The sequence below is a fragment of the Zea mays genome, chromosome 7 (genome assembly GCF_902167145.1).
Source record: "Zea mays cultivar B73 chromosome 7, Zm-B73-REFERENCE-NAM-5.0, whole genome shotgun sequence".
Lineage (NCBI taxonomy): Eukaryota > Viridiplantae > Streptophyta > Magnoliopsida > Poales > Poaceae > Zea > Zea mays.
The window spans coordinates 19916002-19988090 of NC_050102.1; the positions used below are offsets into that span (position 1 = coordinate 19916002).

Here is a 72089-nt window from a genome sequence, read left to right on the forward strand (position 1 = left end):
AAGGAGCGTGGTGCTCCTTTGGAGGTTTTGTTCCATTTTTTGCTATGGACACATGAGAGGACTCGATGAGTCGAGCTCCAGAGCCTCCAAAGGAACAATGGGTTTGTTTGAAGGATCTTTCATACGAACTATGTGCTCAGCATTAGGCTGTTTATTCTACAATCTCGTTTTATCTCGTTTTGTGATGTCGGTTCCTTAGCCCCCATTTCATTACGATGAGCTAATCAGGGGACTAATTCAACTTTATATCATCATCCCTTCCCCGTCTCGTTCGCTTAGAGATGGATGGGTTTGGATCGTTCTTCCTCTTTGCCTCGATGGAATGAAATGGGAAGTTTGGTGAGCTTCAAACGAGTTCGTTCAAGTTGTGGATCAGTCCCTTTCAGAGGGATACAATGGATCAACTAGTGATCGACCATTAGAATTCCCGAGTTTCACTCCCATATAGTTCCTAGGGTCGTTCAACTGACCTTGAGGGCACTAGTACCATTCTATCGAGGAAAAAACCATGGGTCGGAAGTTAGGACTCGAACATGGGTTGGGATGCCAATTTGCCATTCTTAGCACCTAGGTGTAGACCTTTGGTGCCCATCTGTTCTGTCCTCACACTAGCGATGCTTGGGGCGGCTGTCGGAACCCTATTGTTGGGCCAGCCTTCGAACCTCTAGGATATTATTGGGTCATAAAGATACATGTGATCTTGTATCCCTTCATGCCTTAGCGGTGCACGAACCTTTAGGACCTTGCCATTTGCTTGGTTTGATTTTGGAGGAACGACCTATCGAGTCATGTGGGGCATGTTTTAAAGTACACGTAACATTTTCACAGGAGGCGCATGCTTCTACCAAAGTGGTCGATTTGTGTGTAATAAAGATTTGATGGGAGTGGTTTCTTGGATTACCGGGATTACTAGTCTGATCATTACACACTGCCTTCCTTGCTCATTCCATTTTATAAACCGTTGTGTTTTGTTCCTTCACACACTTCCTCCTGTGGTTGCATTCCTTTTTGCCATTTGCTTCCTCAGAGCCAAGCTAGTGATCTTAGGGACTATTTGTCCGAGTTGTAGCTCTTGGAACTTTTCTAAAAAGCTACTATTGGGCTTTTGATCCTGAGAAGCCAATGATAAATTTTCAATAATGTCATTAGCTTCCTAAACTGAGAAAGCTACAGAAAGCCCACAAAATCAGTTTTTTTAGCCTCCCATATAAATGGTGTGTTTGATTTGGCTGTGGTCGTGGCATTTACCCCTTAAAAGCCAAAAGCAAAACCAAAAAATATGCTCCAACAATACCTTTTTCCAAAAGTTGGTTTTCTTGGGGTGAAAATTTGAAAGCATCTTGTTCTTTTATCACAAATCTCACATCCAGACTAATTTCACCAAACTACTTTTAGTTTTTTCACGGCTCACAACCCGCAACATTTTTTTACAGTCACAACCTAACCAAACACACCCTCACCTTTTAGCTTTCCACTTTTTTAGAAGGTAAAATAACTAAGGATGTGTTTGGTTTGAGGTCAAAGTGGTATGAGTCGGGGGCGACACCGTCCCTCGATTTTTTAGAATCACGCCGCCACAAAAAACTAATTCGGTGTTTACCTCGCACTCATGCGACTCTCATCCAAACACTATAAAAATATGGTCGCCCCCTTCCATTCCTACATGTACATTCAACCAAACACATCCTAAACATACCATCGATTTACATTTTAGCTTTCCACTTTTTTAAAAGGTAAAATAAAAGGATAGCTATTTATACCAGCTTCTACCTTATGAACCTACCGAAAAGCTCAAACAAACGTGACATTACTTCTACCTTGTCATTGTGGCTGGCCATCTGAACGTTGATCTACAATTTCATATCGTTCCCCAAAGATTCGATGGGCAAGCGGTTGAGCTGGCCGGTTCAAATTACAAATCAAATCCAAAGCGACGGACGAAGCTAATCATTGTACTGGCGTGCAGTCGCAGAACACCCACGCGGCCACGCCGTGATCCGGCCGGCCGGCCAATCGGCGGCGACAATCAATCAGGTCAGGGTGGTTATGAGTGAGGTCATTTCGCTGACTTGTGTTGGCCAGGCTCCTCAAATGCCTGCTCGCCGCCTCTACACCTGACCTGTACTATGTACTAGAATGTACTCCCTCCGACCCGACCACATGATTTACTCATTTTAGGTTTATCTTAAATCAAACTGTTTTAATTTGACCAACAATATATATAAGATTAAATTATTTTAAACCAAAAGAATTACATATTATGGTAGTTCAAGTTTTAATAAATCTAATAACTTTACTTTTATCTTATAAAATCTTATTGAACATCCGTTGTAATCGGCCAAAACGACTGAATCATGTGAACCGAGGGAGTAGCATGCAACCACCAGTGCTGCGTAGTAATTCTCTTCAATGCTTATTGGAGTTGGGCCCCTTCACGCCTATAGCGTCGATGTGATAGCTGCTAGCACAATATATCACCAAATGTGTGGGGTGCGGCAGCAACCCTCCTAGCGTCGATGTGCGTGCTAGAAAGTGTTTGCTAGTGAAGGGGAGAACTTAGAGTGAATCGCTGTGGAGGGTAGAGATATAGGAGGAGAGAGTGTGCTGATGTGACACACTAATGGGATATAGGGGGGAAATTTAGAGGAAACCACTAAAGACAGTCTAAACAATTTAGGCTAGTTTGAGAAAATTCTCAAGGGATTCCTATTTCCCGAGGAAAAATGAACTAATTTTCTTTAAGAAATAGAATTCCCTTGAAAAATAGGGTCCCAAACTAGTTCTTAGAAGGTGTTAATATTTCCCTTCTCTTATACCTCCACTAGGCATGGTGAAGTAAATGGAATGGGTCCATTTAAGTTATGCAATTTTTAGTGGCAAATCTTGGGTACGAAAATGAAAAAAAGTTATATGAAGAAGATTGTATAACTAAAAGGTGTTTGGTATGGTTCATAGCAAAATTCCAAGCAGAAGCTCGTCTGAGCCAGCCAAATATCCCAACTCCAAAGTTATAAACTGTATAGTTTTGGTAGTTATACACATTTTTAGGAAGTACCTATTATACTGCTTCTTGAAATTTAGAGTAGAGCTGTTTTTTGGGTGCAACATGATAATGACAAACACCCCTACCCTAATGTAACCACTCTTTCTATATATCAACCCCGTTGTTTATGGTTTATGCATCTCTAAACATGGTATTTGGTGCCTCAATTCATCAAATTATCCACCTCACTACAAAAAAATATATGTATGTCGTCTTATTAATTATTGAAGATTTTTTAAAGAGATCCTAAGTGAGAATGATATATAAACAAATAGATAAATAAATCAATGGATCAATTATATGCTACATGGAGGATTCTAACCCAACGCATATATTTTTTTCAAAGATGATGCAGTCATCCAAAAAGCAATGCATATACAACATAACGGATCCAAAAGCAAAGAAAAATCACATTTCTCAGTATATGGACCATTATTCCTTAATTTAAAAACTTAGACTAAATATAACAAGCAATTATATGCTAATTGCCGTACAATATATAAACCGTTAACCGGTTCTGAAAATAAGAACAATCAATCAAACAAAACCAGAAACGAAAAGTAAAACTCGCAAGGAAAGTGTGGGCGGAAGCTCAAGATTCATGTGTGTTGCCTTGCCCCCAACAACAAAAAAAAAAGTGCTTTGGCTCCCAAAAATAGGCCCAACAAACCCACGGACTAACACACGCGCACGCGTACAGCAAAGAAATGGCGATGGCGATGCAGCCATCTTAGCCCCCCTCCCCTCTCCCTACCCTCCATGGCCGTCCCTCCTCTGCTGCTCGTCGCCGTTGCCGTAGCCGCGCTCTCCATCCTCGTCCTCGTCGTCTTCGCCTTCCGGCGATGCAGGCGGCGGCGGCAACGCCACCCGCTGCAGGCCGCGGCGGTGGCCCCGACCCCGGTCGCTGTCCAGGTGAAGGCCCAAGCTTTCTTGTCCTCTTCTTGTTGCTTCTAATCGCCAGGATGCGAAACCTCGATGCTTTTTTACGCGAATCTCTGGTCTCGGTGTTTCTTGGAAGAATATACACGAGGATCGCCGGTCGATTGGGGATTCGGGGTCCTTGCTGCCGCACCATTAGTGGAGAATTCTTGGGCATGTCCTGCGGCGCATTTTCTCTACTCTGTGTGATTTCTTCAAACGTTGGTGATTCTGATTAGGGTGTTGAGGTCCATCTCTAGTTGGCTTGTTTCTTGTAGTATTGTAGATAAATAGTATTGCATTGATGGTTTGAGGCTGTTTGATTTGTTGTGCCACTGTAGTAGTTGAGGCATGCTTAAGGTTGATTAGGTTGTCGATGCTGCTTATGTTGCTATCAATCGATATGAATTGGCCATCAGTGAGAGGAAAGTATTGTTGTTACATTTTGGTGTCCAGTGATCATGATACCAAATGATTGCCTTTTAATTTTTTAGTTGATGGATCGTGATGAGTAAGGAGTATCTAGTTCCCAAGCGGTCAAGAAACTCCTTAATAAGAAGTTTTTTTAATCTCTCGGAGCTATTATGCACCAGAACATGCTGGATGCTGTGAGCCAGGCAATGACACTTAGTTCTACAAGGGTGTGTTTGGTTGCCTGGCTAAGGGCCTAACCAGGCATCCCTAATGCAACTCTCTCGTATTTGGTAGCTGTATAAGGCCTTAAGCCTGGCACAAAGTATGCAAAGTAGGGGGGCTGGCCTGTCTTCCTGGGAATGCTCGATCCCGCCATTCCCAGCAAGCCTGGCTTGTCCAACGCTGATGCGGCTTTTTGCGCGCGCCCGCTTGGCCTTGCTTGGCTTCGTGTTCGGGACTAAAGCCTATTCATTAACCCGGAAAGACCCAGCTAGCACAGTAAACCTACCAAACAGACCCACATTGCATGTCCAAGCCCACCGAGGCTACCTCTAGCTATCCAGGCAACCAAGTACACCCTAAGGAATCTGAAAGAAGGATTAAATTTGGACCTTTTTCATATGAGCGCAGGAGAACTGTGCATCTTTATATATTATATATAGAGAGGAAAAAAGAGCACAAAGAAAAGAAACACACACACACACAACACTCTTAACCCAAAAAGAAGTCTAGGTTATAGACCAACCACCCCTTAACCCAATAGGATGTCAAGGGCAAGTTGCAATTTGGACTTCCTTCATTCCATTGTTTTTGTGCAGGAGCTTTGGTTATCGTGAAGAACTCATTTGTTCACACAAGCAGGTCAGTCATAAAAGTAAAAGAAAAAAAAAGGAATAAAAAGTTGTGTCGAAAGTCATGACATAAGGTTAGTCAAAACCTGTGTTTTCAAGTCGTCCGACTAATCGCGATTAGTCGCGATTAGTCGGGCTAGTCGGTTAGCAGAGCTCGATTAGGCAGCCGACTCGACTAGAGTACCTAATCGCCCTGGTCGTCCGACTAGTCGACGATTAGGGCCGATTAGTCGCTCGATTAGCCAGTTCTGGGCGACTAGGTTTAGGACCTAGATTTTTTTATTTCCTGGCTTCGTGGGCTTTTTTGGCGGGCGGCCCGACTACAGGCAGTTGAAACGCCAGCCGTCTCTACTGAAGATGGAACGCCAGCCGGCAGCCGCCTCTTCTGTCTTCTCTTTATTTCCCTAATTCCCTACCTGCTCTGGCGGCTCTTCTTGAGTTCTTGTTCTGGAAATTGGAATCCAGGCTTCCAAAGTCCACTGATCCACTCCAGACTTCCAATCCAGCACGCGCGAATCCATTCCAATCCCGAGTTCCAGCACGCGCGAATCCAGTTCTTCCAACTTCCAAGTTCTGGACTTTACCGACGGACTCCAGACTTCACCGACGGACTCCAGAAATCCAGATTAATAACTAGTATCTCTGTTGTTTCTCTGCTGTATCTGGTATCTGGTACTGGTATCTTGGACTTGTAGTATTAATAACTAGTAAGTGTTTCTCTGCTGTTTTCACTTTTCAGTATTGCTGAATTCATGTCATGTTTACCCTATCCTTCATAATATAGTATATGAAGTTCATATATACTATATAGTTATATAATTATTTACTATATAGTATAGTAGTATATATTATATAGTATATACATAGGTCCTGGTCTCCTGGATGAACAGGACGACCAGTAAACGACCAGGTCGACCAGAGCTCGATTAGTCGGACCTAGTCGACGACTAATCGAGATTAGTCGCTGGTCGGTCCCCCAGTTCGACTAGCTGGTCGAGCGACCAGAAAACATAGGTCAAAACTAATTCAATGGTCCATGGTCTTAACGATAGACATGTCACTTAATAATTTCTGTGGAGTGATAGTGACATCTATTGACCTTTGCTTTTCATGTAATGCTTATGATAACTAGGTATACAAAATGTAATTGTGTACTGAGGCATTCCCGCTACACGATCTGCATCAATATTTTCTTTTCTTTAATTGCAATGTCAATGTACTTGTATTAGTGTCTCAATGATTTACACTCTCTACTTGCAGGATGAGGACATAGATAGGCCTCTTCTTTCTGAAAATCAGAGCGATCACTCTAGACAGAATATTAGTTTTCTTGGAAGTTCTGTAGGAGAACCTTCGAAGATTCAAACAAATAGGAGTAACACTTCGCCTAGAAGTCATGCAATTGCTGATACAGGGAGGATTTATCCTGCTGAATGTTGTGTTACACAAGGTATGCATAATCATACCAAATTATTTAGTAGCCTTGTTGGAATATCAGATATCTTATCGTCTTTGTTGGATTGCTCCAATTATGGATCTACAAAAACAATTTTCCTGTTACTGAGAATCACTACTGATTTTGTAGGAGAAACTCATGTAATCAATGTTGAAAATGATACTTCTGAAGAGTTCCAATTAGGAAGCACACTAAGACGTACACCGCCACCAAAATGGCCAACACCTGACCAGAAGCACAGAAGAAGGGTTTCTGGAGATGACAATCATAATGGAAGTGTTCCTTTGAAGGATAATACATATCGTAAGCTATCCTTCAAACTTGACTTGGATGTTCTAAACTTCTAATAGTCCATTGCTTGCAAAGGCTGGCATTTGTATGCCCATTTCATCCAATCTTTTGTTAGAAGTGCAGATAGCCGCCTGGATTTAGAGGTTATAGCTGGTCCATCTCATGGAATAAGCTGTTCTCGGCAGTCAAGTAGACCTTCTATGCTCCCAATAACTCTTGGAAGGGTTCCCCCAAGTGATTTAGTGTTGAAGGACTCTGAAGTATCAGGGAAACATGCTCAGATAAACTGGAATGGAAAGGTAAGTTGTTCAGGAACTATTTACGTTTCAATTGTACTTTCAATTTAATGTGATTTGAAATGTTTGCTTCTCTGTACTATTAGCTTTGGAAACTGAATAAGTGATGCTATCGATCAACTTTAGCAGTACCATCATGTATGTTTGTGATCATCAAGGGTGTATGTATTGTCCAAATTATTACTCAAAAACTCAATATTGTGAATGTGGATGTTATGGCTACATGTTTCAAACCTAATAATCTAAAATGCCATGGCAGAAACTGTTCCTGCGAGGTTAGCCATGCTTGCCTTTGTCAGCACCATCATATCATTAGTTTCTTATTTGCGAGCAGAAACAATGTTGCTGGTGATGGGCCCTAGCCCTCCCTCCTCTCTTCCATGTTTTCTGTCTTTAGTTTTATTTTGATCTGTTTTTTTTTCTGTTTTTTAGGCTGCGCGCCTTGTATTCGGTCTATTTTGGACATTTTCTTCTTAATATAATGATACACAATTCTCCTGCGTGTTCGAGAAAAAAACAATACTAGATAAGGCTTAATAACTGGCTCACTAGGAAACTGTGTAGGGTAGAGCCTTCAAATGTTATCTGGTTGTCTACTGTATTGCCCAAATCTGTAGTTTATGTTTGAAATTCTTCGTTACCTCCGAAACAGTGATAATTGGTATATTGCAGACATTAAAATGGGAACTTGTGGACATGGGCAGCTTGAATGGAACTTTCTTGAACTCCCAGGCGGTTCACCATCCAAGTGCTGGGTCTAGGCATTGGGGTGAACCTGCTGAACTTGCACATGGTGATATTATAACTCTAGGGACTTCATCTAAACTGTCTGTAAGTTCATAATATTCTTCCAACATCTCTAGTTTCTTCCAAATTTGGCAAAATATTTTATGAACCTTTTAGTAGTTCAACTATACAGTCTACTAATCTTACATTGTATGTCTCATAGAAGTTTGAATCCCTTGGAATTGATCATAGTTGAAGTTGATATGTTTCTAGAATTGGTTGCATTTGCTCATATCAAATCCTATATCTTGATCCTTATGCTTGATATCTTCACAAGTCCTAATCTGAAACACTTCATCTTTTGTAGGCTTAGATGGCCATTATAATCCCATACATTTAGTCCAAACTGAATATAAAAAATTACAGTGTCCTACTCATTTTTGGGGATCCTGATTGATAAGAGCCTCAAGGATGGAGTGGTGGATGTCAAAAGGCAGGGAGATAGGATTATCCTAGTCAAACTAGTTTTGTGATGTAGTTTTGAACATTATAAGTGCATATGACCCTCAGGTTGGTCTCAGTGAGAGCGAGAAGAGGAAGTTCTGGGAAGACTTAGATAGCATGGTTAGAGCAGTACCCACCAATGAGAAGCTTTTCATAGAAGATCTCAATGGTCATATAGGTTCAACACATGAAGGTTATGAGATGGCTCATAGAGGTTTCGGGTATGGTAGTAGAAATCAATGAGAGAATATTTTGGACTTTGCTGTAGCATACAACCTAGTGATAGCCAACACTTTCTTCAGAAAGAGAGTCTCATTTGGTGACTTTTAGCAGTGCCCATCGTTTGAGCCATAGTTGTTAAAGTGGTAAGACGAGGTAAGGCGACTGACCTCCTTTTACCTTTTAAGTGGTAAAACGTAAGGCGAGGCGACACCTTAAATATTTAAAAATAGATTAAATACTGATATTTGAGAAAATGTTTAGGACAAAAATACTAATAAAAAAGAGAAAAACAATAAAGAAAAAAAACAACCCAGCTAGCCCAACTCAGCCCATCTGGCCCATTAAACTTAGGTCAAGCCCATTTATTCCCTCTCTCTCCCAGCCCTTCCTCTCTCCCAGCCGCACAAGGCTCTCTCCAGCCGCCACCCCTCTCTTTCCCTGCTTATCCCTCTCCCAGCCGCACCAACGCCTCCCTCCTCTCCAGCCGCACCAGCGCCACCAGTCCCTCCCTCTCTCCCCTCTCCCAGTCCTCTCTCTCTTCGCCGCTGGGAGATCCCTGCTGCCAGAGCAGAAGTGCTAGAGATCCAATGTCTTGGGCATCGGGTTCAAAAGCGGCTACCTACAGCAGATCAAGGCGTCCACGGAGCTACGCCTTAACTGGAATCAAGGTGCCAAGGCGACGCCTTAGGCGCTGAAGCGGACGCCTTAGTCTACGCAGTAAGGCGACTCGGACGCCTTATAGGTTAGCGTCACCTTAACGCTTAAGCGACGCCTAAACAGCTATGGTTTGAGCCAAATCGACTTCGTTCTCACAAGGAGAGAAGATAAACAAGCATGTTTGGATTGTAAGGTGATACCTGGAGAGAGTGTTGTGCCCTAACATAAACTTGTGGTGGCTGACTTCCGTTTTCGGATCTGTACCCATAGGGATAAATAAGCCAAATTTGCGAGGACGAAGTGGTGGAAACTCAAAGGGGAGACATCTGAAGTTTTTAAGGAAAGAGTTATTGTGGAGGGCGCTTGGTCCGAAGAAGAAGATGCAAACATGTGGGTGAAGATGACAACTTGTATTAGGAAGGTGGCGTCAGAGGTGTTTGGAGTGACCAAAGAGAGCAGAGGTGAACCTAAAGATATTTGGTGGTGGAATGAGGACGTTCAAAAGGCAATAAAGGAGAAGAAAGAATGTTACAGGAGCTTGTTCCATAACAGGAGCACGATCAACATAGAGAGGTATAAGGTGGTAAAGAAGACTACAAAGCGAGCTGAGTGAGGCAAAGGGTCGAGCCTATGATGATCTTTACCGAAGATTAAGTACAAAGGAAGGGGAGAAGGATGTCTATAAGATGGCTAGGATTCGAGAAAGGAAGACGAGGGAGCTCAACCAAGTAAAATGCATTAAGGATGAGATGGATCAACTCTTGGTGAAAGGATAAGACATCAAATAGAGGTGGTAGAGGTATTTTGACAATATTTTCAATGGTGAGAATGAGACTATGGATACCCAGTTGGATGACTCCTTTGATGATTTAAATAGATGCTTTGTACGCAGGATCTAAGAGTCAGAGGTCAACGAAGCTTTAAAGAAGATGAAAGGAGGCAAGGCGATGGGCCCGGATGGTATCCCAATAGTGGTGTGGAAATGCCTTTGGATATTGCTACAGTTTGGCTAATCAAGTTGTTCAACCGTATTTTTTGATCAAACAAGATGTCCGATGAGTGGAGGAGTACATTAGTACCAATCTTCCAGAACAAGGGAGATATTCAAAGTTGTACCAACTATCGAGGGATTAAGCCCATGAGCCACACTATGAAGCTATGGGAGAGGGTTATTGAGCATCATCTGAGAGGAATGTCACATATCACCATGAACCATTTGGATTCATGCTTGGAAGCATGGTTATTAAAGCGGTAAAACGTTAAAGCGTTATGAACCAACTTTTCAACGTTTAAACGTTTAAACGAACGTTGAAACGTCTTTTCAAACTTGACATAGAATTTCAAATATAGAATAAGTTCATAGTTTCATACATAAGTTGAGTTCACAAACCAAATAACATTAGCATAAAAAGAAACATATCAAGTTCAACGACACAAGTTCAACCACACAAGTTACAACTTTTATGTATGATTAGTAACCATCATCAAACTCATCAATATTAAGACCATGAGCATCCACGCCTTCATCATCAATATTAAGTATCCAAATCTGGCTGCTGGTGATTCACTGTGAGGGGCAGCGAGCAGCAGATGGATCTTGGCAGTGGAGCAGCTAGAGCACTGGAGCAGCGGCAACAAGCAGTGGAGCACTGGAGCAGATGTGAGGGGCGGCGAGAGCAGTGGAGCACTGGAGCAGCGGCAGCAAGTGGAGCAGCAAGTGGATGGACTGGATGCAGCGGCAGCAAGTGGAGCAGCAAGTGGATGGACTGGATGCAGCGGCGGCGGCGGACTCGCCTGTGTGTGGGCTGTGGCACGGCGGTCGGCGGCGCACTCGCCTGTGGGCACTGGGCAGACTGGCGGAGGGAAGAGGGAGGAGGGGCCCGGCGACGTACCTGGAGCAGCTGGCTGACGGCTGGCGCAATTGGGCGGCCGACCGGGAGATCTCCAGGTTTGCAGCGGCGAGCAACTGGACGGCTGACGGCTGAGGAGTGCGACGCGGCGACCATGGCTAGGGAGGACGATGGCTCACGGCTGGGCCTGGGCGGCTTTGGAGTTTGGAAGCGAAAGCCCAGGAACAAGAAGGCCGGCCCAGTGATTACACGTCTAGAACGACGTTAATCACGTTTCAGACGTTTCAACGATGTTTAAACGCCAAAAACGGACGTTCTACACTAATTTGACAGAACGTTCTAACGTTTTAGTTTCAAATCACGTTTTATCGTTTACACGACGCTTAAACGTCGTTTTAATAACCATGCTTGGAAGGTCAACCATGGAAGCAATTTTCTTAATAGGACAAGTTATGGAGCGGTATAAGGAGCAGAAGAAGGACTTACACATGGTTTTTATTGACTTGGAAAAGGCCTATGATAAAATACCTAGGAATCTCATGTGGTGGGCATTGGATAAGCATAAAGTCCCAACTAAGTATGTTACACTCATCAAGGACATGCGTGACAAGGTTGTGACTAGCGTCCGAACATATGGTGATTCAAATGTTTTCCGATTAACATATGACTACATCAAGGTTCATCTTTGAGCCCTTATCTATTTGCCTTAGTGATAGATAGGGTCACGAGTGATATACAAGGAGATATCCCTTGGTGTATGCTTTTCATTGACGATGTAGTTCTAGTAGATGAAAGTTGGGAATGTGTAAATAGAAAGCTAAAGTTATGGCGTCAGACCCTAGAGTCAAAAGGTTTTAGAATTAGCAGGACCAAGCTGATAGACATGTGTGGCTTGCACCTTGTCTAGCCATTTCACCTCCAAGTCATGTTACAAGGCTTTTTTCATGGGATCCATTACCTTTGAGCCATGGAGGAGGCTGTGGAAGTCTTGGGCTCCTCCAAAATGCAAATATTTCCTTTGGCTGGCCATACAGAATAAATGTTGGACATCTGATAGACTAGAAAGAAGAGGTTTGGATCACCCGGTGTCTTTTCCCTTATGTGATCAGGCACAGGAAACCATTTAACATCTCCTGTGCACGTGCATCTTTGCAAGACAATTTTGGCATACTATCCTTTCACCTTTGGGATTTGGTAATCTCTCTCCATTTGGAGATGAGATCTCCTTTGCAGGTTGGTGGAGAAAGGTAGGTAAGAAGGTGCACAAAAGTAAGAGAAAGGGTATGAACAACGTCATCATTCTGGGGGCCTAGTGTCTATGGATTCACCGTAACAAGGCAGTCTTCAATGGAAAGAACCCTTCTTTAAGCACAGTTCGATGTGTTTTCTTAGATGAGTTGGTGTGTTGGAATAAGGCTGGAGCTAAACATCTTGAGAATTTAGGCCAAGAGGTCGCCCTTAATGCGGTCAGGGCATAATATTAGTGGAGTGTGGAGTCTCCCTACAGTTTTTCTCGCTGTGGCCTTCCTGTTGTGGCCTTCCTCTGATTTCTCAGCTCTAGTGGAGGTTGTAGTATTACTACAGAGCAGATTGTGTGTGGGTGTGTTTGCCTTAGGCTTTGTACCTTGGTCCATTTTGGATCTTTTTCTTCTCTAATTAAATGATGCGCAGCTCTCTTGCGTGTTCAGAGAAAAAAAGAGTTAGCAGGACCAAAACCGAGTATATGAGATGTGACTTTGGTACTACAATTAGTGAGGATGGAGATGTAAGCTTGGGAGGCCAGGTAGTACACAAGAAGGACACCTTTCGTTATTTGGGATCGATGCTACAGAGAGATGGTGATATTGATGAAGATGTTAGCCATAGGATCAAGCGGAGTGGATGAAATGACGTCAAGCATCGGGAGTCCTATGTGATGAGAGTGCCACAGAGCTGAAAGGCAAGTTGTACAGGACGATGATTATGCCTGCTATGTTATATGGGGCTTAGTGTTGGCCTACTAAGAGACGACATATCCAACAACTAAGTGTCGCAGAGATGCGTATGTTGCGTTGGATATGTGGGCACACAAGATTGGACCGAATGAGAAACGATGACATACACAATCGTCTAGGAGGAACACCAATTGAAGAAAACCTTATTCAACACCGGTTGAGATGGTTTGGTCATGTCCACTGGAGATCTCCAGAGGTACCGATGCACAGAGGCATCATAAGATGGGACAATAATGTGAAGAGAGGTAGAGAGCGTCCAAACTTGACATGGGAGGCAATCAAAAGGGACGTGAAGGAATGGAATATCCCAAAGGAGTTGTTTTTTGATAGAGGTGCTTGGAAAGAAGCTATCCACGTGCCCGAACCGTGATTAGGCCTTTTCCATTTTAGTTCTCTCAAAAGCTTTTCCCCCTCGGCCCCTCCCTTTCTCTCTCTTTCTCTTTTTGGTGACTTCTTGTTGGGTTTCAACTCTAGCCTACCCCAACTTGCTTGGGATTAAAAGGCTATGTTGATGTTAACAGTGTCCTACTCATTATAAACTACTGAACTCCATTCAACAGCTGTTATTGTATGGAACATAGAACAACAACAATCACAAGAGCAAAACCTTTTGGTTTTCAAGCAACTTGGGATAGGCTAGAGATTAAATCCAACATGACTCACCAACAAGAAGGGGAAATGAAGATAAGAGATTATAAAGTAAAAACATCATCAAAATAGTGATATCATGAGGGATCTAAAGCCTATTCATTAAAGCACATGAATAGCTGATGAATGTATAGATTATGGAATATAGCTTTTGCATTTTTTTTCATGCTTCTGGGTGTGCTTTTCCACTTTCATTCCATATGATGTGCCGTATATCACTTATTGCTAGTTTTGATATATAACCTTCACCTATGCATGTGAGTTCATTTTTGCTAAGAAGGGTTTGATCCTCAAAATCATGATTCTGGTGTTCCTTCTTTTGCAAGCCCATATGTAGATTCATAGATCACTTATTGTCATATGTTTCCCATTGAATTTCCACACATCTGACCTAGTTCAAATCAAAAAAGTATTCGCTCCTCAACATAAGTAGGGGAAAAGTTCGTCTAATGTGTTGTTATTGGAGAAATCATAATGAATGGTTTATTTCTAGTGTCAAGTGTCAACAATATTGTCTACAAATTGAATAGTTGTTAAAGCTAGTGTTCTAAAAAGCTCTATGCAGGAGGCATGGTGCCACTTAAGTTGTCACGTGGTACTAGGATGGGTGGCTTGTGTAGTCCAGCACCTGTGTGGGAGCTAGGCTACTGTTTTAGAACATTGAATGAATGCTAGCTGCTGGCTTACTGGACTTGCTAAGTGACGCTTGATCATTATTGTTTGTATGGATGCGTGCTTCATTCAGCTACTTCGTTGAGGGCTGGTTGAAACACTGCAACCACCACAATGTCCAATGATTTCTGTTCATCTGGTCCAAATTCATGTTTTGAAGTTTCTGATGCTTATCATTCAGCTTACGTTGAGCATCATAGCAATATTTCAATAGTTAATCCTTTTTTTATAAAAGAAATCAATTGTGTTTCTACCTCTGAAGGTTCAAATTTTACTGCAAAATCAACGAGTTCCTGCTGGTGTTGGTATGGCATCCGATCCAATGGTGGCACGTAGAAGTGGAAAGAAACTTCCAATGGAAGACATAAGCTTTTGCCAGTGTCCTCTGCAGGGTGTTGAACATGTCAGTAATCAGATAGTTTTTCCAAATTCTTTAATCTATTTTTCTTATGCCTGATTATGTTGCAGTTTGGGCTCTTTGGAATTTTTGATGGACACGGTGGGGATGGAGCTGCTAAAGCTGTCAGCAAGTTAGTCATTGTGCTTCTTTGATGCATACATATTTAATTTTTTTATCATTGTGATATTTTAATCTCACCTGATGTTTTCCCTTTCAATTTGTAGGATTCTTCCAGAACATCTGGGATACATTTTATCTCATCCTGAAACAAAAGAACGAGTGCAATCATATTCTGATGCTTCTGATGTTCTTAGATATGCTTTTACTTTGACAGAAGACACAATTGATCATCAGTACGAGGTTCACACCTTTTCTAGATGCCATTTATCAGATGCTATTATTGAAGTTTTAATTCAGACTTATCTTCCTATTACCTTAGTGAATTTTATATTTTGTGAAAGGTTTGTTGTTCGCAACTTGCAAGGTGTGATATTTAGTATTAAGAAATCTATTGTTGTAGTGCTGTCAACAATTGTTTTTCTGTTGGGGGTCACAATTCATGACACAGTCTATGTGATTGCTGATCCCATGTCTTGAGTACACATTATTATCAGGTTGGTTTGGTCCTAATTGAGATGGTTTATCTGGTTTCCAACCTTTTTACCGAATTCTTCTCTAGGATACAGATTTGTAGGTTGCTTTGCTCCCAGATTTGAGATCTCGTTATGGAAGCATGTACCCTACAATCATATATTGTACAAATCCTCCCTTGTTCTAAATGCCTACCTAGCAACAGCTATGGTTGTTTGCTTCTAAAAATCCGTAGTCTAAACAGGCTCCTCTTATATGCCTTTGGTCATTTGCGTTACTTTGCTGGAGTAGTAGCTGCATACACTTCCCTTGAATTACCTTGACACAAACTGTTAAGGCTTATGTTTTTTTACTTGTCCCTTCTCAGGGATGTACAGGCACAGCACTTCTTATTTGGTTTGACCAGAATAAAGATTGTTTTGCCCAGTGCGCTAATCTTGGTGACTCTGCATGCGTCATGAGGTAAGACGTTTGCCTCCCCTCCCGCCCCCTTGAAGACATGCAGAGTACTGTTATTAAATACAAGCAAGGCCAGCTGATGTGTTGGCTTTTCCTGCTAACATCCTGTATGGTGTAGTAGAATTGCAACATTGTCTGTCGTTAACATCCATAGAATGAAAACATTGTTAGTAGCACGTTTCTGAGCTCCATGCCAACCATTTTTTTTTTTTTGTTTTCAGTGTCAACGGCAAGACGATCGATATGACTGAAGATCACCGGGTAACTAGCGCGACCGAAAGAGCTAGGATAGCAAGAACTGGGCAGCCCCTGAGAGACGGTGAAGCTCGTCTTAGCGGTATGGATATTGTGCTCCGTTTCCGTTGAAATCTTTTTTTTTTCCCATTTACAGCGAAGGCGTAGTGAGTGCTCACTGCTGTTTCGACACAGGACTAAATCTTGCTAGGATGTTTGGTGACAAGTTTCTCAAGGAGCAGGACCCGCGCTTCAGCTCAGAACCATACGTGAGCCAAGCCGTTCGCATCACCAAAGCGTGCACAGCCTTCGCCGTCATTGCTAGGTAACTTGTGTTAGTTCTCCTAATGCTAGCGAGGTAATGGTAATGCTACCGATATACGTAAACCATCATCTCCTGACCGTCGAGGATTTTTGTATGTATGTACGCAGCGACGGGCTCTGGGACGTCATCAGCACGAAAAGGGCGGTACAGCTTGTCGTCGAGGTAAAAAGATCTTGACGACCGTTTCGTCCGCCATTGTTCTGGCATGCAGTGGCCTTCACTGTCGTCCCTTGGTTGCCTTCCCCTCCACAATCTGCAGGGAAAGGAGAGGAGGAGCTCCGGCGACGCCACCTCAGCGGCGGCCAGAGTAGCCAGCCGTGTGCTGGACGAAGCTCGGAGTCTGCGAACCAAGGACAACACATCCGTAATATTCGTAGATTTTGACGTCCTGAGAAGGGATCCCTGTATCTCGCCAGTTGATTGACATGGCAGATTCCGGAGACTGCAGCTTCCCATGGATCGTCGTCTTCCTGGCTGCTCTATTATATAGCTCCCAAGTTTTGTTGTGTTTTCAGTGAGATGATGTGGTGTAGGAGGCAGAGTGCGTGCATACCGTGTAATCTGGTGCATGCCTTTTAGAGTCTCCTCTCTCTCTCTCTCTCTCTCTCTCTCTCTCTCTCTCTCTCTCTCTCTCTCTCTCTGTCACCCTAGTTGATGAACCGATGATCACCCATCATCCAGGAATGGCTTAACAAATCTCCATTAACTGTGAAGTCATTCGCCATTTTTGTTAATCCGTTTGCGCGTCCAGTTTGAAGTCCAAGGGACGAGATGGAGGCAAGAGAAAGTTGCTTGCTGGTTTCAGTTTGTGCACAGATCTGGGATCAGAAGGCACCGGCTGCCTGCCTGACGGAAATGGGATGCTGTGGAGACTGGCAATGTATCCCAGGATGGAAGGATGAGGGTGGAAGCAGTGCAGCCCCAGAATTCAGGAAAAACAGCAAGTGGTTGGAGCTAGCTAGCTACTACTGTGGTAGTAGGTGATACAGTACACAGGTAAAAAGAAAACAGTACGTGCTAGGCCGTACGTGTACGTGCAAAAAGGTGATAACAACTAGCTAGGCTTTATACATCACCACAACACAGCGTACTGTTGCAGAGAGAAACATCACTGCCAACGAGCGCCTGTCAATGAGTGTTCACCAGGACGATGTCAAGGTCCTCTGTTTGCATTGCCCGTACATCTAGTTGGAGTGTTTGGTTCCTACTTCGACTAAAATAAGTATTCCAAATAGGATTTCTAGGGACTACATTTTAGTCATGTTTAGGAGAGCGACTAAAGGAACCATTTAATAATATGCCACATTAAATATTTTTGATGACATGACATAGTATTTAAGGGCATGTACAACCTAGACACTGTTGTACGGTACTCCAAATATAGGATACAACTAAAACACAACATAATACAATGGTCATGTCTAAAACATGTGTCTTACCATATTCATTGTACCAATCAGAGCATTCAATAAATTAAAGTGATCAATCAGCTAGTCTCCTGTCTCGAACATAGAGCTAAGACACTGTGTCTTCGTCAAGATAAATGTCTTAAGTTTTTTCACATTCACCCCCCTAGACACACTTTAAGATACATCTTAAGATACCTATTGTACATGCCCTAAGAGGATTGAGTTTTATTGGGATGAAACCACGTCGGCTGGTTTCCAAGGTCTTGAAAACTGTATGAACCCTTTATTGATAGTGATCTGTTTCACTTCACATATTTTTTACTAACTTCTATTGGTTATTGAGCTGCGGTATTTAATTGATATGTTAGTCTATAAAGACATGTACAACCCATTTAATATGGAGTCTCTTGAGTGGTCTCTAATGGGCTAAGTGAAAAAAATACAAGAGACAAGCACTTCGCGAAGAGTCCGTCTCTTCACAACTTTCCATACAATGTGTCTTTTATCTGTATTTAAGATGTAGGTCTTAGGATTGTATCATGCTGTCTAAGATAGTGCTCAGGTTTGTACATGCTCTAAGATAGTGCTGGAAAGAGTGCGACGAGATTCCCATTTAGAATAAACTTGAGCTTAAAAAACAAGTTTGGTTTCCTATAAAACGACACCGTATGGAGTACTAAACAGACGGATCCAACCAACAAATTCCTTTCACATGCACCTACTTGCGCTACCCCGACCGACCTCCTCCTTCCCCTCCCCACCCCACCCCACGTGCCCTCGCGATTTGGTACGGTGCATGAGTTGGCGGCGCGCGCTCCTTCCCCTCCCATCCCCTCCCCTCCTCAAAGCCCAGCCACCACCACCAGTCAGTCAACGCGTTGTACATTGCCCTCCTTTCCCTCCTCAAAGCCTCAGACGACCCTCACCAACTCGCTCACGCGCTCGATCACTGAAGCAGCACACAGCACAGCAGCAGCAGCAGCAGGCAGCCATCCCAGCCATGGCGGCCGGCGGCAGCGGAGGCGAGGCCGCGCAGAAGGCGCTGCAGTCGGTGGCGCAGAGCACGGGGTGGACGTACAGCCTCCTCTGGCGCCTCTGCCCGCGCCAAGGGTACGCCTTCTTCCTGCCTGCTGCTCCATCGCCGTCCCAACTCTCGTCCTTGCTAAAGCGCTGTCTGACTAACCGATCTGATCACGCATGCATGCATGGCCCTGCTCATCAGCGCGCTGGTCTGGGCGGAGGGCTACTACAACGGCGCCATCAGGACGCGCAAGACGACGATGACGACAGTGCGTCAGCCGGCGGGCGCGGAGGACGCCGGGGACGAGGAGACGGCGCTGCGCCGCAGCCGGCAGCTCAAGGAGCTCTACGACTCGCTGGCGGCGGGGGAGGCCGCTTACGACGGTGGTGGAGGAGTCGGCGACCCACAGCAGCAGCACCAGCAGCAGGTGGCGGTGGTGCCGCCGCCTCGCCGGCCCGTCGCCGCGCTGGCGCCCGAGGACCTGACGGAGACGGAGTGGTTCTACCTCATGTGCGCCTCCTACTGCTTCCCTCCTGCCGTCGGGTAAACCGGCTATAGCCTATATACATACATGCTTTGCTTTGCATGCTACCTCACGTATCTACAGAATGAAGCACAGCACAGCACAGCACAGGGAACGAACGATCGAGCTCAAGGTCTCCACGTGTAAGATATGCAAATAAATAGACCGGCTCTCTATGCTGTTCTATATTTACTAATACTTTTTTTTTCTCATGCATGTTGTTTCACAGGTGATGATGAACCAAATGTTCGTTCCTTCTAATAAGCACCGCATGTACCAACGATCCTCTAAATATTGACCCTGTTTGTTTGGGCAATTTTTAGTTTTTGGCAATAAAAAGCTGCCGCGGATTAGCAAACGTCCCAGCTTTTCAGTCTGTTTCTATAAAAATCGCTAAAAACCATTCAAAATCAACATAAATACATAATCGATCGAGTCGTCACGATAAATTCCATCGCTATCTAGATCTTGAACCCTTTGAACCATTTCATTTTCCTCCGCACGTAATCCCACGATACTCAGATCTTTCCCACAGCCAGATTCTCTCTACAACCAGATTCTCAAAAAAACTGATCAGAAAAAACTGAACCAAACAAACCCATTATTGTCCTTGCTGGCGAGCTAAATCTTACCAGTAAACTATTATACAAAAAGGCCATCATAGAAAATTACCGGAACACATGTTTTTTTGGCGACATTATTGTTTTTTCTTACCAGTAAACTCCTAAGATAATTATTATTTCCACCTTTTTTGAGCTATTATATATACGTACATGACATTCAAAAACAGTTGTCCCGTCCTATTTTATTTACTCTAATGTCTCTTCATATTACTATAGAGCCCGTTTCTTAGTTTGACATTATCATATATCGTCTAATTCGTTATTCGCATCGTCTTATCCTGAACCACCGCGTGCAATTGACTTTGTGCGAGCTTCTATTTGGTTGTCTATACGCGAGAGACACGGGTTGCATATGTGGATGCAAAACAAGATATTTTAAGGCTATTTAGTTGCATCCACTCATACTGCCAAAATTGGCGTACCTAGCCGACCAGGCTCGCATCCGCCTGGTTTGTTGTGCTCAACCATCCAATCAGCCGGATAGCTGATGCAGCATGCATCAATGAATTATCGAATGTCAAAGCACAAACATTTAATTTCATATAACAAACAGATAATGTTCTTTTTTTCGTTGTTGTAACAAGAGAGAAGCTTCCATGTATAAGTCATATACATGTGTAGTGCTTCCACGTTTCAGGTTGCCCGGGGAGGCGTTTGTAAGGAGAGCTCATGTGTGGCTATGTGGTGCAAACAAAGCTGACAGCAAGGTGTTCTCAAGAGCAATTCTCGCTAGGGTACGTACGCATACCGTCTCCATTCTCTTCTATCTCTTTTTTTTTTTAAAAAAATGTTTGGTACTCTTCTAGTCGCAAATATACTTGGCACATTCAATAACATCATACTGTGGCCCATGTGTTGTGAATTGTGATGCAACAAAATTAGTTTTACTATCGTTTTTTTTGAAACATAGCACCTGTAGATTATTAACCCTCTCTTACATAAAATGTGAAAGAATATATAATAGAGATGCTATGTATATGCAGGCTCTTCCTCGTTCGAACAGATTTTGGACGGGCTGTCACATCTATATTTCAATAGAAAATATATATATATTTGTTAAAATTGCACCCACAAGACTATGCAAAAAAAAAAACTGAACAAAGTCAAAGCACTTTTTGACCCTAGCTAGTGAGTAGTTTGCAGTGTGTGAAAATTATAGTGATTTTAGAAAAAGGATAAATTTGAAAAGAAATAACCTTAATGAACATATACCTATTCTATTTCAAATTATAATTCGTTCTGTCTTTTCTAGATATATAACCTTATTATGTATTTAGATATATAGTCTATATCTAGATATACAATAAAAGTATTATATCTAAAAAAACTTAAAACATCCTATAGTTTAGAACGGAGGGAGTAGTTAGCTACGCATGACAAAATATAAGCTTATGATTGTAGTTGAACTTAAAAACATTGTTTTCCTTTCAAGATATGAGTATGAAGCTCAAATAATTGTTTATCGATATCCAAAAGTATTATTCCCTTCTTTGCCCCATGATAGAGAATTGAAGGTACTAACTAATTCTCCATTTATTACGCTTTTCATGTGGAACATCAAAAATGTTGGTGGCAACAAATATCAGAGTGCAGGTATACAGGTATTAAAATTCACCTCTAAAACTACTTTTTTATATGGTTTTTATTGTATAAGCCTTAAGAAGTACTGTTTTGCCATTCAATGCTAGCTAAAGTAAAATCACTTCTAGCATCACAACAACGTTTTAGCAAATAAGTAAGTCTTCATTTGCATTGAACTTATACTATTTTCAATATTCAGCAATTGCATGACGTACTTCTACTAAATATTGAGTCTCGCTCAGGCATACGATGGATGTGCGTATGTGTTGACTTTGATCTTAATAATGCAGACAGTAGCATGCATTCCAGTCGACGATGGTGTCCTGGAAATTGGAACTACAGAAAAGGTCAGTAGTGAGTTAATTATGCATTTTAGAAATTACAGTCGTCAATCCCTCATCTGTTAATGTTCTACAAAACTGATCATACAATAATACTTACATAAATTCAATTAGTATTTTCGATAATAAAATTAATAAATCAAACATCAATTATATATATATATATATGGAGATGTCGGAAAACAATAGGGATCTAACAAATCTATTAATAAGTTTCAGGTAGAAGAAGACATTTTCTTAATTCAACATGTTAGGAACATCTTCGTGGATCAACATGGCGCCCACATAATGCCTACCACCCTCTCAGGGTATTCAACTTCCACCCCAACCACACAGCTTAATCATCAGCCATTCCAGACAAAAACAGGAATCAGTCTCAATCTAGGAGACGAGCATAATAGTGAAATGGAAGATGATGACGACGGCAGGATTGATTTAGAGAACAATACTGAAAATGATTCAACAAGGCGGCATTTGCCACAGGACGCCAGTGTAGGCAATGAGCTGGAAACGCTCAATGCAGAGAGCAGTGGGCCGATGCTGATTGCTAATCTGACAGCGCAGGATGAATATTGTCCGTTGCATCGTTTTCACAGTGAAGACCTAAGCAGTAAATACCTACAGTCATCAGGTAACATGGACCTGTGTACATATTATTAATTAGCCTTGCAGTAAATAATTTCAAACTCCCTGTTCGCTACCTTCCAACATTATATAATCCAGCTTATATATTATATATCTATTTACAGATTATCATAATCTATGCATCTAGATTATATAATTCAACTAATAATCTGTGTTGTTTGTTTGTCTCTTAACTTATTTCAGCTAGATTATATAATTTGGAGGGTAAACAAACATGTCCTAAAATTAAAGTAGCTAACTTATTATTTTTGATGATGTGTTAAGTCTAGGAGTAATTTATTTGGTGCATTTAGTGATTGATATGGATGTGGGATGATTTGGTTAGGTAGATTTTGCAAAGTTTAAACTGGTAGATTATATAGATATACAAATTGAAAAAGGAAATTCTAAAAGGTGTACGAACTATATATGGAGATGTGATAATCCATCATGATACTAGCTAATACTATAATCTGAAAAATAAACAACTTAGATATTGTGTGACGATAGTGGAATACAGATATCTTCTATAGTTCTATCAGATTTTTTTATTCAAAACAAACATTACATTTTTTCACCCTCTATTTACTCTCTATGAATCCATTTGCTCGATCTTCCTTCCAGGGGCAGAAGATCAAGCAGCAGTAGCGGAAAACGCACACTACATCAAAACGGTCCTTACAATCCTACGGTTCAACGCGTGCCGGCAAACGCAAGCAGCCTCCTCAAACATCGCCAAAACCTACCTGGCACTCTCCAAGAACTCGCCATTCTCAAAATGGAACTGGAAGCGCAAAGGAATAAGCAGCATGTTGATCCCTGAGGGCACCCAGCAGAGGATGCTCAAGAGCGTCCTGCTCGGTGCTCCTAGCAGCAGCAGTCACCGGACGTCGTCCTCAGCACCTGAGACGAGGGGTGACGATGGCGAAGGCACGAGCCGGTCTCGGAGAGGTCCGGTGCCGTCCCAGACAGAGCTGAGCGCCAGCCATGTCCTCAAGGAGCGGCGGCGGAGGGAGAAGCTCAACGAAGGGTTCGCCATGCTCCGGTCCTTGGTGCCGTTCGTCACAAAGGTGCGTGTGCGTGCGTCGTATTTAAATGCAAGACAAACTCGTGTAGCATCTCCAACAATGCCTCAAACTAGTGTCTCAAATTGAAATATAGGGCTCCACACAGGAAAAACTACTCCAACAGTGCCCCATTTCATAAAATTTTGTCAAAAAACTATAGGTCACTCTCTCAAGTGACTCAAATATACTACACCGTAGTGGGCTGCCCTGTAATATAGATTTGAACTTTACTGTTGGAGCGGGGTGTTTTATTGATGCCCTAAATTCTATAAAATATACTCATTTTCAAATTATATAGCATTTTTATAGGTCAACTTGTTGGAGATGCTCTGACGGGCTAACAGCAGCCTACATGCTACAGCAACAGCAACTCTTTTGTTTTGTCTCTCCTATTCGCACCGCAGATGGACAGGGCGTCGATCCTGGGCGACACGATCGAGTACGTGAAGCAGCTACGGAGGCGTATCCAGGAGCTGGAGTCACGAGCTCGGCTGGTTGGCAGCAACCAGAAGACGACGATGGCGCAGCCGCCGCCGCCTGCAGCCTCAACGGAGGAGAGAGGTCGTCGTCAAACCAGCGGCGGTTACCTCGCTCGCGCAGGTACATGCAGCAGAGCAGCGGAGGCGAGCGGCAACAGCAACCTCGGGGAGGAGCCTCCGGCGGCGGCGGCGAGCGACACCGACACGGAGGTGCAGGTGTCCATCATCGGGAGCGACGCGCTGCTGGAGCTCCGGTGCCCGCACAGGGAAGGGCTCCTGCTCCGGGTCATGCAGGCGTTGCACCAGGAGCTCCGGCTGGAGATCACCTACGTCCAGGCCTCCTCAGCTGGCGACGTGCTACTTGCAAAGCTGCGTGCAAAGGTTAGCGCCATGGAATGGAAGTATCATGGAAAATGCTGTTTCGATCTGCGATTCTTTTTCTATTCTCTTGTTGGGCGACAGAAGACAGATTGATTTCAGGTGTGCTTCTGAATGCTCAAGTGTTCTTGGATTGTCTGCTGCAGGTGAAGGAGGTGCATGGCAGGAGAAGCAGCACCACTGAAGTGAAGAGAGCAATTCACCTCATCGTTTCATCAGACTGGAACTGGATATGCGAGAAGAATCCATGTGTAGCATAGTATTAAATACATATACAGACTATATGGGCCGGCCCAAATTTACACACATACATCTTAACATTTTGCTAAAAAAAACATATAGCCCAACACTCCCCATCATATATCTATCGTTCTCATCTTGCTGCATGCTATATTACACTATTTACTGCTGAATCCTTGGCAAAATAATCCGCTATTTGATATCTTTTGATTTAACGTGACTCTACTGAAGAGTGAAGACCATCATTTATCTTAACAAAGGAGCGATCAATCTCCACGTATTATGTTGATAGCCTATTTGTTATAACACAAAAACTTAAATGGTACTTTTCTTAGCATATTACTACCTCCATTCTCAAATACTTGACGGCGTATAGTTCATTTGTGAACTAAAAACGACAAATAAAAAAACGGAGGGAGTAACTCTTAACAGAAGTATCCTAACCCAAAACGTGTCACTTAGTGAAAATATCATTAGTCTACTTTACTTTATTTGTCAAAGGAGATACAATTATTTGCTTTCGCTCCTCCAAGATATCAAGTTTCCCCCAACAAAAACACAATATTGTGAATTCATCGATCTTATATACTCAAGGCAACTTGCTAATCAACATCGCAATAACCTTCTATATATGTTTAGATGATCATGGCTCTTGCACATGATGAGGCCCTTTCTAGGGCTACTCTTCATATATTATAGTATCCGAAACAAACATTGAAATGCCCACTTCTTGGACAATGCATGTACCAGCTCACAACACTCACACTCACTGCATGTGCAATGCCATGTCTTGTATGGCATAAGTAGATAAGCTTCCTGCAAAACTACTTTGGTATGTCTCTTTATTCACTGGATCACCTGATTTAGCATATAACTTGTGGTTTGGATCAATAGACATTGATACAATATCACACCCGATTTTAAGAAGACAATTGAATGCAAACAATGTATGTACCAAAATTAATTTCACATATACAACGACGTCATCAGTGAAAGTATCATCACAAATTACTTTAAATAAATCATAAAAATATATTATTATAGACCATAGTCATAGAGGAAGCGAATTAAACTTAACGAATAGCGTGTATAAGCAATGCATATAAAGGCTCTTTATAGTGGACTAGTTGAGCATTGGTATTTTAGTTGATCTAGTCATCATCATTATTGTTGCTAAGGTGAAAGCATAACCTTCCAAATTTCCATGAACATAGAGTAAATGTATTTGAGAACCAACCTAAATCATAGTATGAGAAACTCTAATCTATGAGAAAACTCCAAGTGGTTCTTAACTATGAGCATGACCGATATACCAGTTTTAATACTTAGCAGAGATTGTACACTTTACCCATAAGATATGATTTCCACTTTGTGTGGGTTTATCCGACCCTTACTTCTGAGGTGAGTGATATGTACTTCACTATAAGGTCATTTCTTACATAGTCATATGGATGTTTTCAGCGTGTTGCAAGTTCCCACCTAGCTTGTTAGTATAAACCCAAGTCCAAAGGGTGACTATCCAACCTTTCACCGCACTTGGCACCTGACGGTCTATACCCTGGACCCCCTACACCATGTCGAGTAAGCATCCACTCATCCAAGATCTTAAGTCTACTTTGGCCAAGCATAGAGCACACTAAAATCTTGGTGTTTACTCGACGAGCCATTCCTTATGGTGAGGTACTTTGCATATGGCTACTCTATGCACAAGCCTCCATTCCATGTTGCTAAAAAGAAAGATTTAATTATCATTGTTGCATATAAGAGATAATCAAGATTAATTATAACCATCATTAATATATTATTATTAAAGGTAGAGTACTAACAAAAGACTAACATATCAATCGAAGGTTTTGTATAAAGGTAAAACTTGGTTAGTCATCCTTAGTAGGAGTGACCAAAATTAATGCACTACAATAACTGAATTCAATTTATGGGTCTGCTCAAATACTAATTGCCTTGCTCCTCAAAAGCAGGGTCTTGTCCTTCCCAAGATTGCTCTTTGTCCGACACGTTCCACTCGTCGCCTATACGTTACACACATCAAGCAATAAGAACAAGAGAGGACAAAACAATACACCAAACATAAATGACAAAGATTCAAAAGAAATTTAAAAACAATCTAGGATTTGCGACATGGTTACAACAAGATTGTCGAGAATGGAATTAAAACAAAACATACATACTGATTTGAAGAAGACCACACAGTGCACACACAGATTAAATTAATCGGTTTTTAAGGTGGTGTCTTTAGTTTTGTTGGTGTCCTCATTTTTACACTTAGTCGTGTTTTTTTTGCTTTGTTTTGTCCTTCCAGTACTATATAGTAGAAGGGCAAAACTAAGAAAAAAATTCAACTAAGGGTAAAAATGAGAAAAATGGCAAAACTAAGGGTATGAATTTAAATAGCCCATTAATCCATAGAACTAAGATTGAGGGCAGATAAAGATCTAAACAAATATACAAAAGTTGATGGGAAAGAAGCAAAGCAAATATAATTTCTTTCCGGTTGCATAAAGTTTATTGGTTCATTAAATAGATGAGGTAGCAGTGGAAAAGGAAAGGAAATAAGATGTGCATAGAAATATATTTTCTCCTGTATGCCACTGTTTTCTTTACCCGCATGGCACTCTACGCAGATAGGTTGGCACCAAGGGAGGGAAGAGGAACACATGTGGCTGGAAAAAAATTGGCGTGCGACGACAGCATGACTGACGGTTTGTTTCAGCTTACAGATTATATAATATAAAATACATAAGATTAAATAATCTAAATTATATAATTTATATTTAATAGCTACCTAGCATATTGAAACTTTGATTAGTTATGTGTTACGTGCGTCGTGGGAGCAAAGAAAAATAGATAAATATTTTTGGTCAAGAGTGACAATGGTGGATAATTTCTCTTGAAGGTGCCATGAATAGTGGGTTTTTTTTATCAAATAAGCTAAAATAATCTTATGTTAGGCAGCTTTTATGGATTATGATAATCTGACCTTCAACTTATATAACTTGGCCTAAAATCAATTTAGACAGATTGTGAGCAGAAATAAACAGGTACTTAAGTTTTGACGAAAATAATAGCAGATCTAGAAAGGGTTTGTCGAGTCGATCGTTTTGAGTATATATATATGATAGGTTTCGGCCAAGTTAGATTAGGATAAGGACTTTTCTATTTTCAGAATTATATTTTTTGAACTTGAAATAATTCTGAAAATCGATTTTTAACTCAAGGAGAAGACTCCAAAAGCTTTGAAAAATTTAAAAAAATCATGGGTATGTTTTGAGACAATGGATCCAAAAAAACAAGGTTAAAGATCAACGAAAGATTATGATAGACTTCAAAAAATGAATGACTTGTCTTAGAAAAAGAAAAAAATGCCTACGAATATATTGTGAAAAATTCCTGAGGTGAGATATTGGAAAAGAAAAGAAAAGCACTACACGACGGTGCAAACATTTTCTGAACCAAAACATCACTCGAGAGGCACGCGTAAGCAGGGTGAAGGTACGTACTATCGGAATCCGGCTCTTTGCCGAGTGCTTTTCATCGGGCACTCGGTAAAGTTCTGCTCTCGGTAACGAGCACGTTTACCAAAAGCGAGACTCTCGGCACAGAAATACAATCGGCAAATAAATCTTTGTCGGACGCCAAACACTCGGCGACGACCGTTAACTTTACCGAGCGTCGAGCATGGGCAACCGAAAATTTGCAAAATCAGTAGTCTAGATCAAATTTTCACTATATATACACCATCTATAAATAATTACTATACATCTTAAGACATTTGTTTTTCTGATTCACCACAGTTTCGCCACTGCACTTGAGGCTGGACGGGACAGAGTAAATTTCTTAATTTTTTATCGTCCATGGTAGGAACTAGACATTCGATGGAAATTATTATTTTTTGTCGGCTAGGCTAAAAGCCCTGTATAAATTATTTTGGCCCATGAATCGGCTATATGCTAATTAAAACTTAAAAGCCCTGTGTAGATTATCTTGGTTCATGAAAATATCATATTTTCTGGTGGTGTCACTAGTGGTTGCAGACAAAATAGAACGCGCACTATTAATCCACGAAATCTTGCATGTTAGGGTATGTACAACATCTATTAATTAATTATAGGGTCTTTCGAGACTGTCCGCAGCGGTGACCTCTAAATTTTTCCCCTATATCACTTTTTTGCGTCACATCAACATTTCACCCCCTAAATTTTCATCTCTTGCAGCAGTTCCCCTATATTATCCACCTATACCCCACTACAACTATAAAATATCATTATCTAACTGTTTTCATCTTTTATTACTATTTTTTTCAACTATTAAATAGGGAGCACTATGAAGGGGGCGCTACAGTGCTCCCCTTGATCTGGGGGAGCAGCGCGGCATCCCCTAGCGCTGCATCGCGTAGGGGGCCATTTGGAGGCCACCGCTGCACGCGTAGAGGCCCCCTACGCGTGTACAGTGCTAGGGGAGGGGGCACCGCGCGACATGCGCTGCTGACGGTCTTATAGGTGTAAGTGCAAAAAAAATTAATCAAGAGACGATGTCTTCGCGAAAAGTCTGTCTTTACACGATTCTTTATGCATACTATGTCTTGAATGTATTTATGATATAGAGTAGTATTGTGTAGTTTATTAACTATCTCTTATACTTTGAAAACCGATCCAAAGGCTTTGTATTGTATATGCCCTTAAGCGCAATCTAGTACTAGCTAAGAGCCAGATTGATGAGTACAAGAGGCAGAGCTAATAATGGTGGTCCTTCATTCGTTGTATTTACTTCTTGGAGCATTAATTCATACTTTGTGCCACATTATGCTTGAATATTTCTAGCAGATCGGAGGGCTAGCTGGGCGCTGTAGCAACATGGCACGAACACAAGGAGACAAAAAACATATCCATGCACGCGCACGTCCCGATGCTTCTAGCTAGTACTACTACAGGCACTTTACCTATGCCACAGCACTCTGCATATTTTAGCTGTGTATGTATGTCTGTTGGCGCCAACTGTCAGACTTAGCTGTTCGTACCCCATTGCCAGTATATTAAAGAAAATAAATATATGTAATATATATCATGGTCAGTGCCTTGTGGGCCGAAGGTACACAACACAATGCAACTTTCTCCTGGTGCGGCTAACCTACGCCTCTCGTTGCCACAACTGTTTCCCACGATCGCAGTTACCTGTTTGCCCACATAATTAATATTTAGAGCAAGTATAATAAGAGGCCCACAACAGACTAAATGCTGAAGTGGAGCAGGGAGAAGAAACGGGAAATTAATTTACAACTTAGTTATAAACCAAGAAGCTTTGATAAGTAGAGTCATACATTAATAGTGAAAAGTTGACTACTATATGGATAGGCTAAAAAGTATACTGTAAGGTTGTCTCCAGAAGCTTACCCATCATATCTCTCATCTCATCTCACTACACGATGGTTCACTCACTTGTAGTGACTTAATGTTGGTTGCTAAAGACGCTTTCAGCGACATATAGTTGGTCGCCGAAGACCTTTAGCAACCTATGAAGATACTCGCTATAAGTGACGTCGCTAAAAGTTTTAGCGACCGACTTCTTTTTTAGCGACCAACCGTCGGTTGCTAATGTTGTACATTTAACGACCAACTGTGGATTGCTAAATTATACATTTAGCAGCCAACAGTGAGTTGGTATACGATACATTTAGCAACCAACAGAAAGTTGCTCATACTGATAGTTGTTATTAGTATACAGTTAATTAGCATTCTATAATGACTGATCCACTAAATAGATATAAACATAAAAGCACCACAAATCACAGATTTTTATACACATACTCACATAAACATACACACGGAATAGACAAAGGATTGCATACGATAAAAGCATACATAAGTCTGCCCCTTTTATTCATCATTCGAACTTCATACGGTAAAAGCATACAAGTACAATGTATATATAAGATGATACATGGACAAATGAACGTTTAGATTATAGATATGTACATCCTACCAGCTCCTCCATTATGCTTGATGACGGCACCGAGCATCGAACCCTTAGCATCGCCATCCACCATGCCTACCCGACGCATCATCTTGCGACATTAGGGTTCCAGAGGGTGAGATCTGTGTGTCGCGGGCGAGGGTACCGGGGAGTGAGCGAGTGAGGGGACTATATGGGAGTGAGCGAGGGTTGTGCCAACGGAAGGTGGAAACCCACATCCCACGTACCTGGCTGACTTTTGTTGTAGCAACCGTATGCACGACATGTCGACACACCGACTGCTAAGCGCGGAGAGAAGCTGAAAGCCTAGCGTGCTTTAATAAGAAAAGACTAGAAGAGATGGGTCCAATTTTTAGAAATCAACAGTCGGATGTCCACCCGTCTCTATAGAGACCAACCGCAAATCGTTAAAGTTAAATAGTTTTAGTGACCAATGGAACATGACTACAAACGTGTTTAGCGACCAACCATCAGTCCCCAACATTTATCCTCCAATAGTTCATACCTAATAAGGGTCACTAAAACCGAACTATGGTATAATGTTTAGAATGGAGGGAGCACATATCAAAATAAAAATTAAATAGAAATGCGTAAGAAAGAAATATTCTAATCAAATTTAGGAGTATAATATAACCTTTAGTTTGGTTGCAGTGCATGCAATGTTTGCTCCATCAATTTCCATCCTCTTGAACTACTTTAGAACTGGCATGTGATTTAGTTAGCTATCTACTAAGGTATTCTCTAGCCTAGCTCTAACCATTTTAGAAAATCAAGAGAAGGCAAAGGAATAGGTGAATAGGAATACCCATGGGAAACTGCAAGAGATGTAGATCCAGCCAATGGGAAATGGGAAGAAAGATATATAGGGTTGATGTTAGTGTAACAATATCATACCACCCCTAGCTCATTGCTAATTGTTGATGCTTAGGTAACCAGTAGAGGCATGTCAATTCAACCTGACTGACTTTCAAGTTAGTCGTTGCCTACTAGCGTGTTCACCAATGGATACTTCATCCTTGTGCCTCCAACGAAGATGAGCATGATACACAAGATATAAGATACATCGCTAGAGAAGTATTGTAAAAAGTGTAACATGTCAACGATGTCGCTTAAAACCATAAACCTACAAATCCAGGGGACCGAACCATGGCCTTTGACAATTATATGTTAGGTTGATCTCACGTCATTCTTGATTAGAGGACTGAGCCTAACTCCACCACATGCATCGATGGAAGGTGCAACAACCTTTTGGTTACTTATTCCCGTCATGTTGTGTATAACCAAAAAAGGGATGAGGTCAACACAGACCGGCATTCATAGGTACCTCCTAATCCCTACACACGCGATGTGATCCCTTCCTATACAATTAGTAAGGGAAAGTGTCACCACCATCGACACACTAACTCCGATGCTGATCATCAGAGTCTCCCTACCCATGGTGACCTCCTCCTCCAATCTTGAAGGTGATTTCTTTCCCCACTCTCTCGGTTCTAGGTTTTAGGCAAAGGAAGATGTTACATTACTTGACAATGGTATTAAAGACGCAGTTTGCACCTAAACCTTACCCTAGAACCCAAACCCATCGTGTATTTGGATTTGATGGAGCCAAATCCATATACTGGCTCTTATCTGGATGATTTTTAGATCTATAACAAGTAGAAAGAGGAGAAGGGACGAAATTGTGGCTCAATCCCTAAGCCTAAGTTGGAATCCCCAAATAGTAGCACATCATTTAATGTTTTGTGGTCCTCCGAGAATGGAGTGGTTGAAATTTGCCGCCATTTTGAGATAAAAGTTTAGTGTATAAGTATGACATAAATCTAACCTTAAATTTAAAAATAAAAAATTTCATATTCAAAATTCCAAATAAAAACACTTATTATCAATTGTTTGCAAATTTGCCCCCCACGTTGATATAAAAGGTTAGAGTATAAGTATGACATAAATCTGACCATACATTTGTAAACCAATTGTTTCAAATTCAAATTTTAAAATACTTAAAATTTAATGAAAACAAATTAAATTTAATGTTATATTTTAACGATATTTTAGCAGCATTTTAATTATAATGTTGTAATTAAATGGGGTTTTACATGCCCTTATCTAAAGTGTGTATATATATATATGGATTGGTGTGAACATAGAACGAGTCATGATTCGTCCAAGCTAAACATGCGTGTGTGTATATATATATATATATATATATATATATATATATATATATATATATATATATATATATATATATATATATATATATATATATATATATATATATATATATATATATATATATATATATTATGGAGTCCTGGGCTTCCAATAGCTCAGCGAAAACTATGACCCGATATTGCCAACCGGTTCAGCCGCACCAGGTCCGAAGCGTCTATAAAAGAAGCTCCAGATTGCTATGGTTCAGTTTTAGCGATGCCGATAGTTACGCTCCCACCCCCGAGAGGCGCGCGGCGGCGGCGGATCCTGGGAGCAAGCGCGCGACGGCGGATCCGGGGGACACGCTTGTAGCGGCGGATCCCTAAGGCCAGCGCGGTGATGGCCCCCTGAGGCGCGCACGGCGGCGAGGTGGAAGCGGCTGCGACATCGGATCCCGAGGACACGCACGTGGCGCGCGACCCCCTGAGGTGCGCACGACGGCGAGGTGGCAGCGGCTGCGACGGTGGATCCCAGGGGGCACGAGCGCGACAGCGTCTCCCTAATGTGCACGCGGCAACGACTCCTTGAGTTGCGCACGACGGTGAGGTGGAGCGGCTGCGGCGGCGTGATGCCGGATCTCGGGGGCACGTGAGCAACGACGACACCCCTAAGGCGTGCATGACAACGAGGTGGGAGCGACTGATGCGACGGATCTCAGGATGCACGCGCGTGAGGGTCAACTCCTGAGCGCATACGACTGTGATGCCATCCAAGGTGGGAGCGGCGATGGTGGACTTCTCTAGGCGTGAGCGACAACGACAGCCTCCCCTAGGCACGAAGTGGTGGCGCATCCCAGATGTGAGGCGGCGGTTCCGCAGGGCGGCAGTCCTATTTTTATGCTATTTTGTTTACATATTTATGTCAATGTCAATAGATTTTTACGACCTATATTTCAGGTCATGGCTCTGCTTCCATCTATTTGTCTGTTTATGATATTTCTATTCATATTTTACCAAACAGTTTATTGATTTTATGCATTATCTCGTTTACTTAATCCAGTGTGTATTGGGTTTCTACCATTTATGCCATATGTATAAGATATATTTATGACCCACACATTTACGCAACAAAATAGAAATTTAGAAAAAAGCAACTGCTCTATGAAATGAGGTCATTTTCCACGATTCCATAAATCTCGCGTATGCCGATCCATTTTCTTTTCAACTCACATTCTTACCATCCTAAATTTGTGCACATGTAGTAGAAAACAATTTTTTACACAGTCTACCATAGTGCACAAATACTTCGTTAAACACTTATTATCATACGTTTGTAAATTTGCCTCAACGTTGATATAAAGTTTTGAGTATAAGTTTGACATAAATCCGACCATAAATTTGAAAACCAATTATTGCAAAATTCAAAATTAAAAGTACTTCAAATTTAAAGAACACAAATTAAATTTAGTGTTACATTTTAACGCTATTTTAGCAGCATTTTTATTATAATGTTGTGATTAAATAGGACTGTACATGCTCTTATCTAAGTATATATATATATATATATATATATATATATATATATATATATATATATATATATATATATATGGAAGAGGTAATGGAAGCCCTGGGCTTCCGTTAGTGGGCGAAGCCCCAGCCAGGGAGACCGAACGGGTCGCGTTCGGCCCACTGGACGCCAGCCTGCGCCATTTATGCAAAGGATAACCACGTTTTCCGGCTTGCACGCGACATGCAATTACGCAACCATAAATATGTGTACAAATGAGCATAACTCATGCATAAATGGAATCTTTGCATGCCAGGAATCGCGCGCACGAATATCTGCATGTTCTAGACGTTTACGACTGCATAACGTTGTGATACATGATAGCATAAACCATGCAAACGTTTACGGCAGGATTTGGGATAAGGCAAGACAAGATTTTCGTGCGCGTAAATAAAGGCGCAGTTACGGCAGGAAACTAATACAACTTTACAGCCGCGTCCACGTTCGCTCGTCCATCTGAATTATTGGCGGCGGTTAGCGGCGGCGGAAGTGAGAGGTCCGGCCGGCGATGGGCGGCGAGAATATGTCCACCACCGGCGCTGGCGATGACATCCTGCCTGTAACATCTGTGCATAAGCCAGCAGGTACGTCTGTTTCAATGGACATGCATCCTGTTTTGTCTGCAATCGCCCCATACACAGAGGGTGTCTCTGTTACTCCTCCGGCGGCATTGAGGGCACCTGGACATATCGAAGAGCACACAAAAACAGCAGACGTGGTCGGCGCAGAGAAGCACATCCCCATGAGACATATTGGGCCACATGAACAGGACACACCTCATATTCTTCAAAGCCACGTAAGTTCTCCCATATTACGTTAAATTTAGTCGCTATTGAATCGTAAATGTTAAATTTCTGTGCGCAGCCGGACAATATTGATATAAGATTGATACCTAAAGTCGGTATGACATTTAGTAACGTGGACGAGGCGTATAATTTTTATAGTCAATATGCATACGAGGTAGGATTTCCGTTGAAGAAATATAGGGAGCGGAAGAATTGTAAATGGTTGAACTGTTCAATGGAAGGAAAGAATGTTGAAAGGGTAGCTGGAAATCCAAGGATACGTAACACATGTTCAAAACGAACACAGTGCAAGGCTGGGATGAAACTTAAAAAAATCTACGATGATGCTAAAGAGAAAGTTATTTCTGTTCGGATTGATCTGGTAAACTATGAGCATAATCATGAATTTTTGAAGAAAGATACAGAAAAAGGGCAATTGCAATGCAACAAAACACATGATCGTGAATATATGGAGTTCCTTAGTGCGATGCAAGAAAGCAGGATTCCACCACATTGCATTATGGATTTTGTTACAGAAATGCATGGTGGCCCAGAAAACGTTCCAATAACCGTGCAGGACATGAGTAACCTGTAAGTGTATTATGCATTGACAATAATTGTATTTTATATTACATAAACAATCGTAATGTGTTGAGTTAGATATAGTGCATAATCATTACATTTTTTGACAGGAAAAAAGCATGGCAAAGGGAGAGAAATGCAAATGATGTGTCAAAGCTGTTATCTTTTTTTTCATTATGCAAGAAAGATAATCCACAATTTTTTTCAGACTTTCAACTGGACAAAGAAGGGAAAATTTTAAGCATATTTTGGTCCCATGCTAGCCAGCAAGCCGAGTACATTGATTTTGGTGATGCAGTTACATTTGATACTACGCATAAGACTAATATGTATGATAAGCCATTAGGCATGTTTGTTGGCTCGAACCACCACCTACAATGCACAATATTTGGGTTTGCTTTACTAGGAGACGAGACAGTTGATACATTCGAGTGGGTCTTCAATACGTTCAAAACATGCATGGGATGTGACGGACCACGAGTGATGCTGACAGGTATGTTGTAATAAAATGGCTCGTAATTATCATGTCACGTACTATATGATGTCATATTGTCTTGCATGATGTTATGTAAATTTATATATTCAGATCAAGACCCTGCCATGCCAATTGCACTTGGCAGAGTATTCCCAAACACAATACATCGATTGTGTTTGTGGCATGTGCAAAACAGGTATATGCCCCACTTGAATGAATTATATGCAAGATTTGAGGACATGGATTTCAAAACAAGGTTCCAATCTATAATACATCATCCATTGAATGAAATGGAGTTCGAGACTGCCTGGCAAATGATGCTTGATGATTTCCAACTACACGAGAACAACACCCTTGCCAGATTATATGAAATACGCAAAGATTGGGTACCTGCATTTTTTAAAGGAGATTATTGTGGTCTTATGGTCTCTACACAACGAAGCGAGAGCATGAACAAGTTGGTGAAGAGTGCCCACGTGGATGCAAACACACCGCTTCATCAATTTGCAAAGCAAATGATGAAGCTCCTGCATAGTAGGAAGATGAAAGAGGCCAAAGAGGCACTAGGATGCATGGTAAGTGAAAAAAATTAATAAACATATGTTTTATGATATTAAAAACAAAACAGTATTAATATTATATTGTGTAATTTGCAGGGTCAAAAGGATACAACTACATTGTATATGTTTGAAATAAGAGTTGCAAGGGCATACACTAGAGCTGTGATGACAAGGTTTCAGGAGACAGTAAAATATGCAACTGCGTACCGAATAGACCGTGATACAGAGGGTGAGGAACATGATTGGGTGGTGAAACATACTACAAGATCAAATAAAATTGTTTGGGGTCAACACCAATTCAAGATAAGGGCTGATGTGGATGCCGGAAAGTATTCATGTGAGTGCAAGCATTGGGAGCATACAGGTATGTTATACTAAAAGATTTTTTGCTATATAAAATTATAAATTATTACAAATACATAGCTGTTTACGATTAATATATGACATAATGTATGTTTAATCAAATATAGGTCTATTTTGTGTTCATCTTGTACGCGCTTTCATGCATCTACAAATTGAAAGGATCCCAAGTGAGTATATTTTGCAACGATACACATACTCCGCGCATCAAGATGTGGCTTTTTCAAGAGACGATAGGAATTTGAAAGGAAAAGATGGAGAAACTAGATCATATAGACAGAAGATGTTGCTTAAAAAAGCAATGAAAGTAGTACACCATGCGAGTCTGTCTAAAGCTGGGAATGATAAAGCCCTAGAGATGATGGACGAATTATTAGGGTTATTGATGCGTGTGGAGCCTGATATAGGTACTGGTGAGAGTTGTGGCACAAGTGTTTGCGATGACATCCAGGTACGCACCTCGTGATGTTATGAATTTTGCATAATTACTTGTCGATTATGATCCATGATTGTAATGATGATATAGGTCGAAGCGTATGAAACAGAAGAAATGGCTATAGACAACTTACGCAAATTAGATGATGGGAACGAGGTATGGAACAAATCTTTATAATGTATTACATATACTGCTCTATAAGATTTGTGTCTTCACTGGACTTTGTTTTATTTCACAGGAAATTTTAATGGGCTCTAATACAAATGAATGCAATACTAAGGATGATCAATGTAATATGCAGATATTAACATTGGAACATAACACTGACATTCGGCTGGTTGAGAGTAGTTCTATGGATGTGGAAGCTAGAAAGGTGAAAACATTGCTACAATATATGATGACATACGAGAATGTAAAATCTGACTTGATATCTTTGTTTTGTAGAAACTGGAATTTCATATGGAAGGTGTAAACTTAACAAGACCAGATAAGGCCAAGCCTAAGGGAAGAACAATCAAAAGTAGTGAGCAACAAGTTTTAAAATTGGGTGCGAAAGGAGCTAAGAAGATGAGCAGGAAATGCCATAAATGTGGCATAGCTGATGGTCACAACAGCCGTACGTGTTTAACTGTCGAGGATAATAGGGTTCGATTGGCTAACCTATCTGGACGTAAGCGAGGACGGCCTCCAGGTTCAAGGAACAAACTCATAGCTGCAGCCCCGCAATGGAATGAGACATCAACGTCGAAAAAACGAACGGTGGATGTCGGAGATGATGATTCATCTGGTAGAGAGTAGAAGACCATAAGATACAAATATTTCCTTGTGTAAATGTGATTCCTGTGTTCATTTGACAACTTCCAAAAAGTATCACTTGCAAACTGGCATAAATGTCTGTGTAATTTGTCATAAGCTTTAACAGTTATGCAGCAAACTGACTGTACATATACTTAGCATACATGTATGTGCAAAACTGCATAACTCTGCGTTGTGTAATGCATAAGATGGTTAGCCTGTGAACCATGACTGTACAAAAAATGACCCTGTTTGCAGTATATAACTCTGATAATGTATATAATAATGTATTGGCATATATTGATGACTATTGTATCATAAGTTTATGGACAAACATGCATAAGACTGTCAATAATTATATCGTAAACTTCGGTCAAGAAACATGCATACTTCGAGGTTATTGACATAACAATATTGTACAGGAACCTGGCAGAATCAAATGCAAGAAACACACATTACTTTCAAACACAGTTTGGAACAACATTCCAGTTTAGAAAAAAGCTGATCCCAAAGTTGTCATTGACATAACTAAGAAACGTCTACGGACTTTGCCCATAATATACACACATGACTGATCTGAAGTTTAGGGAACCATTGTATACAAAATATATTACATGACCAAACTAAACTACATCCTTTAGACCTTGAATCTTTGGATGTCTTGGAGCAGCGATAATGCTTTGTTCTTCGGGTGGAATGTGATGTAATGCAGCGCAAGAGAACGTATCTCACTGGTGTTGCCCTGCAATACAAAAACACTGAGTTAGTTATACCTCTGTTCCATATGTTGCCATGGGCCAACTATAGAATTAAATGGTAAATTTGTACGTACTGCTTCTATGTCTGACCGCAAAGATCCTTCGTCGCATTGATAAAATAGAATGTAACCCATGACATAAAACCCACAGTCATTTGATCCAGCTGCCATGTTAGGACAATTTGGGCACAAGTCAATTGTGAAGTTACCAAACTTGGGAAAGCATGTACTGGGCCGTACATGTTGTATTACTTTGTTTAATCTGCTCATAATAACCTTAGCCCATGGTAACTTTCTGCCACCTGAGCCCAAATGTGCAAAATGATAGTCCTTCCATGTAGTTCCACCAAGTGTTGGTCCATATGGGTTGGAATCTAAAATATGAATGCACTTCTTGACCTTGTTGACAACATACAATGTCCAATGCCCCCTGCTTACCATGGGGACCATGATCTGACCGTGTAAAAAAATCATAAAATTAACAGGGTAACTTACAAAAGCATAACAATGTGATATGTTCCATTTAAAAGGAATTATGTTTGGATTATGAAATACGATTGTTACCGCTTTGCATTGGTCCAATTCATCTGTCTCAGGCAATGAATTGTCTAGAAGTGTGTGGAGTACAGATTCATCAAAAGGTTGAGGGTTGCGACTGTGACGTTCCTGTTCCTCAAAGTTGAGTATTGACTGCAATAAACGATATAAATGGAGTGAGTGTACTTGGGTTCATCTAATTTGTATATGAAAATGGTGTATGTAAGTTACAATAGTTTACCCCAACATTAACATCAAGAACCAAACTGTTCGAACTCATGGAAGTCTGCTGATTTTTTGCATCATCAATAACACATTGGATGAAACACTGCATGAATACATTGTCGAGACACTTCCCATCGGCAAAAGATTCATATATGTCAGAACATGTCACCGAATATTCACCATAATCTATTATGGTCCTGGTGAATTTTTTATATCAATTAGAGAGGTCGCGTAAATCTACCAGCATATAAACAGATTTAGATTTAGTATGAACTTCGTACCTGCCGGTGTCAGATTGCAGACCACACAAATATTCGCGTAGAGCTAACACAGTTTGCATCTCCGAATCAAGAGAAGCCTGGCCAACCTGTGGAGTGTTTGTAGCTGGATCGGTTTCAACATAAACCTAAAAATATATATGAAAATATACATAAAACTCTGTGAACAATTTTGACAACTATAAAGAAAATGAAAATTACTGAGCTGACATAAAGTGGAATATACGTATGTGGAATGAAGTGTCATAAACTGGCATAAAATTAATGAGCTGACATTACTGATACAGATCAAGAGAAAGAAATATTCTTGCAAACTGCATAATTGTATGTGTAATTTATCATAGACAGCTAACAGTTATGTAAAAACTGCATGCACATCTACTTATCATATATGTATGTGTAAATGGGCATAACACTGAGTTGTAAGATGCATAACCTATTTAGACTGTGAAGCATGGCTGTACAAAATCTGTGAGCAGTTGAACACTACAAAGAAAATGTAAATTACTGAGCTGGCATGTTCAGATGGAGTCTGATCAAAGCATGGACCACTGTCAGGCAAGTCTGTTTCTGCCACTTGTTGTACGCCGCCAGTAGACTAACAATGATGGTATAAATGGATTACAAATTTAGTAAACTGCTAATGAGAATATAGAAAAACCACGAGGGGGTTTAGACATACCTTGATTTGCGGAGTCGCATCAAATATCGGCGCGTCAGGATCCATGTGTGGTGTTGCTTTAGGAGTGACGTTTGTATTGGTCGGCATGTTCTTGCCACCGTCACCATGTTTACCCTGAAAGAATTGTAATGGTTATATGCTATTTACATAAAACGATTAATACAAGCCTAGAATGAAAAAATACAATTAATAATAAAAACATTACCACTGAGGTTGTAGGTGTTTTGTTCTGTTTCGTTATATTTGTATGAACCAGTGGATCAATATCAGCTTCATCGGGGCAACTTTCTAATAGTACACGAATATGTTGTTGCCTTAACAGTAATTCATGTACCTGTGTGTCTGTAAACTGCGTATCCAGCTGAGAAACTGGAGTAGACATATCGGGTACAGTTGGGGGGGCCGGACACGTACATCCTTCTGTACGTGTCATGTAAACAAAGAAAACGTTGTTTAAAATAATGGCATCAAAACGGTATCGATAGATGATTGCATAACTTTTTTATATTGACGTAAATACATTAAACTGACTAACCAGCTGTCTGGGGAAGAATATCATCTGATTTTGATGTGGTTTTCTGCACATCATAAGCATCTTCGTTGTCGCCCGCCTCGGCACGGAGGACCTCATCAATTAACTCGCCAAAAACATCAGATAGATTGAATTGTTTCTCAACAATCTGCTGAAGAGTCTGTTTAATAACTGAACACGCCTTACCAACCTCCGCATCAAAATGTGACAGCTTCTCTATGAAACCCATGCGGTGGCAGGATGGAAGCTGATTCAGCTTGCTTGATATCAAATCCCTGATGAGCGGGAGTTCGATGTGAATTGAGTGCTATCCAGATGGGTCAGGACGAGAAACATCAAAAGTGTTGGTCCTGGTCTTGTGCTGTTGTAAATTGAAAATTATTAAGTAAATGTATAGCATATCACTGAATATTATGTTGAAATTCTATGACAAACAAATATATAAATAGAATCATGCCTTGAATTGTGCATGAACGGGTGGTACAGCTGTGTAGCAGGTCTCTGAGGAGCTTCAGAACTAAAAAAAGGCGTGAAAGATGGAGTAAAACTTATACAAACATATTAAATTGATAAATGAGATTCATATGTTTAATGGAAAATGCAAAACAACATCACAAATATGCTTACAAACGGGCATAAAGGTATGTGAACGTTATCATATGCATGTAAATAAATGATTGACACATAAAAAAATACCGAGCAATGTCCAAATGCTTCTTCTCCTTTGCGTATCTTGCCCTTGTCAGCTCTTGTCAGGGCTTGAATAATATTCCTATCAAAGTATTTGATTCGTGGTGTTCCACGTTTGTTCTGGGGTGCCGCTGAGTCATGCAAATGATCCAAATAATACAGCTGCAAAAGGCATAACATGAGTCATTATAAGACATAACAAAAGCATAAACTACGTGTATATGGATTTTGCATACAAGATTATGGGGACATGTAACAGACAAAAAAAGGATATGCTTACAAGAATAACGATGGAACATCCATAGATGGTTGTAGAAACGTTCGTAACGCTCCTATTATGCCACTTCTTGGCAGCTTGGCATAAATCATTGAAAATAAGCTGGCACCAGTCCATCTGGTGGAAACGATCCATCTCCTCGGTTAAAAGAACCTCATGGTTTGTTATTCCCCAGCTGGCAGTAGGGAACAACAACCTATTGAACAATATCAAGAAAAAGCATCTGATGCTTAAATCATCGTCAGAACCTTTCCTCAAACAATCTTGAAGAGCTGTAACCCCAAAATCTTCTTTCGATAGACCAAGTTCAGCTCTTAAATTGTTGGCAGCAACAGCTTCATCGATGCCCAATGCAGTTCCTCCCCCAGCATTCGGTAAACCCAAAATTAGGTGCACCGTATCCTTTGTAATTTTCAGCTCCTTTCCAGGGCCAGCTCGAATTGTCATGTCATTGTGGTCGAGCTTTTCCATCAGCCAAGCTAAGTGTGATCTGCTGCCGAGTGTGTCCAGTCTCATGTCAAGAATACTAGAAAATCCCCTACGTGCAATTGCTTGTTGCTGTCTGTCATTTAATATCTGTATGCTTACTAACACATCTTGGGGGTTGCATCTGACGTTCAGCCTCTGCCGGAAAAAATATATAAAATGAATATTGTAAACATTTACATCTGCATAATCGCAACACAATGTTTAACTCAGACATCAAGACAACATGATTTCACGCATAAAATGATATATTGCCATAGACATAAATATCTAACCTGTCGGAGGGGGGGCACTGCTTTCCTCCGCTTAGTGACTACCTTCTTCAAAACTTTCCCAGGGCTGTCGTCCAAGTTACGCTTCTTGGATAATGGCATAAAGTCATCATCCTCATCAGCAGCATGCCTTGTTTCGGGTCTAACAGTCCCCACCGGAGCACGGGGTATGTCAACGCTGAAGCACTCCTGAGTAGACTGGATTATGATCCATTTTGGATTGGAAGGTGGTCGGTCTACGTTCTTCATCACTGATGTTCCTGCCAAATGAAACAACACATATACATAAAATACGTAAAGGATCAAAAAAAAGATAAGCGCAAGTCAATTCAGTTCAGTTCATGACCATACATTGCATAATTGTATCAACAAAGCAGCATAACACAATATTGTAAATTGCATAAGCTTGTGAGACTAACTTGATCAAAAAAATCTGCTCATATGCGACATCCAATTAATGTATAACCTGGTTATTTCGTGTGAGCTGGCCCAAACAGCAATAGGTTTTATGGCATAATGTGTTGATGTATGGATCATACTTCTGTCAACAAATCAGCATAAACAAAGTATTGTAACTGCATAAAGGTGTGATAGATTGCATAGTATACATTTGTGTCTCCATTTAACTATAAATTTATAATGAATTGGTATTTGATAAATCAAGCAATTGGCAAAATAATAATGTGAACTCTATCTACGATTCAGATTGTAAGAGTTAAAGGTTGATGGCTTACCGGAATGTGGATTGGCCTGGAGGGCGGCTGAATTGGAGACACCTCTGCAGGGGACAACCCAATGCGACGCGGGGCTGTGTCAAATGCGTTGGGGACTCGACGTTGGAGACGGACCTCGCGACGGGGTAGGGGACTCGGCGTTCGGCCGCCGCGGTGGAGAAGATCGAGGTCTCGGTCTCTGACGAGTAGGAGAACGCAGGGGCGGCACAACCGCCTCCTCGATTCTGGGTCCCTTGCCGGAGACGAAGAACAAGGCCACGGCGTGTGTGCGGCGGAGAAGGCGATGGCGGGTCTCTGCGGTGGTGAAGGAGAATGCGACGGCGGGGGAACTGCGGGGGAGAATCTTAATGCTCACGGCGGCGATTAGTCTAGGGTTCGCCGGGCGCGGAGGAGAAGCAGCATACGGCGGCGGATTTGGCTAGGGTTCGGCGGGAGCGATAGTTACGGGAGAGATGAGCTGAGAAAATGGAAGCTCGGTTCCTTGATTCGTGGGCCCAGTATACGTAAACTGCCCAGATTGCAGGAACACGATCTTTTCGTGGGCCCGGATGCCGCGAGACGTGCGCACACCAAAAGAGTGTAAACGGTAACAAAAAGGAGCATAACTCGTATTTATAATTGACGTAACAATGTATTACAGTCAACCAGTAAAGCGTGCGCGCCGGTCAGAGCACCTGGTCGGTTTCTGGTCGGGGCTTCCTGTAGTTAGAGAGAGCCCAGAGCTCTAAATACTATATCTATATATATAAATACTATATATATATATATATATATATATATATATATATATATATATATATATATATATATATATATATATATATATATATATATATATATATATATATATGGATTGGTGTGAACATAGAACGAGTCATGATTTGTCCAAGATAAACATCCGCGTATATGTTTTGGGGGATCCCAAAGAAACTAGTATGTGGATTGCTCGTCGCCGCGCTGCACACATGCTTCGTGCGCTGCAAAATCTGTCCACGCGCGCGGGCGCACACACATTATTTTTTCGTTCATTTGTATCTGTGAAAGATACGTACAAAATCTGCGTGTATCTTCCATGATTTGACAAGAATTTCAGACACCAAGGCAAATTTTGTTGGTACATACAGCTCAGCAGCAGTCCTTTCTGTTGACCTGCTGCCCCCTTTTGCTTCCGTTCTCGATCCAAATCTATGGTTGAATCTTTCTTCTGATCACCAGGATTGTTGTTGTTTAGACTTTAGATCATCCTGATCCTGCGTGTCCGGATCAAATCTGCAAATCCAACGCAAAAAAAATGGTTCACGTGCTAGGTACAGTTTCTCAAACATCACATATTTGGTCGTTTATGGTCTAATGCCAATTTCAAAATGGGAGATTTCGTTTTCCTCAAATCGTACAAGAATGAAGCTGCCATATAGTACGAAATTCCTCTGAAATTCCAGAGCTTCGAATTACACAATCCAATTAATTGGCTACATGAAGGTAGCGCCGTAGCGGCCGACGTACCATTCCGACGACCCCATCAATATAATGGGCATGGGGGGGCATCTGAATCTTTATCTAAAATACATTTGTTTTCGTTTCAATCTAATCTAACCCCAAATTAAAGGAACGCATTTGCACATTTTTGTATTGCAACGAGGAGGATCCATTTGCCCACTTGTTTTCGCCAGCACAAGATAAATAGCAGCCACACCCAGCACATCGACCTGCAGCCAACTCACGAACTAACTACCAGAAGATCTCAAAGGCTTCGATTCTTGACCCCAAGCAAGTGGTTAAGCATAAGCAACTTAAACGACAGCGACAGAAACCATGTCACTCTACTTGGCGCCCACGGCCGCCGCTGCCACCACCACCACCACCACCCTCCCAAGGCAGCTGCTACCAGCGCCGTCCATCGACCTAAGGCGGCTGGAACGACGTGGCATGGCGCTGCCCCTGCCACCGGCGCCGGCGCCGCCGCCACCGCTGGTCAGTGCCAACAACAGGCATGCCGGAGCGAAGCACAAGGCCGTGGTGGTGATGGGCGCCACGGGGACCGGCAAGTCGCGGCTGGCGGTGGACCTGGCGCTCCGGTTCGGCGGCGAGGTCATCAACTCGGACAAGATCCAGCTGCACGCCGGCCTGGACGTGACCACGAACAAGGTGACCGAGCAGGAGCGCGCCGGCGTGCCGCACCACCTGCTCGGGGTGGCGCGGCCCGACGAGGAGTTCACGGCCGCGGACTTCCGGCGCGAGGCGACCCGCGCCGCGCGCGCCATCACCGCGCGCGGCCGCCTGCCCATCGTCGCGGGAGGGTCCAACTCGTACGTGGAGGAGCTGGTGGACGGCGACCGCGCCGCGTTCCGCGACCGCTACGACTGCTGCTTCCTCTGGGTGGACGTGCAGCGCGCCGTGCTGCACGGCTGCGTGGCGCGGCGCGTCGACGAGATGCGCGCCCGCGGCCTGGTGGACGAGGTCGCGGCGGCCTTCGACCCGCGCCGCAACGACTACTCGCGCGGCCTCTGGCGCGCCATTGGCGCGCCCGAGCTCGACGCGTACCTGCGGTGGCCGGGACCGGGTGTAGACGGCGACGCGGAAAGCGAGGGCGAGCGCGACCGGCTGCTGGCCGCCGCCATCGAGGACATCAAGTCCAACACCCGCCGCCTGTCGTGCCGGCAGCGCGCCAAGATCCAGCGCCTGGCCAAGATGTGGGGCGTCCGGCGCGTCGACGCCACCGAGGTCTTCCGGAGGCGCGGCGACGAGGCCGACGAGGCCTGGCAGCGGCTCGTCGCCGCGCCGTGCATCGACGCCGTGCGCTCCTTCCTACGAACCGACGACGCCGCGGCGACCGTCGCCAGTGACCTGGCGGTGGACGGAGTCGTGCCCGTGTTCGCTCCCGCGCCGGCTGCGGCCGTAGCAGGATAACGGACGACGAAGCTCCTCCATGAGCGCGTTGACAGCTGCACTGCATTCACGAATAGCCATTATGTATAAGGACACCATTACTTGGTGCGATGGCTGCGATCGTCGTCAAGAAGGAAAAAGGGAGTGGTCGAGAAGCGAGGGGAATGACGAGCATGATTATAGTAGTATCTACGTCGGAACTTGCATGGGACTCAGTCGCACAAAGAGATTGGCGTGATTGCTTCGAGAATCGTGCGTTTGAAATCCTAGCTAGGAGAGGAGGAGAGAAGCAAACGGAGAAAGTGGATTTACTATCATATATATGGCCGCATATATAGCACTTGCATACAGATAAATGCGTTACATGTATGTTCGAGCGAGGAGCATGCATTATTTGCACGAGTTGGCACCTGCTGTGTTTGACTTATCACCTGTCCTTTTCACCCGGTTTCTGTTTTATTTGTTATATGAAAGTGATGCTAGCTTATTCCTGTTTTCCTTTTCATTTGGTTGCTACAACGTGCATACATGGTTGTGTTGTGCGCGCAATCGAGTTTGTACAATCGAGGTTGTGCATATTTACAAGGAAATATTAGTTGCAAACTAGCAATATTAATGACACATTTTTAATATATTTATCATATACTTCCTCCTTAAAATATAAGGCACTCCTTTAATCCACCACAAATACATGACACTGTTGACTTTTTTTTTAAAACTTTAATAACTCGTCTTATTTAAAAAAAATTACGAACATCATTTATTTTATTATGATTTGTTTTATCACTTATCTTGTTTAAGCGTAACTTAAAATTTTGTCGTAATTGTGATTATACTGTTCTACGACATTGTTTCAATTTTACCCCTCATTTTTCAACTTTGTGATTTTACCCCTCTACTTTGAAAACGAAGCTGTCGTTGCCTCTACCTCTTAACACCATTAGTGAAAATCGGATTAATGATTAAAAAATGATGTGTAAAATCGTAATTGCAAAGTGAAAGAATGATATAATCACAATTAACCCTGAAAATAATGAAATTTTTAGGATTAATTGTGATTATACACTTCTCTCGCCTTGCAATTGTGATTTTACCCCTTATTTTTATTTTTTAATCACTATTTCTGCTAAGAGGTAGTAGCAAACGACAACTTCATTTTCAAAATAGAGGGGTAAAATCACAAAATTGAAAAAAGAGAGATAAAATTACAATTGCAAGGCCAGAGAAAGGTATAATCACAATTGCCCTAAAAAATTTACATTTTAAAATAAATATTTTTAATAATGTAATTGATTAAACTTTTTTTAAAAAAAAGTCAATCGTGTCATATACTTATAAATGGGGGAGTATATTATAGGAAGTTCACGACAAAGAATGGTGTAATACAAATAATGAGGTAGTTCTCCCTTAACAATATAGATAGACTTTCTACTTACGAGATGTTGGTCTTTGTTCTCGAATGATATACATTAAGAGCAAAGCAACACAATTGTTAATGATTAAAGACCTTCGTCCTTCGAAACATTATCTCCTTTTGGATATAATATTCTTCAGACGAAAGTCATGAAGGACGTACCTTCATCATCTTGGGAAGTAAATAAGTATAAATGAAGAAACATGAAACACAGAAGAAGAATGTAAATAATGACAATATTGAATATAACAGTAAATTATTTACATTCTTCTTTTATTTCTTAAACATGAGTAGATGTTCACAATATTTATATTTCATTGATACCTTCGGCTTGACAGAAGGTGTGAATGTAGGTGATGTAGGAGCGATTACAATTTATCGTGAACAGTACGGGGGTACTGTTCATCTATTTATAGGCACGAGACGCAGCCCGGACAAAATTACATCCATGTCCCTGTTAACTAATTATAATCACAATGCAAACTATTAAGGACTATATAGTCTTTTCCTCTTTAATTCGGTATCGTCCTTCGTCTTTATCATGACACCAAGCCGAAGCTCTTTCAATCGTAGCTTCGGCTTTGTCCGCATCATCTTCGGCTTATATCTTCATGTCACACCTGCCTTCGTACAGTCTTGCCGAAGGTGTTTTTGTCTAGAGGACCTTCGGCGGAGAAGAAGACCCCCAATAGTAGCCCTTCGCGGTGCTAGATTGTTTTTCGTAACGAGCTCGATCCGCGATAAACACGAAGGCTTCGGAATGCCAAAGGTCCGAAAACACCTTCCCTAAGCTCGTTGTCGAGAAACGATTATAATATTCCAGACGCTGGACGGTCCACCGCTCAGCCAGTGCAAGCGGCATGGCGGTTCGCCTTCCCCCTACAACACTATATAAACAGACGGGTTTGTGAGGAGTTACCACAACATTCATTGTCATTGCACTGTTGTGCTGTTAAAAAATTTAACCATAGCTGAAGCTTTCTGCATTGCATTCTCGAGCAAACGCTTCGGCACTTAAGATCAGCTTCGTCTCAAAAAAGCGAAAACATTGAAATGGCCAGAGTACGATCCACTGCTAGAGTGTCTCGTGAGGGGGACAAGGCCGAAGTAACTGAGACGGCACCAATATCAGAAGTGATGAGGCAATCGGGTCTTGTTGTGCGAGAAGAGCCTGTTGCCGAAGGTACCTCGACTGCTGAAGCTGAACAAATCGCAGTTGGAGAAGGGAGTAATAACGAAGATGAAGAGGATTACACTATTCTAAGCCCAGCGAAACCTAGCCACCTTGAATTTAGTAAATCTACTGTGACAGCAGATGATATGGTTATGATGAAGAAATTGGGCTACTTTAGGGAGGCTGAGGGTAAACTTATTCGTTTTGCTGGCGAGGAGGTGATTCCGGAGCCGAAGGATGATGAGTTGTTGTCTTTAAAAGCCTCTTCAGAGCGGGGCTTCGGTTCCCTCTATATGATATAATAGGAGAGGTTTTGAAGAACTTTGAAATATACCATCATCAACTGACACCCAATGCAATCGTTAGACTTAGTGTCTACATTTGTGCCCTCCGAAGCCAGGGTATGAGTCCTAATGCCGAAGCTTTCTGCCAGGTGCACGAGCCGCATTACCAAATGAAGGCCAAAGCAGATGGCCTTCATGAGAATTTTGGTTGCTACAATTTTGCGTATCGAAAGGATACGAAGGCTCCGGTTCTTAGCTACCGTACTAAGTGGCCGACTGGTTGGAGAAGTGAATGGTTTTATATGAAGGTAGACGAGAAAAGGAGGGAGAAGCTGATGACTATGGTCATGAGTCCGCTGAAATTGAGCTTCGGAATGACAAGGCCCTTGTGACATATGCAGCTTCGCTCTCCATGCCAAGTAGCCGAAGTAGAATTCAGAGTGGTATCGGCCGAAGTCAGCACTAGGGATCTAGTGCAAGAATACTTAGCAAATAGAGTATTTCCAACCTCTAGTGGCTGGGGAATGCCCAAGAAGAAGGATGGGGGCAAAAAGCACGAACTTGTTCGGCTCCCTTACCGTTTTAAATTTGAAAAGAATTCAAGGAACCATGCCAAGAGTGGTTAGAAATGATTGAAACAATGTGCAACGAAATCCTTGACAACTACACCAAGAAGGAGGACCAGTTAATGACTGCTGCCTTCGGCACCCGGCCAAAACGAAGGCTGAATCGCGTGATGGACGCGTTAAATTTTGAATACCTAGACTATAAAAGATTTGACAAAGGTGCCGAAGGGTTAAAAAGGAAAAGGGTCGTCAGCATCCTAAATAGGCAAGCTGCCAGGCTAGTAAAGGAGGATGAGAATATTTTGAAGAAGGCAAAATCAGCTCCTGAGCCGAAAGTGGCAATCTCTAAAAAGCGGAAGCTTGACATGACTCCCTCTGCTGAGTCAAAGGTAGTTGAGGCAAGATAAGAAGCTCCTTCAACGCCCTCTGCTGCCGAAGTAGCAGAAATTTTAAAGGTAATGACTGATTCCTTGCCCATCAAGCTGCTAAGTCCTCTAGGACCGGAACTGACAAATTTTTTACAGAAGAAGGATCAACCTTCAGCCGCAAAGGAGGAGGCTAAAGGTCAAAAGAAATGGAGAATTGTCAACGTCATGCAAGCTATTGAGCGAACACCGCCTCTAGCCTCGGTGTCCAGAATGGTGCCTGCTGCAAGTGCCGAAGCTGAAGCCGCTCCCGAAACTGCTAATCTTGTGAGCACAATGTCAGGAATTGACAAGCCCATATCAGATATGGTCGTAGAGGAGACAGTTGCGACCGCAGAGGAAAACATGGCCGCAGTGCCTGGCAAGGGGAAAGAAGTTGTTGATGTTTCGTCAAAAGAGAAAGGTTTTGACCTTCGGCGCCTGGGAGGTCAGGAATTGTCCAAGGCGGATAAAGAGGAGCTAAAAGAATATGGAATATCTTGTGGCTATCAGCCGGGATCTATGGTTTTCGGCGGAGTTGACGACGAAATTCTAGGATGTATCCACGACCGCGCCGGGGCAGAAATAATCAACACTCTTTCAAAGAGTGTTGGTTTCCCGAAGATAGAATCTGACATTAGTGGTTATCGACGTCAACATATCGTCGGCAACCTATTTTACTCCAATTTCAAGGTAAAATCTTTGCCTAGATTCTTGTTATCTTTGTGATTGGTTAAAATATTCTAAACTTAACTTATTTTTGCAGAGCATGCTACTAAGAAAAGCGTTAAGAATGCAGAAAGACTTCAAAGATAAGAAAAATGAGATAATAATTGAAGCCTTGGAAAACAAAATCAAAGATTGTGAAGCTTCTCTTGAAAAGAAAGATTTCTTGCTTCAAGCAACCGAAGGTTCTCTTGCGGAATTACAAGCTAAAAATACTAGATTAAATGAGGAACTTCTCAAAGCTCAAACAACTTTGAAGGGGAAATCAGAGCACTTCGAGCAAGAAAGGAAAGAACTGCAAGCGAAATCCGAAGCTGAAGCTGAAAGGAATACGAAGCTGCAGGAATCGTTGAAGGACCTTCGGAACAAGTGCTCGAAGTTTGCTACCCGCTGCGTGGATCGATTAAAAGGAATATTCAGCTCGATTGGGGCCAGCTCTGAAGAAATTGCCCCTTCGACTGAAGATATACCAAAAACCTTCGAGCATATCGAGAATGAAGTTGATGCACTCGACGAAGTAATAACTGGGCATGGTGATTTCTGTGCTATGTTAACTTCTCGTGGCTTGGCTGCTGCATTTTTGAAGGCCGGGTGCACGCATGCTTACACAGTAAACAAGCCAAATTTAGCCTGTCACCATCAGACTTAGTCAATATTCCTGGTGAGGCCCAAAGTATTGGAAATAGATTTATTACTCAGATTTGGGCTAAAGGTGGTCGAGAGTTAGCTAGAGACAAAGCTCGGAAATTGCTTAATTCGGTACAAAACTTGTACCTGTTGTTCACCTTAATCTTTCTTTATTACCATCGCATTTACTTTATACCATTGTCTGTCTGCAGGATGGCAGCGACGAAGGTCAGTAAGTCGAAGCGCATTCCGAAGGTTGCTGGGCTGAAGCTCCTTTTTATGACTTCCTGTATAGAGCTTAGGATCTCTTTGTATTATTTTTGCAAAAGATTGTAATTGAGAGCAGAACTCAATATTGTATATATTTGTCCATACCTTGTAATATAATTTTACCTTTCCATCCAAGTATAAGTTGCTTTGTTGTGGACGAAACCCATAGTTACAACTTTTGAGACGAAGGCGAAAAACAACTTCCCTTCTTTTCATGCATGTCAAAGCATTTCATTGTATAAAGTACCTCTGTGTTCTTGTCTGAGACGAAGCTTCTTCGTATTCAACGAAGCATTTTGTCGCCGAAGCCGGACAACTCTTTCTTTTTCATATTATCGCTCGTGCTTCATGTCATGATAATGATGATCCTACAAATGTATAATGAATGTTTGTACGAATGCAAAGAATGATGCGATGAAATATGCAAATGTATGACCCGAACACACACAAAACCATACCCAGACTCTGCATCCCCTTAGGAACGACTTTTGAGTCTCTTTACCTTCTATTTCGGTGGCATTTAAGCTCTGCATTCCCTTAGGAACGACTTTGGAGCTCTTCACCTTCTATTTCGGTGGCATTTAAGCTCTGCATTCCCTTATGAACGACTTTGGAGCTTCTTCACCTTCTATTTCAGTGGTATTTTGGCTCTGCATTCCCTTAGGAACGACTTTTGAGCTTCGGAACTTACTCTGTGCCCCATTAGGAACGACTTATGTAGCTTCGGAACTTACTCTGCGCTCCCTTAGGAACGACTTTTGTAGCTTCGTCACCTTCAGAGTGATTACAGCTCTGCATCCCCTTAGGGACGACTTTGGAGCTTTCCCTATTCTCTTTGCACTCAATGGTGCGGATTTTGATATTACATGTTACATTTTTGGGGGAATTTGGCCCTTGTATTGCATAGGGCTGAATAAAAATGAAAATTACAAACTATGGCCCCATTAAAAACTTTTCTCCCCTCCTGAAAGGAAAAGGGTGCCATAGGTGAAATAAAAAGATTACATCAATTACACATAATATCGCCGAAGCTCATCCTCATTCCAAGATCTGGGTATGTCGTTGTCATCCATATCCTTCAATCTGTAAGAACCGAGTCTTGACGAAGATAATACCAAAAAAGGACCTTCCCATTTCAGTTGAAGTTTCCCTACTGTTTCTGGGTTGGCTATCGTTCGAAGCACCAAATGGTCTGGTTTGATATTTTTCAATCGAACTTTTCTATCACGCCATTTTATTGTTTCGGCCTGATACTTATTGATGTGCTCTATGGCCTAAAGTCTGGTCCCTTCTATGGTGCCTTTTGTTATATAACAATCACTTTCGTCCTCCACTGAAGCTTTGGTTCTTATTGATCCTGTTCTTGCTTCTTCTGGTGTTATTGCTTCGTCACCAAACAGGAGCTTGAATGGAGTAAAACTTGTTGACCTTGAGACAGCAGTGTTGTGGCTCCACACCACTTTTATCAATTCATCTGGCCACTTTCCTCTAGGCTAATTGAAGATTAACTTCATTATTCATGTCATTATAATTCCATTTGCTCTCTCTACGAACCCATTTGATTCTGGATGCCTTATTGATGCAAAATGTATTATTGTACCAATCTGGTCACAAAAAACCTTGAACGTTTCAGCATCAAATCGAGTTCCATTGTCGACTGTAATAGCCTTCGGCACACCGAAGCGACAAACAATATTTTGCCAGAAGAACTTCTAGACTGTGGCCGAAGTTATGGTAGCTAGAGGCTTAGCTTCGATCCACTTTGAGAAATATTCCACTGCTACCACAACATATTTTAAGTTTTCTTGTGCTAGTGGAAGCGGTCCTAACCAATCTAGGCCCCATCTTTGCAATGGCCAAGTAGGTTGAATCAATTGTGTTAAAGACGAAGGTTGTTTCTGGTCTTTGGCACACTTCTGACAGTTTTCGCATTTCTGGACCAAGTCCGCTGCATCCGAAGCTGCCTTCGGCCAATAAAAACCTTGTTTAAAAACCTTCCCAGTAGAGGCCTGGATCCAATGTGGGCTCCACACAGTCCTGCATGTATTTCCTTCATTAATTCATGTCCTTCATTTCTAGAAAGGCATTTGAGCAATGGGGAACAAACTCCATGTTTGTATAACTCCCCTTCAATTATTACATAAGGTCTTGTTCTTGCTTCCATTCGCTTGTTATAAGCTTCGTCATCTGAGAGGCAGTTGCCTTGGAGGAAGGATATTATTTCGGTCCTCCAGTCTTCACTATGTATAGGTGAGATTGTGAGCACTGCTCTCTCCATGAGCTCGATTGAGGGTGCTTTTATTGTTTCAAAAAATACTTCCGAAGGCAAAGGGAGCTCATGTGCCGCTGACTTAGCCAATAAATCTGCATGCTCATTCTCTCCCCTTGGGATATTCTTTACAGAAAATCCCTTGAAAGAAGCTTCCAATCTTCTGACTGCATCCAAATACTTCCTAAGCTTCGGATCTCTTGCCTTTCTACTCTTATCCACATGGCCAGAAATAACTTGCAAATCAGTTTTAAGGATTGCCCTTCTTATTCCCATTGCCTTTAGTTTCCGAAGCCCTAAAAGAAGAGCTTCGTACTCGACAATGTTATTTGTACAACTGAAGTCTAACTTTATTGCATAACATGTTCTGACTTTGGAGGGTGCAAGTAGAACAACAGCTGCTCCTGCACCGAAGGTCCCCCAAGATTCATCACAGAATACCGTCCAAACTTCGGCATCTTTTGTCGCTTCTTCACCCTGAGACATGGCGTCCAATCAGCGATGAAGTCTGCTAACGCCTGAGATTGAATTGAGGATCTATGCACATAATCAATGGTGAATTCATTAAGTTCCACGGCCCATTTTCCGATCCTTCCTTTAGCTTCTCTGTTCCTCATTATGTCTTTCAGGGGTTGTGATGAAGGCACTGTTATGTGATATGCTTGGAAGTAATGACGAAGCTTTCTGGAGGCCATCAATACAGCATACAATACCTTTTCCAATTCTGTGTAATTTTTCTTTGATGGGCTGAGTACTTCGGAGACAAAGTATACCGGTGCTTGCTTTTTTATTTGGCCATCTTGCTTTTCCTGTAACAGTGTCGCACTAACCGCAGCATGGGAAGCAGCCACATACATAAGTATCAGAGTTCCTGATGAAGGTGGGGCTAGAGTTGTAAAATCTATCAAATATTGCTTTAGCTCTTCGAAGGCTTTTTGTTGAGCCGGACCCCACTGGAAGACTTCGGCTGATTTCAGTATTTCAAAGAAAGGTAAAATCCTCTCTGCTGATCCTGATATAAATCTATTCAACGATGCCAGCGTTCCTGCCAACCGTTGAGCCCCCTTCTTTGAATTTGGTGGCTCCATCCGAAGGATAGCTTCAATTTTGCTTGGATTAGCTTCAATTCCTTTTGTTGATACGAGGCAACCAAGAAACCTGCCCTTCGTCACTCCAAAAACACATTTTTTTAGGTTTAACTTGAGACCAGCTTGCCTGCAATTGGCAAACGTCTCTTGCAAATCGGCAACATGATTTTCTTTCTTTGTGCTTTTTACTATGATGTCATCGACATAAGTGAGCACATTCCTGCCGATTTGGGAGTGAAGAACTTTGGCAGTCATTCTGCTGAAGCTTCCTACATCATTCTTGAGCCCCTCAGACATTCGAAGGTAGCAATAGGTACCACTAGGGGTTATGAAGCTTGTTTTTGGCTCATCCTTCTTTTTCATCCAAATTTGATGATAACCCAAGTAGCAGTCCAATAGACTCATGAGTTCTAAAGAAGTTGCTGCATCTACAAGGGAATCTATTCTTGGTAAAGGGAACTCATCCTTCGGACATGCCTTGTTGAGATCAGTGAAATCAATGCACATTCTCCATTGTCCATTAGCTTTTTTCACCATGACGGTGTTAGCCACCCACTCTGGATATGTTACTTCTCTAATAACGCCGGCACTGAGAAGTCTCTTTACTTCATTTCGTGCACCTTCGGCTTTATCATCAGACATTTTCCGAAGCCTCTGCTTTCTTGGTCTGAAGGACGGGTCGACATTGAGTGAGTGCTCAATAACATCTCTATTGACACCACACAGATCATTGGCTGTCCAAGCAAAAACATCTTTGTTGTTAAACAGGAATCTTAACAAAGTTTTTTTCCTGTTCATCAGATAGCTAGGATCCCAACAATACGTTTTGTTCTGCTATGTCTTCACAGAGAAGCATAGGCTTTGGTTGATGTGCTGAAGCAGCCTTATCTCTTTTATGCTTATACTGCGGATAAGCTTCGGCTTCATCTATATTATGAATAGCCTTCGAATCCGTCCAACTCCCTTCAGCCCTCCTGGCAGCTTCTTGACTCCCATGTACAACAATGGGCCCTTGTTCCGAAGGTATCTTCATGCATAGATATGTTGGATGAAGTATTGCTTTGAAGGCATTGAGCGTCCCTCGACCAATAATTGCATTGTATGGATACTCCATATCAACAATGTCAAAGACAACCTGTTCTGTTCTTATGTTATGGACATAGCCGAAGGTAACTGACATTGTTATCTTGCTAAGTGCCACAATCTATCTTCCTCCAAAGCCACAAAGAGGGTGTGTTGCATCATGTATCTTATCCTCTGGCTCTTGCATTTGCCTGAAAGCCTTTGCAAAGATGATGTACGCTGCACTACTTGTGTCAACTTGGACATTATGAACCAGAAATCCCTTGATGACACAAGATATGACCATTGCGTTGTTGTGAGGATAATCCTTGAGCTGAAGGTCTTCCTGAGAGAAGGTAATTGGAATATGAGACCACTTGGATTTGATGAAGGGTCCTTGCACCCCAACATGTTGTACCCTTCTTTGGGCTTCCTTCTTCTGCTTCTTGTTGGCTGGTTCAGAACTTGAGCCGCCTATGATTGGGAGCACTAGCTTCGTGGCCGAAGGTGCTACAACTTGGTTGTTGTGCGAAGCCATCGTCACAACTATGGAAGTGAGTTCACCAGAGGTGGGCGCCAATGTTGGTCTTTGTTCTCGAATGCTATACATTAAGAGCAAAGCAACACAATTGTTAATGATTAAAGACCTTTGTCCTTCAAAACATTATCTCCTTTTGGATATAATGATCTTCAAACGAAGGTCATGAAGGACGTACCTTCATCATCTTGAGAAGTAAATAAGCATAAATGAAGAAACATGAAATACAGAAGAAGAATGTAAATAATGACAATATTGAATATAACAGTAAATTGTTTACATTCTTCTTTTATTTCTTAAACATGAGTAGATGTTCACAATATTTATATTTCATTGATACCTTCGGCTTGACCGAAGGTGAGAATGTGGGTGACGCATGAGCGATTACAATTCAGCGTGAACAGTATGGGGGTACTGTTCATCTATTTATAGGCATGGACGCAGCTCGGACAAAATTACATCCATGTCCCTGTTAACTAATTATAATCACAATGCAAACTATTAAGGACTATATAGTCTTTTCCTCTTTAAGTCGGTATCGTCCTTCGTCTTTATCATGACACCAAGCCGAAGCTCTTTCAATCGTAGCTTTGGCTTTGTCCGCATCATCTTTGGCTTATATCTTCATGTCACACCTGCCTTCGTACTGTCTTGCCGAAGGTGTTTTTGCCTAGAGGACCTTCGGCGGAGAAGAAGACCCCCAACACGAGATGACTAGCAAATATAATGGGTGCAACTGAACCCAATACATGTTAGAATCGAACTCCTTATTATCGCTACACACAGAGTTGTTCCATATGAACACGATGTTTGGGCACCGGCGCGGTTGCACTACTAGATGGACCAAGCACTCAGAAAAGAAGGTGAGATCTGAGCTGCGCAATAAGACAAATGGTGGGGGAATTGTAGCTTCTCGTTATACGTTGCATCCTGCTACAGAACATGGGTATTTATAGGCCCATCAGGGGTAGGTGGTCCAAGGTACGACGCAACCTCCGGCCACCAACAATATCCAAGGGATATTCCATATAACGTTGTAATTACAACGATGTTCGTACAACAGACAACACACACTAAATTACACACCTGCATGCTACACTGATAGGTGGGCCTCCGGGCACGTCTCCTGGTGGACCTATGTCGAACTGATCAGCGTGTAGCCTTCGCCGACATCCTTGAAGCCTTCGCGCCAGCTACCCTTCGTTTGACTTGGCCAAGCGAGGGCTCCGTGTCCGAGGCACAACGAAGGGTGACAAGAGCGTCGCGTCCGTGGCATACGAAGTCTTGGTCGTTAGGCTGCTGCATTGCGCGTCCCCTCAATGTGTTGGGTCCGCCGGACTGGAGGCCACCTTCGTCGGAGTCCCTCCATTTGTGGACCTATGAAGACAATTAGTAGGAAACTAGGATCTCCGTATGGTTAACCAAGGGCGTGTTCGGCCTCCGCCCAATAGTAGCCCGCCGAGGAAGTGATTCATCCTAATGGGCCATTCCTGAAGACACTTTAAGTAAAGGGGATGAACGCTGCCCTCTCCAATGAACCGCCTCGAGGGACCACTTGACATGACCGTTGGGTTACCGAGGCAACACTGTTGCACGAGACAGTGTGTATAAATTCCCGCCGACCGCACCACCGCTTAGGCGGTCACCGTTTTGAATCCCACAAATGTTTCTAGACACTGGCGAGTTTTTGCCGACGTGCTCTGGTGCTGGTGCTGTTGCGAGCGACGAAATCAGTGGCGAGCTTATTCGTGCTAGCACGTTTGAAGACCGATGCCCGCCGTCGACCCCGGTACGTCGTCATGTCTCCTTCCCCTAGTAGTGGTAGAGCTCCATCGTCGGCGTCGCCACCACCGCTGTTACGCGGTGGTCAGTCGATTTCTAGGAAGGGCATTGGCCCGTCCTTCGCTAGGGTTCTGTGCTCTAGCGGGCCGGGCTGATTAAATTATGAGCTGGGACGATAAAAAATTACGACGTGGAGGGTTAAGGAGATGGAAAGCTTGGGTTACTTTTCGGCTAGCTACGGGCGTGCAGCAGGTGTGGAGACTACACCAAGGTTAGGAAGCGAAGTCATGGTTTTTGAAGGGTTGTTTGTTGCTGGCCTTCATCTCCCGTGTCACGATTTTTTGGTCAAAGTCGTGGAGAAGTTCAAGGTCCAGATTCATCAGTTAACGCCAAATGTCGTGGGAGCGCTGAGCAAGTTTGTGTGGACGACAACTATGTTTGGTGGATGCCCAAGTGTTGAGATCTTTGCAAAACACTACTTTCTTCATTGGCAAAAAAGGTCGTCGGGTGGTACTATTGATCAGTTCGGCCAGTGTACTTTTATCCCAAAGACTAGGAAGACAAAGGATAAAGTTGTGGAGTTAGCCCCCTATGTGAAAAATAAGTGGGGGATGGACGAAGAATTTGTTGTACGTGCGCTGTCCTAGAGGCAAAGGCTGGCCATGGGCGAGCACCCTGAGTCTGTTTCAGTTTGAAGCTTTTCCGCATTTCACGGTCGAGGAGAGGGATCACTGCGACCGTTCCTTTAAGTCTGATGTTGTTGCCCATAGTGGCCGAGATTTGGTCGAGGAGTACTTGGCATGCGGGATCTAGCCCCTCAGTCGAGGCTGGACTATGGATTCGGTTGGCTGTAGGGACTTTGATGGTTTTGAGAGGCGATTATGTGTCATGCCTTCACTGTTGACCTCGGGGACCGTTCCTGGGACACATTTGTGGCGGAGACAGAGAAGGGGGCGGAGGAGCTCGTTGGTTCTGTTAATGAGCAGGAGATTGAGAAGGGGGCCAAACTTCATGGAGGCTCTGTATGTATAAACAGTGTGTTCAGCTAGATGGGGCTCTCTTAGGAGGAGCACGCGACGTACCCGAAGAAGCAGCAAAAAACACGACGGGGTCTATGCCCACTCGCAGACGTCAACAGAGACACCTTCGACCTACTCGTTGGGGCCGAAGGGGTACATTGCTCCAAAGTGTTCACTGTTGAGCTCATGGAGACCTGTGGGCCCCTCAACTCGACGCTTGACGCGAATGCTACGTCCGCGAAGGACTTTTCCGAGCTCATTAATAGGGGTAAGTTGGGGAAGGATTCGATTCTAATGCGAGTTGGTTTGGGGAGTGAGAGCACGTAGAGGGGGTGAATAGGTGATCCTGTAAAAAACAGCTCAACAAAACAAACTTGGTCTAAAATAAATTAGTGAAACCAAAAGCCAAGTTCGAATGAAGAGTGAGAGAGGAGAGAACTTCTTCACTTAATTGCTATTACAAGATGAGTATTAAACTTAGAGCAATATGAAAGTGAAGTAAAGTGCTAGAAGAAATAGAATCGCAATAAAGTAGGGAGACAAGTGACACGGTGATTTTTATCCCGTGGTTCGGTCAAGCGTAAAATGCATGCCTAACCATATTGTGGTGTCCCAATGGATGAGGGTTGCACTCAACCCCTTTCAAATGATCCAAAGATCAAACTTGAGTACCACAATTCTCTTCCTTATAGCAAATTCCTGAAGTGAGGAATCTCCACAATTTGGAGTCTCTCACACCTTACACGATCGATCTCAATTTAAACACAAGAGTAAGGGGGAAGTCTAGATACACACAAGAGACAAACTTGCAGCAACACACACACACAAGTCGAAAGAGAGTAGCACAAAAACAGCACAGCAAGATTACAACTCAAAACAAGTGCTCAAATCCTCCATTAGGAAGGCTCTGATTGCCTTCTGTCCGTGGGCGCACCGGATAATGAACAATGTGCGATTATTTTCCTTGTTTGATGAGGCCGACCGTTGCCAACTTCTAGCTCCATGACACACCGAACAGTCCGGTGCAACCTGGTGACCGTTGGTCGGGCACATGTGGCGCCCGCTAATCGCGCTGTCGACCGTTGTCCAGGCGCGCGGCTGGCACGCCTGTCAGTCCGGTGAGTGGCCTGTTCATCCCTTTTATAGGCTAGGAGAGGGGTTGGCCAGTGTGGCTTCCCCAGGAAGGAGCCATAAGGCAAGGGTAAAACCAAACGTTCTACCCGAGGTAAAGCCACGCTTATTCGTGGGCCCTAGGGTTGCCTGGTTGTCTCATATTTATTATGGCGAACGACGCGAGCAGTGTGGATCCCAGGTGCCATCATTCACGAGTTGCGATGAGTGGTTGTCAATGGGTAGCGCCTTGGGGTGCGTCAATTGGACTAACCAAGGTGTGAGTTTGTATGTGCAGACATGTCTCTTGGCTTGTGGTGTGCATGTGTGCAGTCACGACGAAGGTGAAGGTCATGCGGGTTCGTGCCGATGGACCGGGTGCGGTGAAGGACGAGCGTTGAGTCTTGACCGAGGGACTAGAGAAGTTGGGTGACTAGCTGTGGTGGCTGACACCTGAGGACACTAACAGGTGCAAGGATGTGAAGGTGTGGATCTTGTTGCTAACGCACGTCCAGGATGAGGGGGACGTGTACGTGGTACGTACCTGCGGAGGTTTCAGTGCTTGAGCCCCAAAACCACCCAACGCTACAGTTCGCCTGTTTCACCGGGTTTGAGCCTCAAAACCCAATGGTACGATTTTTACTAGAATCAGAGGCGGCACGTGGCGTCATCATGAAGGGTGCATTGATGCAAAGCTACTTCGTGAAGAACATGTCGTCATCAGATCGAAAATCCAGGAGTTGGTCCATTTTAAGCTTGGCTGAATGGATAAGCTCTATGTTTCTAGGGGTACTTTAGGGAAGTTGAATAACCCTCTATAAATAAGGGAGGCTAGTTGTGTAGGTATCTCTTTGGGCCTTTTCATTTGACTATCTCTTAGTTCCCCTCTAGCACTTAGTTTTTGTCATAGCTCTCTAGTTTCTCGCCCGGAGATCCTTAGGTGCCTTTGAACCATGGCATCTATGTGTTCGAGTTTTTGAGGAAGTTTGGTTGTAACCACACGTGAGCCCTCGTGCCTTTCCCTTTGTCTTAGATCTGATTGGTGTTTGTGTTTGAATCAGTTTCTTCTTCTCAACCCCTATACTTGAGTTTCGAGTTGACTCTTGCCTTCACTTGATTGGGAGAGGTTTTGAGGATAATATCTAGATTGAAAACTATCCTAGAATCATTGCAAACTTGTATAAGCTAATCCATCTTATGGACAAGTTTCTATCAGATTTGGTCTAGTTCGGGTTTTCCGATTTGCGATTGAATTATAAATCTGCTTGAGTTAAAATTTTGTGGACACTTTAGAAACTCACTTGTCAAGGTGTGTGCAAAATTCTAGCTCAATCGGAGTTCGTCCGTATCAGTTTTTCTTTCAAAGACTAAAATTTGAAATGCTGAAATCAGTTTTATGTATGTCCCAAACAATTTTCAACATCTATTGTGAGCTATTTGGAGTTTTGGAGGTTAGGATGTGACTTTGGGATTCAAGAACAAGTTATTTGAGCGCAAAAAGTTCTACAGGCCCCCATTAACCCCCATCTGATTGCCTATTCGATACTTCATCTTGGTAGAGTAAATAATGAAGTACATCTATAAATATTTTGAGAATTTTTCATAACTTTTGGTAGTTTAATTGCATGGTGATTGCACAAAAACTTGATTCCACAACAATTTTTCTCTATTTATTATGTCGTGAAAAAACGTTGACTGAAAGCATCTAGGCCACTGGTTGGTTTTAGTGATTAATGACAACGTAATATTATATGTGACTAACGTGTGTTTTGTAGAGACATTGGTAAGTTAGGTCGCATTACAGGAAGTTGTACTACAACGGTGAAAACAATCCCCGAGATGAGAACTTGAAGCGACGGCTGAAACGACGAATCAAAAGATGAAGGTCTTCGTATTCCGAGTGTCGAAGGAGTTGCAGACACTCGGTATAGAGTTAGGTCTTCTATTTTATTTTAGTCGTACTATAAAGAGGGGTTGTCGATGAGTACACTACAGGAATCCAGTTAATTCCCATCGGCTAAAAACCGACGGGAATAACCTATAAACCGACGGGAATAACTAATTCCCGTCGGTAATAGGCAAACTCCCGTCGGCCTCAAGCCGTTGGCTGTCAGGTGTCGGGGATAACATTATTCCCGTCGGCGGCTGACGGGAATAAGTAATCCCCGTCGGCCAAGTACAAGCCAACGGGGATTAGCTGTTAACTCCCGTCGGTCAGGGCAACCGACGGGGATTAACTGTTAACTCCCGTCGGCCAGGGCAACCGACGGGGATTAACTGTTAACTCACGTCGGCCAGGGCAGCCAACAGGGATTAACTGGGCCGACGGGAATTAATAGTTAATTCCCGTCGGCTATAGTCAAACCGACGGGGATTAACTGGGCCGACGGGAGTTAACCTATAATGCTGCAAAAGCAACACCAAATTAGGTCACCATTTCTCCACAATTGCACACAAAACATACACAGAACATACACATCACAAACATATGACAAAACATATATATCATCACATGAACATACACATCACAAACGCATTGATATGATTCACACATCACAAACTTAAGATCAAGTGTTTACACAAACATTTCAGATACGAGTTAAGATCAAGTGTTTACACAAACATAACGTCCACAAGTTAAAAAACATAACGAGCACGAGTTCAAGTGTTTAGAGATAACCACCACTTGGGTGGTTAGAGCTTTGACCGCTGCCGCCACCAGGAGGAGGGAACGCGAAGAGGGAGTCAACAAATCCAGTCCCTGCTGCGGGATCAGACCCACTACCACCCGCTTCGGGCGTAACCTATGCAAGTTAGCAAATATCAACATTTTTAATACAAATATCAAAAAATATACAAGTGTATAAATTAATCGAGAGTTATCAAACGTACCCTATCTCCAGGTGCAGGTATATGTGTCGGAGGGGTGTTGAACTGTGGTGGCGGAGCTGGTGTGTTTGCAAACTGGCTCCATTGTGGTGGCGGTGAAATATTTGTTGCCATGCCCTGTTGCTGCATTAACTGTTAAACATATGTGTTACTATTGAAGATGTTGTATTGAAATATAATAATTTAGAGTTCGGATTATGTATACTGACTTGATACATCGCTTGGGTATGTGCATTGCAAGCCTCCATAAATTCGCGTTGTTGTCTCATCTCTTCACGCATCCTCATAATCTCCAACTCCTGCTCGTTCGGTCGACGAGAGCATGAGCTATGGGAAGACGAACCCATCCTCTGAGATCTCACCGATGACGAGTCAATGAATCCATCGAAGAGTGCGTATCTATAAGTGATTCAAAAATTGTGATTATTGCATAATCAATTTAGTGTCAACCATATAATTTCATAAGTTAGAGCTTACCGTCCATGCGCTTTGCCACCACCACTTGCGTACACCACCGAGGGATCCACCAGTTCATGTCGCCAGTCGAAGTCAGGGCCATGGCGACGAACCATCTCCTCCCCATATGTCGCCTATACATCATTCACAACCTTACAAATGCAGGAATTTCTATACTTTGAACGTTCGTACTTTACTTTTGGGCCAAAACTCACCAGCCGATCCATGGCTGTCTGGCTGCAGAGCTGGTCAGGGTTGTTAGGGTCTGGTCCTTTGTGGCCCTCCTGGTAGACCTCAATGTCACTAGGCTTTTGGCCACTCGTAGCTTCCTGTATAAACAAAAAACATTCATAAGCAATCATACTATTTAATATCCTTCATCCACTTCATCACCTCTTTTCGTTGCTTAGGTTTCAGACAATAGTCAGCTTTTGGTTTGCCTCAGTTTTCTCTAAGCACTTGGGTTGGACGATCACATATCACTGCTAAGTCCATGCGTGCCTTGTCATTGTCTTTCATTTTATCAGGGAAATCCATGCATGTATTTATGAGGGCTTGGCAAAAGTTACTCTCTTGATGCATGACGTCGATGTTGTGCATCAAAATTAATGACTTAGCATAAGGAAGCTCCCACAAGCCACATATGTGAGTCCAGTTATGCTCCTCACCAAAACCTTGATACCTTTTCCCACTCTCGTCTAGGACAAGTTTCCTATGCTCTTCTATAATTTCTATCCCACTACGTCACTTGGGCGGTCCCTTCGTGACGATGATGCCCTTCCTAAATTCCTTTCCCTGCCTTCTGAAGGGGTGATTGAAGAGTAGAAAACATCTATGGTAATCAAAGTAACATATCTTGCCACCAACACTAAGATGAAAACAATCTGTATCTTTAGCACAATAAGGACACGTCAATCTACCATGCACGCTCCATCCAGAGAAAATACCATACACCATAAAATCATGAACCGAGAACAGATATGCAACACGAAGATTGAATTTCTGTTTCTTGAAGCAGTCATAGGCTTCCACACCTTGCCATAACTTCTTTAACTTTTCAATCAGTGGTTGAAGCATCACATTGAGGCATACGCCAGGAAGCTCAGGCCCAGGTATAACAAGACATAGGAACATAAACTCATATTTCATGCAAAGAGCAGGTGAAAGGTTGTACGGTATGGCAATGACAGGCCAACATGAATACGATGCAGCAGTCATATTGAACGACGTGAAACCATCAGTTGCCAAGCCGATACGAACCTTTCTTGCATCGCTGGCAAAATCTGGATCAAAGTTGTCAAGAGCCTTCCATGCATCACCATCTGACGGGTGCATCATTAACCCACCTTGTCTGTCCGTACAATCTTTATGCCACCTCATGTGCATAGCGGTCTTCCTCGAGAGAAACAAACGTTTCACTCTAGGAGTGAGAGGCATGTACCGAAGCTGTTTATGTGCAACCTTTGTCACCACCTTCTCACCATCTTCATTTACAAGCTCCACGTACCTCGACTTCCCACATTTTAAGCATTTTTGCTCTCTGCCATGTTCCTTCCAAAAAAGCATACAGTTGTTCTAGCAAACATCAATCTTCTCATACTCCATACCAAGACCTTCAAACAATTTCTTGGACTAGTACATGTCTTTGGGCATCTTGTGGCCCGTAGGAAGAACCTCGCTAATCAAATCCACAAGCTCCTTGTAACAATTAATTGAGAATGCAAACTTGGACTTGATTGACATCAGCTGGGTCGCGAATTCGAGGACGGTCACGTCAGTGTGCCCGTGAAGAGGCTCTTCTGACGCTTTGAGGAGGTCGAAGAACTTTTGAACCTCCGGTGTAGGTGAATCATGATGATCTGGGGCCAGTTCAGGCTGCAGATCCTCAAGCATCTGGTCCATCTTATCAACATCATCTTCACCATCATCAACTTCTACTTCTGTTGCTCGTTCAACATCTTCACCGTGGAGATACCAGACCTTATAGCCTGGCACGAAACCATGTGAGCACAGGTGTAGTGTGACCTGCCTCTTGGTGTGGCTCGTCATATTTCTACATTTATTGCATGGACACCTAATATTATCTATTTGTGACAAAGCAGCTGCATGGTCCAGAAACATTTACGTCTTGGTAAACCATTCACTTGTGTGACACCCACCCTTCTTGAAACCTTCATACATCTAATCACGTCTATCACCCATTATTGCGGCTGTGTGTACGAGTAAAGAGTGTGTGTAAGACAATCATGTTTCTAAACGTCACACATACATCTATAGGTAAACAGTAAAACTATATATATACATAAATAACTATATATATATACATAAATAACATTAAATTTATAAATATCGAAACCTTCATACAACCTAATATTATAAGTTAAATCTAATCAATAAATAACATCAAATTCTATAATTTAATAGCATAAGTTAAATCTATTATAATAATAGAATTAATACTTATACCTAACATCAAGGCACACATGTGATATTAAACTAACTCTAATCACACTCTAATAACATGTGATATTAAACTAACTCTAATCACACTATAATCACACCCTAAACTAACTCTAATCACATGAAAGTTAACTCCCGGCGACCATAAAAAACCGACAAAAAAAACATTTATACACATATTTAACAATTAAACTCGCATTTACATTAAATGATTCAAAATTTTATATACCTCAACGGTCCGGGGCGGCGACGGCGCTTGGGCGCGGCAGCGGCGCTCGGGGAGGCGGTTGGGGGCAGCGACGACTCTCCGGGAGGAGTTCGGGGCCGACGGCGGCGCCCCGGGGCGGCGGCGGGCGGCGCAGTGGGGCGGCGGCCGGCGTGGGGGGCGCTGGCGGCCGGGATGGGCGCGGTGGGCGTCGGTTTGGAAAGAGAGAGAGAGAGAGAGAGAGAGAGAGGAGAGGAGAATGAGCCGCGCGGGATGTCCGCCGGCCTTTCATAAAGCAATAATCCCCGTCGGCTGGTGTCAGGGTCGACGGGAGTTAACTAATTCCCGTCGGCTGGCGTCAGGGCCGACGAGAGTTAACTTAAGGCCCGTCGGCCGGCGGCTGGGCCGACAGGAGTTAGCTAATTCCCGTCGGCTAGCGTTAGGGCCGACGGGAGTTAACTTAAGTCCCGTCGTCTGCTTTATAGCCGACGGGAGTTAACTAATTCCCGTCGGCCTTTGCTCTAGCCGACGGGAATCTTCAGTATTCCTGTAGTGGTAGTTTGACCAAGAGAGTTCTAGTGTAGTGTTGGTGCATATTCACACTCACATCTAGTGCTAGGTGTAACTCTATAACACACTCACGAGTTAGAACGAAAATGTATTCGAAAAACAGAATGAAAAAGGAATTAGGGTTTCTGCCTTAGGGGCACCGGATTGTCCGGTGCACCCTCTGACAGTGGGGACAGTCTGGCCCGGGGAAGAGCTTCTCCCCCCCTAAAAACCCGAGAGCAACGAGTTGCGAATTGGAATTTTAGCCGTCACACCAGACTGTCTGGTGTGCCATCAGCCCAACGACTAGCTGTCAGAACTAGCCGTTGGAGTTGACCGTTGGCGCACCGGACTGTTCGATGCGCCCATGCGCAGGAAGAGCTGGTAACGACTAGTTTGGTGGGTGGAGATATTTATACCCCCTCCAGCCACCATATTGAAGGTCTTACTACCCACATTGATACCCATACATTGCTAGAGCATTGCAAGCACCACAAAGCATAATGAGGTGATTAGAAAATCTTAATCTTACATTAGGACCTCATTAGTTCAAGTGAGAGCCACCTAGAGCACACACCGCATGCATTAGGCTTCTCTTGGTCGAGTGAAAGTCTATGGCTTGTTACTCTTGTTGATCGGTATCACCTAGACGGCTTGGTGGCGTTGGGAGCACGATGATCACCTTGGAGGATTTGTTGGTGACCCGGCTCAAGATTGTAAGCGGTCGTGAGGGATCCACCGCGCCGGAGTGGCAAAGGATCATCTCATAGTGAACACTTGGTTCTTGAGAGGACCAAGGGAGAGCAATACCCTTGCGTGGGTGCTCCAACGAGGACTAGGGAAGAGTGCCGATTCTTCAATACCTCGAGAAAAAATTGGAGGAGTCTTCTAAACCTTGCTTTACATTCTGCATTTAATTCAAGCATTTTATCTTGTTTATTAGTTTAGCAAGTAGTTGAAGCAATGTCTTAGTACTGTTGTATTTCTAGTAGTATTCTCTTATTGCTAGTTGTTGGGTGAAGTTGGGCTCTTGCTTAGTGTTTAATTGTTGTTGATTTTTAGAAAAGTCCAGTTCACCCCCCTCTTGGACATCGTGATCCTTTCAGTTGACGACATTTTATATAAACTTAATTAAATTCTAAATAGTTTGACATTGTAATTTTATAATAGTACTTATATTTATCATACCACTGACTTTGAACCTGGTAATCTATGGTTACCTATCAAACATACTCTTTGTTTAAAAAGTGATGTGGTCTTTAAAAAATGGAATAGAAATAGTCAGTCGTGGCCTCTACTCGTGTATCTACCACCCTAGGTCTCGTATCTACCATCACTAGTCTCCTCCTCCAACATGCCAAGTTCGGGGACTGCGTGTAATAGGTGGCATACAATACACGTGGGGAGGCTTCAATGTGACACGCCACGTCGCCACCAGGTTTTGGACGATTTTGCACGGGTAAGTTAAGTTCAAGACTCGTTTTCTAGTTTTTTGAGTTCGGGGACCCAAATAACATAATATGCTAAGTTCTAAGCGCCGATCCATTTTACTCCCGGTCTAATATAGTATTCTTCGGGTTTTTTCTGGCTTTATGCAATTGTGGGATGTTCATGTTCCTCGTTTGCTGTGTTACAGGCTCATTGGATTCATGTCTCACAATGGCCGGAGATCATTTGGGCTTCCAGTTTTAGTGGTGACGCTAGGTTAATGGATTCTTGGTCATCTTTTGCAGCAATTAGACGGTGCTTTTCAACGAGTCAGGTACATGCATATGCAAGAAGCTCCCGTGGTGTTTGATCATGAAGTGTTTCCAAGGTTTGATGCATGTATTGTGGATGATTGATGGGGTGATGTTCCTTGATATAGTCGTTTAGCACCTAATAGAGATAGTAGCATAGGTATAGTGAACAAACTACAGTAATTAAGCAGCAATTTTATTGAAAAATAACAAGATGCTACAATTATGTTATTTCTGACACTTGGATTCGATCAGAGATCAGACATTATCAGCACTTGAAGCAGATAGGAGCGCGCGTATAGATTAATAGATCTAGTCCAAATTAATCAAACGTTTTTATCTCAAAAAGAAAAATCTTTTGGTCAAGTCACCTAGAATTCTTCTAGCTTCTTAATTTGACCGCACTAGGAAGAACATCTCTGTTGCACAATAACAGAAAGTGAGAATTAGCGTCAGGGCCGGATCGGGTATATAATAATAACGCATTGACATTTTAGTGGCGAAGTTGCTTTGAAATGGAAGTCAACATAGGATTTCCAATTCACTTGTCCCCACATTCTTTCAAATCTTTCTATGCTTTTCAGGACTGGTGTCCTAATAATTTATTTGCAGCAGCACTGAAGCACTAAATTTTGTACGGAAGCTAACTCACTTATTTGTGGCATGGTACACTTTGCTTTTCTTGTGCTCAACTACTTTCCCAATATATGTGTTTAATAGTTAGGTATCTTTATAGTTATTTAACTTTGTGTAAAGTCGTTAGAGGTTATTTGTTTGAGATTATAGTTTTAAATAAGTTGAATTATATAGTCCAGACAGATTATAATCTCAAATCAACAGACCCTTGCTATACCACACAACTGCAATTATTAGATTTCAGAAGACAAGGCTCTACTCCTGATTTACAGAGACAGCAAAAAGGGAGGGTGTCAACTAAAATGTCCAGTGATTCTCCGAGACGGTCAATGCCCTTCTGGAGACACCCGCTTTTCAAAACAACTAGGTGCTGTTTGGTTCAAAAAATGTAACGCAAATGGTAATGGTAATGGTTTCAGCTCGATTACTGGCGATAACAAATTTGAATAGTCTGGTATCAAATTTTAGTGTGGTATCTGATTACGATTGGACTAAAACAAACATGATTTAACGTTATCCGTTACCCATTACGTTACAAATATGTGAACCAAACGGTACCTAACAGAGACGGGCCACTTAAGAAGCCTGCCTCTAAAACTATTATATTATTAGAGGCGTGCTTGATAAACACTAGTAGAGAAAAGATCTAAGCCTACGGTGAGATCTAATTTTTACAGATGAATTCGGTTATCAACCGTCAGTACTATTTTTATATATGATTTCTTAAAAAAAATGTCACTAGAAATCATATTTCTACAGACGGTTCGTTAAGAAATAGCCTGTAGAAATCCATGAAATCATTCTTTAATTTTTGAGTTTTTCAAACGACATCGGATGATAAAACTACTAAAATAAAAGTTGTAAATGTCGAAAAGTTATAAAACTTTATAGTTGACAACTTTTTTATTTAAAATAATCTAATCTTCAAAAAATTGCATTCGAATTTGTCAAATTCAAAATGCAAATTTTGCAAACGGCCTCAAAAGGAAAAGGTATCAAAACAAAAGTTGTAGAACTTCAAAAGTTATTCAACTTTATAGTTGACAACTTTTTTGTTTGAATTCATTTACGGTCTCAAATAGTCAATTTACGCTTAGTTAGTTATAATATGTCGGCAACAAACCTATAATCTAAGCATAAGACATGTCATAGGTGGAGTGGTAGTGTAGGATTCGTGCGAAGGTGGGGTTTGTGGATTCGATTCTGAACCATAGTGTAGCTGCGAATTTTGCGCGTTCGTGACTTGCAACTTCTACTTTAAAAACTTATTTATGTTTTTTTGAAATTATTAGTACTAGCAGTTTTATTACATCGACCGCCAGTGAAAATTGATTTTTATCGGTGTTCTCAATTAACTGCCGCCTCTAGCATTGATGGTTATGAAAAATGTCAATATAAATAGGTTCACAACCATCTTTATAGAGCTTCTCTATACTAATAAAAAAAAGAGGCTCAACCCCATTTGGACCTGAAGTTGTCCACTGTTAAAAAAAATCAAGTCAATTTCTTTGGCCATAAGATACTTTGAACCTAGAATGGGCATGAAGAGATTAACGAGACTCATTTCTCTTTTAGGTTTTTATGTGGACCGGTCGTGCAAGACCTTTCGGTCACTTCTCATGGACTCAGTCTTCTCTATCTATAGTTCATAGCATATTACAAGTAGAAAGCGCACAAGCAAGTGCAATCCTTATCGATTGAAAAAAGGATTATAATTGGGTTAATATAATCATATGCTATTACTTCATCAGTCAAAACCGAGGAAATGTTTCATCACAATGGAGACCATATATACCAATGTCCTAAATTATTTACATTTCCAATGAGGGGGTAGAATTTACTAGCCATCACATTAGTCTAACAATATTGTGCTCCCTAATTTATAGTCTATAGTGGTGAGCTAGCTGTAAGTTACATAATAAGGGACAAAA

The 72089-nt window shown here is 42.4% G+C and overlaps 4 protein-coding genes and 1 pseudogene across 5 annotated transcripts; 4 read left to right on the top strand and 1 right to left on the bottom strand.

Annotated features, from left to right (window-relative positions):
• Positions 1-3765: 3765 nt before the first annotated feature.
• On the top strand, positions 3766-17262 carry LOC542351 (kinase associated protein phosphatase). The gene is given in 13 exon segments (NM_001111928.1): positions 3766-3955; positions 6487-6676; positions 6812-6985; positions 7097-7272; positions 7942-8100; positions 14805-14945; positions 15011-15072; positions 15167-15302; positions 15901-15995; positions 16214-16329; positions 16422-16551; positions 16659-16713; positions 16811-17262. Coding segments are annotated over 13 exon segments (1752 nt in total). The 5' UTR covers positions 3766-3802; the 3' UTR covers positions 16976-17262.
• A 1553-nt stretch (positions 17263-18815) lies between these two features.
• On the top strand, positions 18816-25039 carry LOC103632119 (uncharacterized). The gene is made up of 9 exons (XM_008653965.2): positions 18816-19070; positions 19183-19524; positions 20765-20861; positions 21714-21728; positions 21999-22055; positions 22269-22680; positions 23298-23743; positions 24145-24600; positions 24744-25039. Exons 1-9 carry the CDS (start codon positions 18961-18963, stop codon positions 24855-24857), a joined length of 2049 nt encoding a protein of 682 aa, XP_008652187.2. The 5' UTR covers positions 18816-18960; the 3' UTR covers positions 24858-25039.
• A 12116-nt stretch (positions 25040-37155) lies between these two features.
• LOC103632120 (uncharacterized) lies at positions 37156-38544 on the top strand (annotated as a pseudogene). Its single transcript, NR_146483.1, has 5 exons — positions 37156-37308; positions 37415-37755; positions 37831-37896; positions 37979-38113; positions 38185-38544. The product of NR_146483.1 is annotated as an uncharacterized protein (transcript).
• Positions 38545-39172: 628 nt separating this feature from the next.
• Positions 39173-41427, bottom strand: LOC109941034 (uncharacterized). Its single transcript, XM_020541487.1, has 9 exons — positions 41349-41427; positions 41220-41243; positions 41015-41128; positions 40850-40930; positions 40336-40460; positions 40071-40251; positions 39857-39982; positions 39368-39745; positions 39173-39277 (listed from the first exon to the last, which is right to left on the bottom strand). The coding sequence occupies exons 1-9, from the start codon at positions 41394-41396 to the stop codon at positions 39173-39175; spliced, it is 1182 nt and encodes a 393-aa protein (XP_020397076.1). The 5' UTR covers positions 41397-41427.
• Positions 41428-45817: 4390 nt separating this feature from the next.
• On the top strand, positions 45818-46912 carry IPT4 (isopentenyl transferase IPT4). The gene has a single exon (NM_001127723.1). It carries the CDS (start codon positions 45818-45820, stop codon positions 46910-46912), a length of 1095 nt encoding a protein of 364 aa, NP_001121195.1.
• The last annotated feature ends 25177 nt before the right edge of the window (positions 46913-72089 follow it).

What these genes read in the sequence shown, in the direction of transcription:
- IPT4 (NM_001127723.1), top strand. Translation starts at nt 45,818, where the DNA reads ATGTCACTCTACTTGGCGCCCACGGCCGCCGCTGCCACCACCACCACC.
- LOC103632119 (XM_008653965.2), top strand. Translation starts at nt 18,961, where the DNA reads ATGGCGGCCGGCGGCAGCGGAGGCGAGGCCGCGCAGAAGGCGCTGCAG. An exon ending in TGCTTCCCTCCTGCCGTCGG is followed by an intron (nt 19,525 to 20,764) that starts GTAAACCGGCTA and finishes TCCACGTTTCAG; the next exon opens with GTTGCCCGGGGAGGCGTTTG. An exon ending in TTGCAAAGCTGCGTGCAAAG is followed by an intron (nt 24,601 to 24,743) that starts GTTAGCGCCATG and finishes TGTCTGCTGCAG; the next exon opens with GTGAAGGAGGTGCATGGCAG.
- LOC109941034 (XM_020541487.1), bottom strand. Translation starts at nt 41,396, where the DNA reads ATGTCTACTCCAGTTTCTCAGCTGGATACGCAGTTTACAGACACACAG. An exon ending in CGCAGTTTACAGACACACAG is followed by an intron (nt 41,244 to 41,348) that starts GTACATGAATTA and finishes ATAACGAAACAG; the next exon opens with AACAAAACACCTACAACCTC. An exon ending in ATGCGACTCCGCAAATCAAG is followed by an intron (nt 40,931 to 41,014) that starts GTATGTCTAAAC and finishes CATCATTGTTAG; the next exon opens with TCTACTGGCGGCGTACAACA.